The 71502-nt window shown below is 38.6% G+C and overlaps 2 protein-coding genes and 1 long non-coding RNA gene across 6 annotated transcripts in view; all 3 read left to right on the top strand.

Annotated features, from left to right (window-relative positions):
- The first annotated feature begins 15814 nt into the window (after window positions 1–15814).
- On the top strand, window positions 15815–25686 carry PSMA1 (proteasome 20S subunit alpha 1). The gene is made up of 10 exons (XM_054068681.1): window positions 15815–15955; window positions 16313–16357; window positions 19580–19681; window positions 20162–20265; window positions 21102–21190; window positions 21853–21923; window positions 22851–22980; window positions 23621–23700; window positions 24557–24661; window positions 25357–25686. Exons 1-10 carry the CDS (start codon window positions 15953–15955, stop codon window positions 25411–25413), a joined length of 786 nt encoding a protein of 261 aa, XP_053924656.1. The 5' UTR covers window positions 15815–15952; the 3' UTR covers window positions 25414–25686.
- Window positions 25687–27074: 1388 nt separating this feature from the next.
- Window positions 27075–47966, top strand: COPB1 (COPI coat complex subunit beta 1). 3 transcript variants are annotated; one of them, XM_054068067.1, is made up of 23 exons: window positions 27075–27218; window positions 27565–27630; window positions 30077–30228; window positions 30932–31161; window positions 31928–32097; window positions 32767–32881; window positions 33477–33569; window positions 34114–34251; window positions 35235–35354; window positions 35792–35899; window positions 35992–36138; window positions 36549–36694; window positions 37664–37760; window positions 38326–38486; window positions 39635–39755; window positions 40116–40343; window positions 40513–40692; window positions 41742–41886; window positions 43349–43468; window positions 43897–44042; window positions 45349–45438; window positions 46180–46335; window positions 47619–47966. In XM_054068067.1, the coding sequence occupies exons 3-23, from the start codon at window positions 30138–30140 to the stop codon at window positions 47676–47678; spliced, it is 2862 nt and encodes a 953-aa protein (XP_053924042.1). In that variant the 5' UTR covers window positions 27075–27218; window positions 27565–27630; window positions 30077–30137; the 3' UTR covers window positions 47679–47966. The 3 variants fall into 3 exon arrangements, with proteins under 3 accessions (XP_053924042.1, XP_053924041.1, XP_053924043.1); XM_054068066.1 differs by having other exon boundaries at window positions 27083–27241; XM_054068068.1 differs by lacking the exon at window positions 27565–27630 and having other exon boundaries at window positions 27083–27241.
- A 21557-nt stretch (window positions 47967–69523) lies between these two features.
- LOC128852412 (uncharacterized) overlaps window positions 69524–71502 on the top strand; it is a 14853-nt gene continuing 12874 nt past the window's right edge. The window contains exon 1 of one of the 2 annotated variants that reach the window (XR_008450241.1): window positions 69524–69571. This is a non-coding gene — a long non-coding RNA (uncharacterized LOC128852412). Of the gene's footprint in view, window positions 69662–71502 lie in introns of both variants that reach the window. The other variant, XR_008450240.1, reaches the window with a different exon arrangement.

The raw sequence follows: 71502 nt of genomic DNA, 5'->3' as shown, positions 1-71502 counted from the left end.
TGACTTAAAGCATCAGGCTGTAGATGTCTGACTAATACTGCTTTGACAGAAAATACGTGGAAATATGTACAATATCTTACCTCTTGAATTAAAAAAGAAATATTATCTGGAATATTAAGCATTCAAGATTGTCATAAACTATTGTATGAAATATCATTATTTTGGCTTCTAAAATGTTTGGAGATCAATTTGGTTTTAGCATTCAAAATAACGATGGTCTAATAAGACAGTCTATGTAAGCAAATCTCCAGAATAAAACACTGAAATGTAATTTCCCTACCCCCCACCAAATAAAGAGAAATGTAACAGAGGCCTGTAATTGTGACTTAGTAACTATTTCTTCTGGAAATTCAATATGACATTAAAAAAACAGCAATATTATGCAATTTAGATAATTAGCTAATTAATGTGGAAGTATTTTGTCATTCTATCCACAGAAGAATTTAATCTCAGTAAAAAAAGCAGACAGGAATAAATTGTAGTAGGAGACAGAAATAGTCTGTTTCTAAAATTATAAATGGATGTTTGATGTCTGTCCTCTAAAACTTGAGCATGGCAGCAGCATTTCTTAGGTTAATTTTATTTTTATTATTGTTAAGATCAAGTTGTTTATCTGAGTAACCTGAGCCTTCTATATTGTCCAGGAAGTCATGACACGCAGTGAAAGTGTTCCGATTTCAAACAGCTTGTCTCAACAATCTTTCCTATTTAAGTCTACTTATTTAGCTAAAATTTACTTTTCTTCCCCATGTAATAGGATTTTTTAGCATTCATAACCAGTACTGCATACAATTGCAGTAATTTATCAGCCTGCTCTTAGCATCTTAGCTGAAACTCCTACTCATTCCCTTTCACCGTTCACGGTTTATTGAAGGCCGTACCCGTTGTGTGCTGTGGGCTTAAGACAATGCAGAGTCTGAATTTACCATATCAGAAATTGTGTACCAACTAAAGACCTTAAATACTTTTGTAACTCTGATGGGTTTGCTGTTTTTGTCATCCCTGCCTGATATAATGATACATCACGATTATTTACAAACATTGCAGGATTGTATTTAGTTGTAAAAGCAAACAAATGTAGGTAAAGCAGACAGCAGTTTTCCAAGATCAAGTAACAGACAAGTAGCTTGATCATTTACCTCAGCTATTTTTGTCCTTACAACTAGTGTTTACTACCTTTAGACATGATCTTTCAGTAAAACAAGGAAGAACAGTTGGATATGAAAATGCATTTAAATATTCCAATATATTAATTTTTGTCAGGTGATATTCTTTATGAGTAAGAATAAAAAGAAGCTTTTAGAAAGTGCTGTTGATCTCTGTGAGGTCTACCCAGCAAGGAATAGTCCATCATAAAAAGCCTCTTTCCCCCATTTTTAACATGTCTAAATTGACTATGTAAACAAAAAAATGAGGGTATGCCATGCAAATTTTAGATTCTGAATCTGGATAATGCAAGTGTCTTAACTTCAGTTGATTAAATCTTATGTTCTTATTTATAGGTCAAATGTGTCCAGCATACCGGGGTATAAAGTAATGATGTACAATCCAGCATGTGCACCTGTTGGATCTTTCTTGCAATGGAAGAATAATAATTGACCTGCAAAAACCAAAAGCAACACATTTAGAAGTGTTCTTTTCTCTTTTTTTTTTGTGTGTGTTTGAACTAACAACAACTTGAGAGGAAAGGATCTTGAAAGACAGGGAACTGGACACAGCAATAGGTTTTTCTGGAGCTAATTAATGAAACTCAGAAGTTTACATTATGATATTTTTGCACTTAAGCTCAATTAGTAATAACTAGGTAGTGATGGCTGATGCTTAATGTAATAAATCCTAACACTGTATTAATGAAGGATGATGTTTAAGATTACATCATTAACTGATTTCTTATTTAGCACATACTTGCAATACCATTTATACCATTGCTTAATTATTCCTGTTGTGATTGTTTAAACTAAGTAAGAGTTTATGGAAGCATGGAAAAAAGTCTTGAGAGTTTTATGAGACCTGAAAATCTGCTTAGTTTGACCTTGGTGGAATTTTAATTACATTTGGAAAAGATGTTCTATCAATTGCAAGTTACATGACACTCACGTATCTTATTTTATTATAACTATTAGCGTAACATTGACCATGAACTGAGTTGCATGGATTTTTATCTACTTAGCATTCATTTTTTTTTTCAAAAGGAACAGATATCACATAATAAATTTTGCTGATACAGTATTTACTAGTGCTGATCTACAACAAGCTGCAGTGCTGTTTACTTGATTGCTTGTATTGCTGTATTCAAAATTATTCTATACTAGAATTAGAATGTTTATTAAATACAAATATTATGCCAAGATATTGTTAGTGAAAAAGGTATAGTGAGCAAACAGTAGTACAACTAGTGAATGAAGTGAACATGTGCTTGAATTACTTTTCATTTTTGTTCCCTTAATTGTTGATTTGTAAAAGTTGCTGATTTGTAATGTATTTTCTGCTGCTAATTAAAAAGACTCTGTAATTCATAATAATTGCTGCTTAGTACCAGTGTGTGCTTGATAATGGTTTGAAAGTTTGTGATTCCTAGCTGCTTTGGTTTTTAGTACTTAATTACTGTAAGGCTTATTGCAGAGTAGTACTTTCCTAGATGTAGGTCTCCTAGAGGCATGCAGCCTTTGGCATTTAAAACACCACACACTGCTTTCATTATCTGATATTTAAAAATCAGGAAAAAAAAGCTACATACCCAGGGGTTAGCCAAATACCAAAGAATCTGAGTGATAAAACTGCTTACAGCATGTGTTCAAATTGCTGTTGTTAAGTCTAAGGCCCTTTCATATTAAAAAGTGAACATCATGTGTCAGGTAGTATTGTTGAAGCTTTGATTTAAACAAGATTTTATGTTCTTCAATTTTGACCTTGATTACTTACTGTAAAGTTACTTAACTAGCCCGATTCTTTAAAATATTATGCCCTTGGCATGTTTTCTTTCTTTAATGCTGAAAGTGAGAAATCTGTCTTTTACACGTGAATTTAATTTTGCTTTTATTTATTAATATGTCCTCTTCCCATGACTGATGCATTTCTCATGCAATTTCTGAAAGGGGGGGGGAAGAAGGAAAATGGCATTCCAATTTTGAGGAAATGTTTACTTAAACTTTCAATGCTTTCCAATATTTTAGGGAAAAATAAAGGTAACCCTTCTCCAGACTTCTAGTTCAGGAATTGTTAAAATGTGCATGGGGCAGTTATGGTGCTAATTGAAATCCTGTGATGTATCCTATTTAGTTACCTCCTCAGCTAGGTCTCCTACACAAATAGCTCTGTACCAAATCTAATGGTGCAAGTAACATATTTCTGAATAGAAAAATGTTGAATTGCTGTAAAATATATTCATCTGGCATGTAATGTAAAATCACTAAGGAATTTTCAGTTTTTTAGTTGAGAGGCCCAATTCTATATCCTGCCCCACAAAACAGAGGAGAAATGCTGCTTTAGTACATTTTTTTAATACTGAAACTTTAGGCAATAATTATTTATAAACACGATCATGCTTCTGAGAGTCCTAGCTAAAAGCCTTTGTTTTTGTAGCAGATATAGGAATACATTGACTTGGATCATAAATAAAATGAGTATATAATTACTTTACTATTTGTAAGGTAACAAAATTTCAGTTGCCAGAGCAGTATGCAGGAGTATATTTGGTTTTTATTTACGTTAATCTGAAACATATAAACTTTTTATTAAAGCATGTGATGTTTTAAATGTCTTTTTTGCCCAGCTTTGTCTTTTTGCCCACTCATATAATCAGCACTAGATTCAGGAGTATTTGTTCTTTAGATTTGTGGGTTCTTCAGTAACATCAAAATAGCTTATTATCCCACCAGCACACCTAGTGAATTGCTTTTGAACACCCTGTTTCAGTCAGGATGGGAAAGATGTTTGTGAAGTCAGGTTGTGCATTCCCAGTTACTTCAAAAGCCAGTCTTAAATGACTTGCAGAAATTTAACTTACATGAACCTTAACCAATAGAACCAGGTACTTTCCATATATTGTTTAATTACTTAATCTCTGAACATATTTCACAAATGCAAATTAAATTATTTATATGTGGAATGCAAGCAATATGTTCCAAGAGTTGAAAGGCATTTCCTCTGATAAAAAATCTGTCACGTTCTTCCCCCTTCCCCACCATTTTCCCCTGTTTTTCCTACTCCCTTTTGCTTTTTTCCATATAGATAGGCAATGGGACTCCCTAAGGCGTAGCTTTCCTAAGTAGCTTCCTTGATGATCAATAGTAAGCTAAACATACTTTGTTTGAATCAGGCAAGGATTCAATATTCTCTTCATCAGCTGATCTCTGTTTACATTCACTCTGAAAGCATATCTGTACCTAGCACTATATGTCAGATAATTTTACTGATAGTACCAGGAGCTATCAACACCTGGATAATGTCAACGTGACAATAAGCACAGTCCTCTTTCACCTCAGTTGCTCTTGAATCTCTACTGAATCAAAATTCCATTGAGTACCTGTGGTGTGTGGAAAGCTGATGCCCAACTTTGAAACTTTTTCAGTTTCTTTTACAGCTAAGGGAATTTTATCTACTGATGGTATTTTTATTCAGCTTTGTTTAGGTTCCACTTTGGATTTTTGTGAGGTGCGTTGATTCTGGTGATTGTTTCTTCATCTTGGACAATCATTCCTACTGCTTCGGTAGCCCATATCCCTGGGCAAACTTTTTCTTCTTGCCCACTGAGATCATTAGCACTGGCTTCAGAAGTATTTGTTCGTTAGTTTTGTGGGTTCTTTAGGACCAAGTAACATCAAAATAACTTATTATCACACCAGCACAACTAGAAAATTGCTTTTGAACACCCTGTTTTAGTCAGGATAAAAGAGAATTGTGTTCCAGACACAGACAAAACCTTTTAATTTCTGGGGTGGGTCATCTCTGTGACCATTGTGGCAACTGTAAAAGCTTCTCAGACCCACAACATCAGACTACTTGTTTTTCAGAGAAATTGCCATATTATCGTGTTCTTAAGGAAAAGATTTTGCTGCAGTCTAGATCTTTACCTTCCCTCAGGACTTCATGAGTACTTTCCAAGGCTACTTTTCTAAGAACCTCTGAGTTATTTGTGCTCCATAAAAGACTGGACTCTTCAGCTTCACTTCAATTTCACATTTGTAACTATCTTTTATGCTTCCCAAACTATATTCATGAGATCTTTGACCATCTGGTGACCTTTATCATATTACCCCTCAAAGATTTTTGCCAGAAGTTTGACACTCCAATTATTGAGGGTCATATGTCATCTAGGACAATCCTGCAAGCCTCACTTGACGCAGCAGGGCCAGCAATCTGTGCTTTTACCTCCTCCTTATTTCTTGGGCAATTTTCTTGGCTTCTATGCTTCCAGGGAGAATAAAACAATTATAAAGAAAAAGATTCTTTATCATGCATTTCAAAGGAGCATTCTGCACCACAAAGGCGTGTGAGCTGGACCATACCAGAAGCAAGTGGAAATGGTAGGAAATAACTTATTCTTCTACTGGTTGTTTAGTTTTTCCCTTTTTTTTGAGGTGTAGAGTTTTTGTGGCCAAGTGAAAGCAACATCATTATTATTTAGAATGTTATTCTATTTACCCATTCTTCCAGGTCTTTGTAACAGATGCTTCTTTTCTTGGCTAGAAGTTGTCCTTGGGTGACTTTAGATTGGAAGGAGGTATGCTGTCCTCCTGAGCAGTATATTATATCAAGTAGCAGATGTTTCTGCTAGCAATCTGCCTGAGTTCTTGAATGAGCTGGAAAACAGTTTCATTCATTTCAAACATGCATATCACAAGCAGGAAGTCTATGACAATATTCTGGGAACTTTTCTACAAGAATGTGGTTAACAAAGACCTATTCTTCCCACAGCAGTGAATAGGAAATGCCATCCTTTCTGCCCCAGAGTGTCTTCCAAACCCTTTCGTAATCAACTGTTAAAAGAGACAGATGCATTCATCTCAACCATGCCTGTGTTTTCTAATCTTCAGAGTTGTTTTGAAAGATGAAATAGGATAATGATGATTATTCTGATAGCTAAGGATGAACATATGGCAGATCTGACATAACTTCAACTTTGCTGTTGAACTACTTTGTTTAACGTCATTATTTAAGTCCTTTTTTTTTTTCTTTAATGCCTGGAGAATTTTTATTTTCCCTTCAGAGGAGTACCCTAATTAATAGAAGAACAAAACAAGAGGCAGTTTTATTTGGCCAAGTAGACTTAATTTGCTGCGTGATATACAGAAAAGCCAATTATCCTTTCCTTGGCCTCATTGTCTGGAATTCTGCTTTGTTTCATGCATGGCACTGGATTCCTCTATCAGCTCAATCTGTTTGACAGCTGTTTCAGCACTGCACTTCCAGGCTGGTGGCTTCTTTGTTTTTGCTGATATTATAGTAATTGTATATTGAAAGGTTTGTTAATATTTTTTTTACCTTTTATGCACTATAATAATTTTCAAATAGCATCTGAATATCATAGTTCTTTTCTCTGTTTCTGAACACTTTTTGAGTGATCAGAAATGGTTCTAGAGCTTTAAAGTGTGAATGTTCATCACAGGTCCTTCATAACTTATGCTAATCTTGGAAAGACATATGAATTAAGAAAGAAAAAATATGGAAGAAGAACACTGCAAAGCTAGACATACATTTAAACTGCAATCAACTATTCAAAGAAAAGACCTGGAAATGGTGCTATGCCTATGTGCAGAAGTGCAGCTCAAGAAGTGGCATTTCCTGTGCTGAGAAACATTCTATGAAATTCAATTAAATTTGTAGAAGTGATCCTATAATGAGTTCATTCCTGCAAAGGTAGTATTTTGATTTCATGCTCTCTCTAGTCTTCTTTTTTTTTTTTTTTTCCTTTAATTTCCCTATTCCAAGTTTGAAATCTTGCATCTAGGAATACCTTTTGTCTCAAGAATTATTATTCCTCTTCATTTAATGATGTGATAAACTGTTAAAAATATTTTGGTAATCTGTGGTGAATGAGACATCTACAGTCACAAATTTATTTGATATATATATACTTCTTAAAATTGAAAATAGGTGTGCAGATGCGTTGACTGTATAGTGATATGCTAATAAATACCACAGAGATTTTTTGGTACTCACTAGCTACTTTCAAGGCAGGGTTATTTTGAGGCAGTGTGGAATTAATTTAGAGCCTTTCAGGTTCATCACTGAATCCTTCCATGGACCAGGCTTAGAAGCCAAGGGTTGTGCAAACACTCTGGATTTAGAATTATCCTTACATCAATGGAATTTGTTCATAGTTTAAGCATGTATGATGCACTGTCTGAGCTCAGTGACGTGTCAGAACGATTGCAGACAATGCACATGACACTGCCAGAAGCTCTCTCACATTTGTCAGGACAGGCTTAGATTTCTGTTTGCATTGTTGTTCATTTAGGAATACATGCAAAAAAGATAGCAGTGCCAAATTAAAAAAATGGAACTATGAAAAAAAGGAGTATGTATGACAGCAAAGCTGTTAAAATCCATTTAGCAAAACCAGGAGCACAGCAAACAGTAAAAAAAAACAAACTGGCTGATGTCAGCTAGACTTTCTAACACTAAAGCTCACTTGGAATATCTATTTTTTTCCTGCATGTTAATTCTGTATTGTAATGTTTCCTGAAAAAAAACCTGAATCCATGCTAAGAATTGGCTCAGTCACTTTTTGAAAAGTGTGGTCCACAAATACCAGAATTGTTGCCTGAATAGTAACCGACTATTACAATAATTTTAATGCTCACATAGAACTTAAAATGCCTGTAAAGAGAAGGGTCACAGAAATCCATGATGTCTTGCCAGGAATAGTAAGCCATTCCTAGGGTCTTTTTCCTCTCTTCTCCCCCTCCCCTTCCCACTTTCCCTTTTCTTCCCACTTAGTTTAATAGCTTCTGGTAAATTTATTATATTTTTGTGTCTGAATGGATTTTCATTTTTCAAGCAGAAACTTTCGGCAATAATAGATGTGGCAAAAACATTGTGAACACTTTATTGTGTGATCTGCGTGTAAGTACTCCTTATAAAATATTAATGAAATATAATTGCATAACTAAGGAGGTAGTACTTTGTCTGGCCATTAATTTAATATGACAATTATGTCTGTCATAAAGAAATGGAATCCATTAGTGGTCTCGTGGATTACAAAGGCTTTATTTCTATACACTCTATCTGTTATGTCCATCTGTGCTGACAATTATGCTTAACTCTTTCATAGGTAGAAATTTTGAAAAATTTCATCACTGATATAACTGATACAGTATTCATTCATGAAGTTGCACATCATTCATAGATGTCTGCATCAAAATGTTATATATCCATTGCTGAATATTTGGTGACACTTTGGTTTTGATACTCAGGTATATTCAGGTATACCTCAGGTATATTCAGTCAAAAATAATTCCAACAATATGAATCAACATTAGCAATTAATACGTGCAAGAGCACACTGAAATCAAACTTTTGTCCTCAGGATGTCTAAATAATAATTGCCATTATTTTTCATTGAAATAAGAAGCTTAATAGATTTTCATAGACCTCCAATAATACATTTCATAATATTCCCATAAGTTATGATAGTAGTTCTTCAGTTATCTTTTGAATCAGACAGTATTACTTTCAGTGTTTAAATCGTAACTTCTAGGCTAGCAAGCAATTTACAGCTTGAAATATATTTCTTTTTTGTTCAATTAAAATGTATTATACAGAAACCTTTCATCATTAGGAACGAAGACTTAAATGTCAGGCTCAAGAAATAACTAGTAATAATATCAATGTGAATTTCTCTCTAAATATATTTTTGTTTTATTCAAACAAGAACTTATAAATAGAAACTAGTTCCATGACCAGGATATGCTACAGCAGCTCTGCTGTGTTGCACCTTGTGCCCTTTGTTCCAGGATTGCACAGAAAGAACCAGACTCTTTTCCATGGTTCTTTTTCCACAGGGATTATTTTAGCCTGCTCTCAGCACTGCCTGTTTTTTCCCAGCCAGCTTTGATGATCAAACAAGGTTAGTTGCCCTGAAGGTCTGTGCTGATAATGACAGAGTCACTATGGATCACTGACACTATGAATTTAAAAAAAAAAAAAAAAAGAATAAACTTTAAAAAAATGTGTAGTTAACATTTTTCAGGAAAAAAAAATTCCAGTGTTTTAAATTGGTAAGTAGCTTAAAAGAATGTTTAAAAAATGCCTTTGGCAACATGAATGCAAGGCTGTCACGGAGAAAAAAAATGTGTGCACCTCTGCTGAGAATGTGCAAAAGAAGGAATTTGGCATCATTTATAGAGACAAGTTATTTTTTCCTATTTCCAGTACAAAATACAAAATGATAGATGTTTTTTCTTTGTGAGAACTTCTGAGATCATCTTTAAATGATTCTAAAGAGAATTCACTTTATAAAATATGTGTTAATTAAATGAATTTATTACCTGCATTAAATCCAAGTATGGGCTGTTCACATTGTCAAGAGAGTAAGATAGTTCTCAGTAAATCTTAGTCAAAATGTTCTTAAATGTATCATGACAACATCTAATCTAATCTAATCTAATTTTAAGTAATCTTATTTTTATGAAACCAACCTGTGTACATGAAGCTGGAATGATTGTATATATATCAATCTGAAATAAGGGTGTTTGGGCCATTATTTAAACCCAGTTTTATTTTAGAGATTAACATCCAGGCTTGTGGCATTAAAACCAAATATACAAATCACTGATGTGAGAAGTCTAAGAGACAGTTAATGTGAAGTGATTCTCACCCATGGTGACTTGAGACTAAATTAGGTGTAAATACTGTCCAACTAAATACAACTGAAGGGTCTTCTGAAACAAATAAAATTGTCATTTCTGCCTTCCAGTATCTGTAGACTACAGTGGACAAGAAGACATTTGTTTGGTGTTTGAATTTTTATAGAAGGAAGAACACTACTGCTTTAAGGTTTATGTTCTGTAATTAATTTTTAAGAGACATGTACTCTGTTCAAGAATAAAATATGCATCTGCTCTCATTTTGGCCTAGATGATTGATCATCTAATGGACAATACAAAAAAAGGAGCTAAGTCTTTGTAGAAATTAAATTATTTCTGTCTCAGGATTTTGCTGTCTTTAGTTTCTTACTGTGTCCCACATTTCATTTAAACAGGGATAGCCTTGTTTTAAAAATTTTGAGTTACTTGCCTAATGGAGCTCACATTTTCATCATGTTTCTGCCTATGCCACCTGCTCAATGAGCTGACTTTGGTTTGACTTTACACTTTGTCTTTAGCCAAAATAGTACCATCAAATCTCCTGAGGCAAATGCTGACCGTTTCTTTCCCCCAGTAGTAATAATCTAACTCCCAACAATTGCTAAGTATTATGCAATAGATGTTTTTACTTGAGCCAAATCGGGATTAATTGATAACACCTTTATTCTTACACAGAAACGGCTACTTAGTTATAGAACCATAGATGGTTTGGGTTGGAAAGGACCTTTGAAGGCCATCTAACCCAACCTCCCTGCAAGAAGCAGGGACATCTTTAACCAGATCAGGATGTTCAGAGCCCCATCCAACCTGATCTTAATGTTTCCAGGGATGTGGCTTCTACCATCTCTCTGAGCAACCTGTTCCAGTGTTTCACTACCCTCATTGTAAAAGATTTCTTCTTTATATCTAGTCTATATCTACCCTCTTTTAGTTTAAAACCGTTACCCATTGTCCTATCACCACAGGCCCTGCTAAAATGTTTGTCAAGTAACCACTTGTCTGTTTGACATAACTGGCTCTGTGATCTCCCTGGGTCCTATCCTTCCCCTTTTCCAAAGGTTGGAGACACTGCCCTTACTCAGTCTGTCTCTTCCTCTGGAACATCAGAGTTTTCTTTCTTCTTTTGCAAACTGCTGTGGTTAGGTAGCACAAAATATGCAGTCCCTGGGAGTGTTACCACTGATCTCAGTGGAGCTAATCTTTTACCAAAAGACTCCGAACAACTACAGAGTATAGCACAGTATAATACAGTACAGCACAGCACAGCAACGCAGCAGTTAATGTAGGTTGACGGTGAGTGGTATTCCAAAAGGACTTGGTGGAATGTTGTTTCCTCTAGTGAATCAGCAGAAGAGAAGGCATAATGGCCTTGCCTTTTAATTCCTGTATATTTATCTCTGCGGAGCAATGCCTGCTATTGCTCAGATGTCATTTGCTGTTTATAACTATTCTGGAAATATAACATACAACAAATTAGTATAATTCATTTCTCTTGAGACTGTATATGTATGTTTTAGGTTAGCTGCATTTTCACTGCTGCACTTAGTTCAAATATTGTATCAGCAATACTGTAAGGTGGCTTGAAAAGCTGTTTCATCTGTGAATTTGAGTTGCTCCCTCAATCTATGACTAAAAGGCCACGATGTATTCAGGTGCAAAGGTTTCCACAGCACAGTTATGCCATGCCTCAGGAAGTACTTACCGCATTGTCTTTGCTTGAACCTGTTGCTTTTATTGACATCGAGTACCAGTGTTGGAGGACAGAGAGAAGCATTGCACCTATTCAGCATCTCCTTGTCAAGCTGTGACTTGACAAGTATTTGTCACCTTTCTCTGTTCATCTGCTGTTTAGACTGAAGACTTCTGCTCTTTATTGTTCATTCATTGTATAAAGTTATTCCATAATTTGGATAATTCTTTCCACTTTTCCTAGTGCCTTAAGTACTGCCACATTGTTTTAAGGTGGGAAACAAGAATGACAGCCAGCATTCCAAGTCTGAAAGGTGCAAGGAGCAGTATGGATTTATACAGTGGCATAGTAAAGTTTTACATTCTTTTCTCTTTCCTAACAATTTAATTTGGCCGTTCCTGAGGACTGAACGTGTTTTTATAGAGCAACTGACTGTGTATTCATTTCTCTGAAGTGACCCTGATTGTCAGGCTGTCAACTGTGAAACTAAAAGTGAGAAAATATGACTTTCTCCTAACACAGATGTTTTACAAATAGATTATTTAAATGTGAGGATAGTTTTAGTTTTACTTTTCAGTCCTGTAGTCTTTTATGTTGTGATTTCTTGATGTAATATGTTGATTGCTGTTTGTCATTCATTTTTTTTCCTCTACAATTAAATTTGTATTTCTTTAATCTTTTTCTATTAATTCAAACCTGATATAGAATTATGCAGGCATATCTTAAGGCTGATGTTAAGATTGTACCAAAGAGACTGTTTGATGCACCTCCTTATAGCTTTTAGTGTTATAAAATTAATACCTGAGATATGGAAAACTGGGATAGTTCTGTCGATATTTAATAATGGGTCAGATACAGCAGTGACATAACCAAGGTGAAGTTGTGTCCCATGTTGCCTCCTTGAGGTATCTCACAACATGGATTGGAGAAAACAGCAGGTTAACAATCTTAGTCACTTTTTTTTCTGCTCTGTCTGTCAACTGTGTCTGTGTTACTGTAGCATTTTGTCATGCAGATTTTTATTTTTTATGAATCTGACTAAAACTGTCAGATCATTCTGTGCAGGCCACAGTACCACCATTAAATATAGCAACAGTGACATTTTTCCAAGTGCAGAGGTCAACATAATGCTTATGCATCACTTAAGTTTTACTGAAACTCTCGTTGAAGGCCTTTGTTCAGATTTTCTAACAACTCTGGATAACTGACAAACTGCTAACTTCAGTCCGTAATTTCAGTAACTGTTTGCCATATTTGGGCAAAATGTATGTTAAAAGCTTCCTTTCTGATTTGATACATTTGATACCTGAAAAAAGAGCTATTTGATTTTGCATTGTTCATTCCTTTCTTTCATTTTGTATTTAAAATATACTACTAGTTCAAATATATTGGGGGGGAATAGTTTGGGCGCTCTTTAACACGAACACACTGAAATGTAATCAGAAATACATGACAACCCCACTGGTTTTAGCCCTGCCTATAGAGGGCTCATACTGAGCCTGAAGGGCAAGCAGGAGCATTCAGAAAGAAGTGAATGACTTCCTTCCATGGGGAGCATTTCCCCTTTCTAGAGATTATTCCTGCCTCTGACATCCTCTTGTGCTGCTGCCTTGGGAATACCAGGCAGCACTGGAGAGCAGCTGGAACTCCATTCCATGCCACCTTTCCTGCTGTCACATTACCCAAATCAGTTTGCTTTAGAATTAATTTTTAATAGCTGGACATCTGGTTAGTTTGTCTTTGAATATATTTTTCTATCCATTTAGTAAAAGAAAAGCGATTAATCAGGAAAACACCTCAGTTTTTATTTAATAAATCTAAAAATAGCTCACATAGCTTCCGGAAGTTCTTCATTTATATAGCTTTTACCAATTTTCGATGTGAAGCTTTTAAAATCCTGCCTTTTATCACTCAGGCTGTGGTTTCTAACATTACTGGCTGTATGTGTACAGAACAATAGAAAGTCTTGGCATAGTTTAGTGTTCTACCAAAACACACTCTTGCCAAAAGACAGGAAATGACTGTCTATTGTTCTGTAACTGCAGGTGGAGTAAACAGATCTTTAGGGAGTCCTTTATTGCTGTAGGAAGTTATTACAAAATGCCATAATAGCAGAGAATATTTACTGAAAAGTTCAGTGGAACTTGAAAGCTGGTCTGCTCACTTAATAAAATGTTTATATATCCTATTTCAGTGCACACCAATGTTGAAGAAAGGAAGTTATATCAGACCAAATGATTTTTTATTAATCACAAAGCCTAAAAATTATAAAAAAAGTTAGATGATTTAAATCAGTCTGTTGAGGTTTTTTCCCCTAGACAACACTGTAGCCCTCTCCAGGCAAAAAGAGGAAAATCTCCAGTGACAAGAGAAAAATATCCAGTGGCAAGAGAAATGTGTCATCATTACGGCAGTGATCCAAAGGTGATAGAACACTAGTTTGGCTCTGACTGTGACTTCAGCAGCTGGATTCTTGTTTGAAAAAAATAAAACACATGAATAGGTTCACTTTTGTCTTAATGCTCGAGTCATGCAATCCTATAGAGAAGTTCTCAAAGTAATCTTTAATTCAATTTTCTGTTGCAGCTATATATTGTAAAAATATTTTACATTTTCCAGAAAAAGAGCTCCAGTGCCAATTAATTCTTGTTAAGCATCTGTATTTTTATCTTTGAAAGCAAAAAGGCACATTTAGAAATTTAATCACATCTTAGCTGCAATTAAGAAAGACATAGTAATATTTTTCTAATATAATTCACAATAGTGCTTCTTGTTTAGCTTTACACAATTTCAGAGAATTCCTGTACCCTTTTTTCCCCCCCCAGACAGAAATACTGGAGGGTTTTCAGCCTGCTCCCTCTGATTAAATTGAGAGCAGCCCTGCAGAGAATGACTGGGGGGTGCTGATTGATGAGAAGCTCGACACGAGACGGCAATTTGTGCTCGCAGCCCAGAAGGCCAACCATATCCTGGGCTGCATCAAAAGAAGCATGGCCTGCAGGTCGAGGGAGGTGATTCTGCCCTCGTTCCTCCCTCGTGAGACCTCATCTGGAGTATTGTGTCCAGTTCTGGAATCCTCAACATAAGAAGGAGATGGAACTGTTGGAAAGGGTCTAGAGGAGGGCAACAAGGATGCTCAGAGGGCTGGAGCACCTTCCCTATCAGGACAGGCTGAGAGAGTTGGGCTTGTTCAGCCTGGAGAAGAGAAGGCTCCAAGGAGATCTTGCAGCAAATTTCCAGTACCTGAAGGGGCTACAAGAAAGCTGGAGAGGGGCTAGTCATAAAGGCTTGTGGGGATAGGATGAGGGGGAACGTGTATAAGCTGGAGAGGGGCAGATTTAGACTAGACATAACAAAGAATTCCTTCACGATGAGGGTGGTGAGACACTGGCACAGGTTGCCCAGGGAAGTGGTGGCTGCCTCATCCCTGGGGGTGTTCAAGGCCAGGTTGGATGTGGCCTCGGGCAGCCTTACCTAGTGGGAGGTGTCCCTGCCCGTGGCAGGGGGGTTGGAACTGGGTGATCTGTAATGTCCCTTCGAACCCGAGGCGTTCTATGATTCTATGGTTCTCTGAATCGTGCGCTGGTGCTCGGGAGCTGCTGGGCGAATCCTGTAGTGCACCGCGCTCCGAGAGAAGTGATCGCGGCACAGCTGCCGACGGCCCCGCTGACCGCGCGGGATGTCCTGGGAGAGGGCTGGGAGCTGCCAGTCCCTGCCCGCCGCTGCCGTGGCTGGAACAGAGTTGTTCCCAGAGCGGCGGCGGAGTCTCCCTGCAGGTCCCAAGGGCACTGGCTTCCGCAGAGTCGGGTGAAAAACCAAAAGGGGCAGTTTGTCCGGGGGAATACAACAGCCACTCTTAATCATAGAATCACAGAATGGTTTGGCTTGGAAGCGACCTTAAATATCATCTACTTCCAACCCCTGGTTGCCCTTCTGGGCTGCGAGCGCACACTGCCGGCTCATGTCGAGCTTCTCATCAATCAGCGCCCCCGAGTCCTTCTCCGCAGGGCGGCTCTCAATCACATCCCCTGTCCTGTTCTGAAACCCGGGACTGCCCCGACCCATGTGTAGGACCTTGCACTTGGCTTTGCTGAACCTCATGAGGTTCTGACAGGTCCTCTTCTCCAGCCTGTTGCAGGTCCCTCTGGATGGCATCCCGCCCTTCCACTGTGACAACGCTAGCGGCAGCCGCGCTGCGGCTTTGTAACCGCGCTCGGCGATGCACCCCACCGCCCACAGCCCGTTCGCTCTCCCCTGGGGAGGAGCGGCTCAGCGCCCGCCCCTCCTTCGCCCGCCCCGCGGCTCCACGTGTTCGCCCAGGGCGGGTCCCGCACTGCCGATCGGTGACTCGGTGTGCGGCTGCCGCTGCCTGGCGCCGCCAGCCTAGAGCGATCGCTGCCGGAGTGGCCCCGTCTCGCTGCCCCGGAGCCCGCGCCGCCGTGGGGGAAGGAGGATGGTGAGAGGCGGCCAGGCCGCCGTGGGGCCGGGCAGCCCCGCAGCCCCCACGCGGGCCGCGCAGCGAGCGGGGTGGGGGGACGGGGAGGCGGCAGGGACGGAGCGGGGCCGTGAGTAAGCAGTTCCCGGGCCGCGCGGGGCCGGGCCGCGCCGCGGGGCCTGCGGCGCCCCGAGTGCTCTCTCCGGCCCCTCCGAGCCGCCCGCGCTGGTGGGAGGAGGGGTTTGACCGCAAACCGGCCCCTGCCTCGGGCCTGGGAACGACCGCGGGGCGTGAGAGGGTTGTGGGGAAAGCGAACGAAGCTCTTTCTGCCTGTCTGCTTGCTCATTGTGCTAATAGAATGTGCTCTGTTTGTTCCAGTTTCGCAATCAGTACGACAACGATGTCACAGTTTGGAGTCCACAGGTAAAATCTCTTTAAGCTTATTAAGAGGCTCCTTGCTTGCTTTTTTGCTTTCCCTTCATTTCTGCAGCGGTGGTATTGAAACACGGTAAATCGTATCCAGCTGCCTAAAGTTTCCTACAGTTGCTCCCTTCTGTGGGTTTCTAGAAAGCCGTTAGCACTGCTCTGAGCTACTGGTGTATGACCTCAGTGTGCTTAGCTGGGCCCTGTCACCTCACTGTCCTTCAGGCTTTTGTTTTCTGAATGTACATGTGAGGTACAAAACAGGTGCGGTTATGTCATTCAGAGGGACCTGGACAGGCTGGAGAAGCAGGCCTGTGCAAGCCTCATGGGCTTCAACGAGGCCAAGTGCAAGGTCCTGTACCTGGGCTGGGGCAATCCCCAGTTTCTACAGAGGGTGGTTTCTATATGTGATTGAGAGCTGCACTGCGGAGAAGGAGTTGAGGGTGCTGATTGATGAGAAGCTTGACATGAGCCAGCAGTGTGTGCTTGCAGCCACTGTATCCTGGGTTGCATGGAAAGAAGCGTGGCTAGCAGGTCAAGGGAGGTGGTTCTGCACCCCTGTCTCTCTCTCGTGAGACCTCATCTGGAGTATTGTGTCCAGTTCTGGAATCCTCAACGTACGAAGGAGATGGAGCTATTGGAACGAGTCCAGAGGAGGGCAACAAGGATGATCAGAGGGCTGGAGCACCTCCCATATGAGGACAGGCTGAGAGAGTTGGGCTTGTTCAGCCTAGAGAAGAAAAGGCTCCAAGGAGATCTTGCAGCAACTTTCCAGTTACAGCAAGTTTCCAGCTACAGGAAAGCTGGAGAGGGGCTGTTTACAAAGGCCTGTAGTGACAGGACTAGGGGCAATGGGTATAAACTGGAGAGGGACAGATTTAGACTACACATAAGGAGGAATTTCTTCACAATGAGGGTAGTGAGGCACTGGAACAGGTTGCCTGGGGAAGTTGTGGCTGCCCCATCCATCCCTGGAGGTGCTCAAGGCCAGGTTACATGGGGACTTGGGCAGCCTGATCTGGTGGGAGGTGTTCCTGCCCACGGTGGGGGGTTTGAACTGGGTGATCTGTAAGGTCCCTTCCAACCCAACCCATTCTATGATTCTGTCATTGATTTACTGACCTATAATAAAAAGCTGTTGATTAAGGTGTGAAAAGACATGAAATTGAACTTCCATCTCCACAATGTGAAGATTGCAAGGCCTGTTTTATTTACTGGCCAATATTGGGAAGGATACTTTACATTTGTGAAGAACTTTCTTATATTTTGGGTTTTTTAGAGCATTACTGTATTCAAATTGTTCAGAACAAAATAAAATTATTAAAAGTTAGTGTTTGGTGCTTAAGTGAGAATATGCTGACTTCTTCAAGCATAACAGCACCCATTTCTCTTCTTGTACACACAGTTTTTGCTGCCTTGTAAACCCCTGTTTGAAGGACTGTACCCATAAGGTAGTCCAAAGCATGGGATCTGAGAAACTGATCTTTGTGGTATGAATTCACAGATCTTAGTTTTCTAAATTAAAATAGTCACAAACATCCTTGTTGAATAAATTCCACATATAGTGCTTATAATATTGAGAGTGAGAACATGAAGTGGTTAAATGCCGTATCATTTTGTGATGTGGTTTACACTGTGCTTCAATTCTGAAGTGTATGCAGCTGTGTGTCCCTAGTTTCCTGTGTTGTGGAATATTAGGGAGCCTTCACACTATCTCTATACTTAAATTTATATAGAGATTTGCACTCAAATTTGAAATTTCATTACCATTGAGTTAGTTTCACGTTGTGTATTTTTTTAGAACACACAATGTGTGTTCTCAAAAACTTAGACAGGTTGTGTTGACCTCAAAATAAACATTCTAGAGTTTTAAAAGCAAGTCTTGGTTCAGATGTTTAATATTGCCTCTTCTCTTGGTGTGGGCATTTTAAGATAGCATATTTAGGGAAAATCAGAGTCTTAAATTGATTAGTTTCTAAACCTTAAGATTTGTTTTAAATGCAAATTGTAGTGGTGTAAAGTTAATATGTCATTAGTTTGTGGATTTGTATTACTAATGAAAATCATCATATAGTTTAAAAGAAACATTTTCAACGTATGTTGTAACAGATTATATTTTGTATTTTCCTTCCTATAGGAAGACAACAACCTTGAATATTTGAACGTTCTTTAGTCAATACAATGATAGCTGTAGATGGCTTTGAACTGTTTTCATCCTTCCCAATAACTGTATCTCTCTGGCAGTTTCTGTGTCATGAGGTTTAATTTGATTTTTTTTTTAATCTCTTATTTTAAAAATTACTTTTAAAACTATAACGTTCTCTAGAATTTTGGTATTATGAAGTCATCAACAACACCGATTGCTATTTTATTCATAAGTTGCCTTGAAAATGCAAATAACACTAATGTCTCTTTTTATGAAAGACATTTAAATTTGCTGCTGTGCTGCAATTACTCCTGCCTACGTTCCTGTAGGTGAGGCAGTGATGTGATACCATAATAATTCTTGGCATTGTTAATACAGGAACAAAGAATATTCATATTTTATTGGGTGATGTTTTTAAATACTGTAAAGAAATATGCGATTAAAGGGTAGAAGGACTTTAACACTTTTACAGCCTTGCAAGTCATTGAGGAAAGTTAATAAAAAAAGTTGGACAAGTCAGTGATTCCATACTGCTCTTGAGCAGGAATTTGTGATATAGTAGTGTGATTCTTGCAATGTCTTTGAGACCTCTACTCCTCTTTCAGACTGCACTGCAGTTGACCAACAACTTTTTCAGAAGTTACTAGGCAATGGATGGTGAGACACAACAATTGCATAAGACTCATTTCTTCAGGAAACTCGATTAAAAGTGAAGTGTCTAACTTCAGCTGGAAGTTTTATCTTTGAATCACATTAGGTCAGATACTGATTCCACTGAAGACAATAACAAAATTCTTGTGATTCTTATAAAGTCAGGATTATTCACCTTTTCTTTTTGGTTCCCTGTTTCTTTGTATGCAGTAGTGAGTGTCTCAGAGATGACCAGATTTATATGGGTTAATGGTGAGGTGTTCATGAAAGATAGCTAAGGAGGTCTGTTGCTTGCAGGTTTAAGCTGTGTTGACAGTCAGTGTACTGACTGGTGTGGGGAAATCAAAGGTCTGGAAATCAAATCCTATTGAAAATTGATATAGAGGATTAACTGTAAAGTGATTACTTTTGATTTTATTCTGTAGGGACGAATTCATCAAATAGAATATGCCATGGAAGCTGTGAAACAAGGCTCAGCGACTGTGGGACTGAAGTCGAAAACGCATGCTGTTCTGGTTGCTCTAAAGGTGACTTCAAAACTCTGTACTTGGGGCAGTAATGTTAGTTGAAAAGTTTTGATTTGATGAATTATTTTTGTGCAGTCTGAACTTTTATGTGTAATGTAAATGCAATCCCAGTTTCTTTATTTGAGTACCAGTGTAGAACTGTAAACATTTTCAGTACCTATGCAAAACAGATTTTCACAAAATCAGGAAGGAGTTGAAAGCATTTTTTTTAAAAGATGTTCGTCTTTTTTTTTCTTAATTAGTTATTAATTAGTAAGGCTATTTATCTATTTTCCAGAAGCTTGAGTACCTCTTCTTTCATTCCGACAGTCTTCTCCTGAGGTGGAATTACTTTTTTCTCATCTTTCCTTGCAAGTTTATGTTTTTCTTTATTATTATTTCATGATCATATTCAGTTCTTGCTATAAATGTTAGCAGATTTCTCCACAGTGCTTGGCAAACTGTTCAGTCTGCCACATAGCTTTCTCTTTTTATGCACAGAGAGCACAGTCTGAGCTGGCAGCTCATCAGAAAAAAATCTTGTACGTTGACAACCATATTGGTATTTCAATTGCTGGACTTACTGCTGATGCAAGACTCTTGTGGTGAGTATCTTAGTTGTTGACATACACGGTTCTGCAACAATGAGTGAAAGTTCATTTGTAAACTATTGCAAATGAAATTTTATGGTTGGCTAAGGATTAGTCTTGAGTTACTGCTCTGTTGTACGTGCCAAAAACCTCAGCATGAAATTCTGGCAGATTTTTTAACTAGTTGGCAGAAATATCATTTGTTTGGCCCAAAATTTTGCTCTTTGGTTTTGTTACTAGTAAGACAGTCCTGTCTGATTTCCTCAGCATGATGAGGTTTCCAAGAAGTCTGAGAAAGTGCTTCATTTACTTCCCTCTAGCAGCTGCTTCTGTGTACACACATTTAAGAAAGCTATTAAAAACATATACTGCTGTATGTGTCAGCTTCAGAGGGACTTGTGTTTTGCCTGCTGGCCACAGTTTTCATCAGATGAGGTGAATGTACATGGAATGAGCAGCAATCGTCAGTTTGATAGGAAAGGAGAAAAAAGGCATGGGAAGAAGTTCTAAAATAAATTTTAATTTATGTGATGTTACAAAGAAGTGTTACCATGTAACTGTGGCATTTTTCCAGATGTTTTGTCTGTTGCCTGTGTGAATTTCTACCTTCTTTGCATTTGTATGGCTGAAGCACCATAATACTTTTTCAAACCTGCGGTCAGCTTTCTAAATAACAATTATAGGTCATGTTTAAATGAAACTAGGTAATGCCTTTAACTCTTTTTCTCAGCAAGCAGAGCTGAAACAAAAATGTTACCTTAACTGAGGCAAGCACTGAGACAAAAATTCATTGTGGCATTCATCTATGCATTTGTTTGACTTTTTTTTTTCTTTGTCTTTTTTCCTCCTAGCAATTTCATGCGTCAGGAATGTCTGGATTCTAGATTTGTGTTTGATAGACCTCTTCCAGTTTCTCGCCTAGTGTCACTAATTGGAAGCAGTATCCTTTTTTCTTTACACTTGTAAAGCTTTTATAGCTTTTCACTGATTCCTGAAATTATATTCATGTCACAGCTTAAAAGTCACACTACGCTGAAAAAGTTAATTTGAAGTTAATTATTCACATTGCTTGTGTATTCTTTCAGAAAATATCACATTGAGCTGGTAAAGAAGCAATGAAGGGCTATAGAACGTTTAATGCAGCACTCTTTTACTGTTGTACAGCCCCATGTCTTTGGAGGTAGGTGAGGAGAGATGGCTGCGCTGGTCAAACCTGCAGCTGCTCACTCAGATTTTTTTTTTTCTGTGGCAACTTCTGTCTCTGTGGAACACAGGCCTTGTGTTCTGCTACCAGGTGCCTAGACAAAGTTCAAAGGGATAAGAAATCAAATGAGACTGTGCAGCATTAGATGAACTGTTTGTATGACTTGGTTGAATGCACCACTCTGTTATTTCAGAAAAGCTAATTGGTAAACTTTCTTCTGGAGAAAAGGAAGTTGCTATTCCAAGTAAGTCATGAGATCTATTTTTTGTGAACTTAGTCCTCAGTCCTGCAAAATGGTTTGCAAAGACACTATAATGATGTTGGTGCGCCTCTGGGTTAGGAATACTTTTGGGGTCATTAATGTGTTGTTTTGAGATTGTTTCCTTAGCTTACTTAAGAAACCCAGATACCAACACAGCGTTATGGCAGAAGACCATATGGCGTAGGACTGCTCATTGCAGGTTATGATGTAAGTAAGTTGTGCTAGTTACTGCTGATCTAAAAGAAAATGTACTTAATGCGTTTTTTTACAGCAAATAGATGTTCAGAGGTGAAGGTAGAAGGGAGAGGTGGGCTCATCAAAATGTTACGAATAAGGAAATAATTTTCTGTATATTACCGTAAAACATAATTAAAAAAAATGCTGATTAATAGTTAATCCTGCTTGTGCTTAGAAGGTGTGTATTTTCAGAACTGCAAACCTAATTATTTGAAGGTTAAAATGAGATACTGCAAAAATCAGTTGTTTGTGTTTTAAGGGATCAAAAAATTGATTCCATGGGGGCAGTCATTGTTTTATTATTGATAATAGAGCTTTACAAACAATTATTTTAAATACCTTTTATGAAAAACATGTAGAAATAACTATTGGTGCCTCTTGTTTAAAAACAACAGTTTGCCTAATACACAGGTAAAATCTCTGCCCTGAAGATTTTTGGCATGAGGAAGGTTGAAGGAGATTGTCTTCTTGTCTGAAGTCTTGCATAGTACAGTTAAGCCCACATCAGGTTTTTCCTTTTATGCAGCTAAGACAGAATGGATGTAAAATATCTACTGCAAACCAGGAAGCAGGAAACGCGGTACAGTTTATGGAACAGAAATAAAAGCATTTTTGGTGCTACCTATCCTGCCTACATAAAACCTGTGTTTTAATGAACAAAGAAAGCTTTTTGGGGGGTTTTTGGGGTTTTTTTTGCCCTTTTTTTTTTTTTACAGCTTTTAAAGAATTGTATGAGAACAGTGATACAATAAGCAATATATTTATGTGCATACATATAAGCTGTGCAATCTATTACGAAGCAGAAGTCTATTAGAACATACCATGTGTTCCAGCAGCAGACTTGGTCTGAATTTCTGTTTGTTTTATGTTCTGTGGGGATTTTACCTATCTTTGTAGGATATGGGTCCTCACATCTTCCAGACTTGCCCGTCCGCAAACTATTTTGACTGCAAAGCAATGTCCATTGGTGCTCGTTCACAATCAGCGCGAACTTATTTGGAGAGGCACATGACTGAATTTACTGACTGTAAGTAATGAAACCTTGTCTATCTAATAGTATCCATTAACTGTGCAGTTGTATTTTCTGCTACTGCTACGTTTTTTTGCATTCAGTAAGATAAATTTTGGAGGCCAAGTTTGACATAAGGGTAAATCCTCATGTGACAAATTTGTAGATGAATCTTATGAATCTTCACGTCTTACATGTGCATGCTTATTTCATCTAATGAAATAAGTTGTGCTCAGAATAGCAGAGACAGTAAAAGCTTTCTTCCCTGTTTAACCTAGGGAAAGTACAATTATTCCTGTATCAGGGCAGGGATACTGTGCCAGGGCAAATAATTAGGTGGTGCATTTAAAACGGTGAATTTATTTTTAAATGAAATGATGAGGCTACTGAATAGCCGCTTGTGGAAAAGAAAACTTGGTTATCACTGCATTGGAGGCAAGGCAGGTGCCCAAACTACATGCATTCAACCTCAAACATATGGAAGGGCTGGTTTCTCGAGGTGTACTTTTATAACCGACTGTCCTGTACCAGAGAGGAGAAGAGCTGTGAAAGTCAATAGCTGTGCTGATTCTCTAGTTGCCAGCTAGGAATGGGAAGAAGGGGAAATTAAGTGTCTAGAGATAATACCATATAATTTGTAAATGTCTTTCGTTTTAAGGTAATCTAAATGAGCTAGTTAAACATGGACTGCGTGCCCTGAGAGAGACTCTTCCTGCTGAACAGGATCTGACCACCAAGGTAAATACTAGGTTTTCTTAAGAAGAAATTTCACTGCAGCAGCTCTTAGAAATTACTGTGACAAAATTCATGTAAAATATGGCTGTCATTGAAATTTAGAAGCTGAATAGTGGTAGATAATATCATCTTCATTTCATGTCACCAGTTTATCTTCAATGTCTTAATTATCTCAGATTTAATTCTCTTAACAGAAATTATATTTTCTTTAAATAAGACATTGTTTCTCTGGTTGGTTTATTCTATTTTAAACTTTGATCAGTGTTGAAGATGCATTACGTGCAACTAGAATCACAGGTTTGCATTCTAAGACTAGTCAGTAATTCACCTGGGAGGTGGGGGAAGGTAATGCACAGTTGATTGAGTATCCAGCATAAAAAATTGCAGAAGCTTCTGACAGTGAATTGAGGAAATCTTGAATGAGAAAATAGTAAGCAGACCCATTAGTTTGTGTTCTGCTTGTAGCTGATCTGTGTACTTCCATGCTTAAATTTCTTTATTTTTAGCTGTCTTTGTTTTTTTATAACTGTTAAAATATTGAAAATGCAAAATAAGATTAAAATAAGTGGGTTTTGGAAATCTTCTTGTTATTAAAAAGAATACAAAAATTGGAAGAAATTTAAACCCTGGAAAAGTGGTTTTACTTCCAAGATTTTGAAACATGATAGCTTTTGTAGGGTATAAATCTTCCTCATTTTCCATTTCTAGTACCATCTACTTAAGAGGATGTCTTAAAATTTCCTTATAATGAGTCTGTTGCAGGAGGGAACTGTCATCTGCTTCGCAAGCAAGAGCTGTGAAGCTACAGAGTTAAATGGAGAAAACTGATTATCACTTCTTTCAAAACTTTGCTTGACAGAATGTTTCCATTGGAATTGTTGGCAAAGACATGGAGTTCACCATCTATGATGATGATGATGTAGCACCATTCCTAGAAGGTCTTGAGGAGAGGCCACAGAGAAAGGTGTGTGGTTTAGATATAAATCAATAGGCTTTGTTGAAAAAGTCTTTTGTGATACATGATCTATCACATTTATGTTGGCAATGTTTAGTTCCAATATGATCAGGGAGCTGGAGCAACTCCCATATGAGGACAGGCTGTGAGAGTTGGGCTTGTTAAGCCTAGAGAAGAGAAGGCTCCAGCGACACCTTATAGAAGCCTTCTAGTACTTAAAGGGGGCACTTAATTAGGGAGTGCAGTGATGAGAGGTAATGGTTTTAACCTGAACAGGGGAGATTTGGATTAAATATTTGGAAGAAATTTTTTCTGTGAGGGTGTTATTTTTAAGTTTGAAGTTACTCTATGAAAACAGTGCACTTTTAGCTGCAGACTAAGATGCTTATTAAATGAATTTATACTGAACTGGTGACAGGCCTTTCCAATGTTGTCATCTTTCATCTGTGATCAAGTACTGGTTTTCATCTTTTGGGGACAGAAGTGGCTACATATGCTTCTCATGCCTATCCCAAGATGCATCCTTAGTCTCCTGTTTACCAGTTCTGTCCTGCTTCATGCTTAATTTGGATAACACTGCTTTGTAAGCTGTTTGCTGATGTGAGCTGTATTTACCACTCGTGATGCTCAATCCAGGATAAAGCTGATCTGTTAAGTGATGTTTTCTGTCCTCCTATAATATATATTTTTTTCCTCTCTTTAAGCCTGCTCCACCTGCTGATGAACCTGCAGAAAAGGCAGAGGAGCCGATGGAGCACTAGTTGGTGGATGAGTTCCTCAATGTTAACGTATGTCTAATTATCCAGGAACATTTATCTGTTTGCTGGTAACTTTATCCTCACCTATATGCATTTTCTGCCAATACATTCTGAGGATTACTCCTAAGAAAGAAAGAAACCAACCCACCTCTCCTTAAAAGGTAGACAGAAGGTCATGATTGGGTGTTTCCTTTGACAAGAAAGGTGTAATCATTTTCTAAATAGTACATGATACTGTTTTTTTAATGAAAAGCATACTGTCTTTAACTTGTAAGGACAAGTGGAAATAAATTGCTTTCTTGGAATCTGCTGTGGGTTTGTTTTTTTTAATCTGAACAAACAATTGTTCAAACACTTCTGTCACATCAAGGTGCCGTTGCGTGTTTGACCATTTATCAGAGTGAGCGTTTATTTTCTGTTTCTAAATGAGGTGCTCTTAGAAACTGTCAAACTGAGGGGACTTCAAAATACTTACTAAACTACAAATTAGTTGTGGAACAAACAGGATGCAGCATGTTTCCCCATGTTGTCTAGTCATTGGCTCAAACTCAACCTGAAAAGACATTTATGGTTATGAGTGTTTACTAGAAACACTGCTAGCTGAATAAGCACGAAGCTGCCGTCCAGCTTGTCCTTTGGCAGTGTGAGTGCTCTACTTTAGAAAAGCCCCGCTCATCTGGAACTGAAGAGCTTTTAGCTCACTAATGGCCTAAATTTAAGTAACGAGAGAAGAACGTGAAATTCTCATTACAGGTCCCCTGTGCAATGCAATCCGCATTGTCGCTGAACAAGCAGGCGCTTCAGGGTTTTGTCCCATCAGCTTCCTCAGCACAGCCTGACTGGGAGATACCGAAGTGCCCTTTGGAGTTTGAGCTGAATGTCACAAGATTGAGGACTGACAGTGACTTCTTAGGGGTGTCTGGCAGAGAAACTCGGTGTGTCAGCGCTTCCTGCGTGCAAAATGGGTGTCATTCTGTGTTTTAAGCAACATGAGCTCAGTTATATTTTTTCATTTTCCATGTTGGATCATTGTGTTTTAATTATTCTCACTAATGAATATATGAGCAGGATCTCATGTGCATATGCGAGTCCACCCCAAAAAGTTATTTCTTATCCTTTTGATGTACCTTAAAAAAGAAAAAAAAACCTAAAAATTTTCATCTTGTATTTATTAAGAAAGCATGATGCTGGTTTGAACAGGCTTTAAATCTGTTTAAATAGTTCAGTCGTGAAGGTATTAACAAAATAAGAACGTCAGGGCTGTGCATTCAGTTTAAAGCACTAAACAAATCTGCTTTTAATTCTTGTTCTGGTCTATTATTTTTTCCTTTATCTTTTTTTGTTACTATTTTTCCTCTGTTATTTTTCTGTTCCCCCGTCCCCTTATTTCTTTCTTCATATTATTTTTTTCCTCTTTCTCCCCTCTAATTTTGTGTCTCCCCCCTTCTATTTTGTTTCCCCTCCTACTCCTCCTTTCCCCACTCCCTTTCCCTGTTTCCCAACGCTTAACCCCTCCTCCCTCCCGCCTTCTCTTCTCAAGCGGCGGCAATGACGTCACCTCTGTCTGGCCTGTGACGTTTCCCGCCCTCGTGGCGCTCCGCGCACCCCCTTTCCCGCCTGCCCGCGCGGCAGAGGCGGCCCCGCCCCTTTGGCGGTACCGCGCGGGCGCGAGGCGTGTCCCGCTCGGGCCACCGTACCATCGATGTGGCCCGGGGAGGGTGCGGCTCCACGTCAGCCATCGTCGCGGCGCCGCGGGCAGAGCTCTGCAGCGGGCCCGGCTCGCTCGCACCGGGCCGTCACGGCAGCGGGTGCGGAGCCTCGTGCCTGAGGGGTGAGGGGGAGCGCAGGGCAGCGCGGGTCATGGCGGTGCCGCCGCTCCGGTGGGGCCCGAGGCCTTACGGCTCTGGCGGAGCCCAGCGCGGCCGAGGGGACCGGGGCTTGGGAATCACCGGGGAAACGAAAAGGGAAATCTCCTTGAAGCGGCCGTAAATTTACTCGGGAGTTTTTAATAAGCTCTTTTTACGTTCTCCGTTGCGCATCAGTAAAATGATGGTTTGGTTCGTAAGGTTTCCCAGGGATGTTGCTGGAGACCAGGCGAGGCTTTTTGTCTTCCTCTGTTGTACCAGCTCTGTAACTTACCGTTCCCTTATGCAGGTGCTGAGAATTTTTACTGCTGAAGCAGTAGCCTAGCGCAGCGCCTGCTTCTCGCTGGGATTCTTGGTAAGATCCAACTCTGGTTTCGAGGTTTGGTGCTTTGTAGTGAAGGAGGCTTGGCAGTGGTTCTTCTTGCCAAGCCTCTTGGCTCTGCTTTTTGGGAGAGTTGTTTTTTTGTTGCTGCTTTTCACAGCCTGAAGTACACTGTACGTTTTCATAGAATGGTTTGTGTTGGAAGGGTCCTCAAAGACCACCCAGTTCCAACCCCCTGCCATGGGCAGGAATACCTCCAATAGATCAGGCTGCCCAAGGCCCCATCCAGTCTGGCCTTGAACACCTCCAGGCATGGGGCATCCACAGCTTCCCTGGGCAACCTGTGCCAGTGTCTCACCACCTTCATGGTGAAGAAATTCCTCCTTATGCCTAGACTTAATCTGCTCCTTTCAGTTTATTCATAGCCATTTTTATGCTTCAGAGGCCTCTTTGGCTGTGATTTTTTGAGAAATTCTGTAGTTGAGGTCTTTGTATGAGCAAAGATACCTGGTTGTCTTTTTGCACAGATCTACTTTACAGTTGGAGGCGCAGATGCTAGGTGCAGGGTTTGAGACAGGATTTCTGGGTAAAAGTATGTAAAACCTTACGTAAAGCTGCTGCTGAGGCAAGAAAACAGTCGTATTTCTGAAAATGAATAGGAGTCATTTATGTAGATATTTGTAAACAATGAGTTGATCTAGTTCTGAAAAATAGAGAATTCGTAACAGAAAAAGTTATTTTCTTTTTAAACTGTATGGGAATTGTTTTGTTTGTGATTTTTTTTTTTTTGTAGTACCTGTGGTACTGTTGTCTTATTTTCTTGTGTTGGAAGAGGCTGCAGCCGGAGTTAACACAACTACCTGCTTACTGTTCAGCCTGAGGTTCTCCAAGTATCTGCTGAGAAAAGGGCCTTTGGACCCAGTAGCAGCTTGTGTTGCATCTCAGTCTTTCATTCAAACACTGCACCTCCATGTCCCACCTTCCCTCTTCTTTCTGCAGAACTATTTTTGGGGTGGGCTTTAACCCAGGCTGGGAATAGGTGTTTGTTGGTCTGTTGGATTTTGTTTGATTTCCTTACCGCTTCAAAAATAATGTAGGAGTGGGGAGTTTACAGCGTTTGCATCTCAAAAGTTGTTTGCACAGACAAAAGAGGTGATGCGGGGTAGGAGCTGGTGTCCTCTGACAAGAACTTCTTAAATTGGTGCGTTATTAAAAGCTTTAGAGCTTGGAGGACCTAACGGTCTTAAAAAGGACTTTACACTAGAAAAATGATCTGCAGTGAAAGCATGGCATAGAGTTGAAGAGTTTAATGTTTTCATCTTTTATGTAAATCGTGAGCTTTAGGGATCATTTTGTTTGGTTCTGTTGGCTCTATTATTAGTTAGTAATAATAATTACGTAAAATGAGTGTGTGCTTTTACACAGTACTTGACTAATGTGTAGTATTATAATGTAAAGTAAAAAGCCGTCTTCCTTGTTGTAGTGATTTGTTACTTGGTCAAAGTCTTCAAGAAAATGAATAGCAATAAAAGCACAGAGAAAGTAATTTTTCTGTAATCTTTTTGACACATTTTCTGTAGAACATACAAAATCGCTCATGTAGTAAAAAGTAGCACTTTATTCTCAGTCTGGTGTCATAGTGTCAGCTGAGCAAGCTCAAACTTGAGCATTTTTCATTACTTAAGAAATGAAATAAAAACTTTGATTTGATCCTAGATGTCTGTTATATAAGGAAGAAACAAACATAAGAATGAAGATTGAGCTTAATTGTTATTTTTATTGCCTGAACTGTCAGCTCCACAGCAACTTTGATAGATGTAACTTTCTTATTCTTTTTACCATAAAAGTACTTACTTTTCTCCCTAGTGTCTAGCACAGCAGTTTGATAGTAGAGTTGAGCTGGTCTGAGGATCCTGGGCAGGTGAAAGGACAGTCCTGCTTCCCTCTTCACTGTGTTCTTTTCTCCCGTCCTTGGTTTCTGCTCTGCTGGATCTCATGCTCATCTTCAAAGGTTCCTTTGTAGGCTGATAAAACATGTTAAGCAAGTGGAAAGCTCCCTTTTTTTTTGCTGTGATATTTTCCAGCTGATTTTGCTGCTTGGGTCAGTTCACTTGGAGGGGCACAATACTACTGGGAAGGTAGCAGGAATATATGGCTAGGATCAGGGAGGGAGGAGATGGGGGGAAAAGCTGCTGCATCTGTTCACCTGCCCATACACTTCTGTTATCTCTGACTCTGCCTAAGGATTGGGAAGATTTCTTTAATTTACTTTTTTTTGTCTTTGGGAAGTTTCTTGTTCTTTGTTTGGTACTAATAGGAATGTTATAGCCTATCAGAAAGTTGAGAAGGTTTTTGGACGTGGCTTCTCAGGAAGCATAGCAGCCCCTTCAAATCATTAAGTCAGTTGCAAAAACATTTTTTATTTGTTAATAAAATTTGTTAACTTTGAAATAGCTTTGTTTGCTTTTTTTTTTTTTAGGTTGTCTGCTATTTTTGTCAAAATAATTCTTCCATTGATAGAACTTTTATAATAAAGAACCATGACGGCTGCAGAGAATGTGTGTTACACATTAATCAATGTTCCGATGGATTCAGAACCACCTTCTGAAATCAGCTTAAAAAATGACCTAGGCAAGTAACAGATGATGATTTGAAGGATACTCCGTTTTACGTGAATTATTCTTGCATTCTCTTATTGTGTTAGAATATTGTTTACATTTTATAAACTTAAAGAAGTCAATTTAATATTTATTTTGTTCTATTTATTTTTGAAATGTGTAGTTGCCCTGCTTGCTATGTTTTAAGAAACTTCATGTGTGGGGTTTTTTTTTCCCTCTTCAGTCTGTGCCAAAGTTTGAAATCAATTTCTGTCTTTCTCTTTGAAGTAGTACTGCTCTGGGCTCAGACGTGTTTAAGTAATGCAGTGATAAGCAACAAGTTGTCTTATTGCTTGCTTGATGCACTGCTGCGTCTTGCTGGCAGAAATGGTGGTGTTACTATTTAGTATTCGTATGACAACAGACTGCATTGTTGTATCCTGGTATAAAAGGCTGGTAAATTTAAGCATTGAAACAGCCGTGAGATTTGTTGAACTCCATTCATTCCAGTATGTTGGTCCTAGAATTAAGTCTAAACTCCATGCTTGTTCTTTAAATATCTCTTTCTTCCTCTTTATCCTTTTAGTGGAAATAAGGGTGTGAATTTTATTGATATGCTTTATTGCACTCCTTCCAAGGGGCGTTGTATCTTCCAACACTGAAAATCAGTATTCCTGTTAAACTACCTGATTTCCTAATTACTGTGATTTTTTTCCCCCGATTCTTCTACTCTTTAGAAAAAGGGGATGTCAAGTTGAAGACAGAGGCCTTGAAAAAAGTAATCATTATGATTCTGAATGGTGAAAAACTACCTGGGCTTCTGATGACCATTATACGTTTTGTACTGCCTCTCCAAGATCATACCATCAAAAAGCTGCTGCTTGTCTTTTGGGAGATAGTGCCAAAGACCACTCCAGATGGCAGGCTTTTGCAAGAAATGATCCTTGTATGCGATGCGTATAGAAAGGTAGCCCATTATTTGCTACGTTGCTTATGTTCCTATATTGGGTCCTTACAGAAAGTTTACAGTTTTGTGTTATTTCATATATATAAAAATGGCTTATGCTAAGCGTTTCCTTCCTAACTGTTTTGTCTTGGTGCTTCAGAGCTGGATAATTGTAGATAATCAGCAGACCTACTACCTAGGGATTTTTCTGTGTTCTTTTACTGTTACGACTTAACAAGAATATAGTGCTTTTCATTTCTAAGTCAGTGAACCTTGAATATGAGGGGTGACCTAATTGCCATCTTTGTAGCGTCTTAGGACAAGCCATGATATGTAGGAGGACACTATTTTTGGAATAACTTCATCATGGTGTGTTTGGAATGCTGCTTCACAAAGATAATAAGGTCTTTCAGCTTCTTTGGGATTGGAAGCAGATGAACTAATATACACTAGAGGTTTGTATCCAGTGTGCAGGAATGACTGCAGGGTGAGCTTTCACAGCCCTAGTAATCGGAGAAAACACATACAATACAGCAAAAAAATCAGTCACGCATTCTAAGTTTTGCTACAAAGAAATAGATGTTTTTAAGTATTGTTTAACAGCAATGTTCTTAAAACATGGGTATTTCATGAGGTAATTGCTGAGAGGACAGTGAGGTGGTGGTGTGGATGTTGGGAACTTGTACCTTGAGAAGTCTTGTTGTGGGAGAAGACTAGCAAGTGCGTTCATCTTGGCTTAACAGACTGAAAAGTCTGGCAATTCAAATATGTTTCTTGTTGATTTTAGGATCTGCAGCACCCAAATGAATTTATCCGAGGCTCTACTCTCCGTTTTCTTTGTAAGCTGAAAGAAGCAGAACTGTTGGAACCTTTGATGCCAGCCATTCGTGCATGTCTAGAACATCGTCACAGTTATGTGCGCAGAAATGCAGTTCTTGCAATTTACACTATTTATAGGTAAATGCTGTTTGAAGTTGTGGATGCAGAGGGCCAAGGGTAGCTTTAGTGATCTGTGTAGTTTTTGAGATGTCATAAACATTAATCAGTCCCTGATGTGGTTTTTGGGGTTTTGTTTGTTTGCTTTTTCTGCTCTCCCTAGTGGATTTCTTTGGAAAAGCAAATTGTACTGCTACTTTCTCAAATATGACTGGAGTCCTTATGGTGCAGGCTAATTTGTATGAGCAAATACCTTTCTTGATGATTTAAATATTATTAATAGTAATCATTGTCCACGACCATAAATATGGAAGAATCTTTGCAGGAATATGCATATATAAGTTTTTTTGAAGTGCAACATTCTTCATACACTGCAATTCTATACAAGACATTATTGTAGTTGTTACCTGAACGGTGAGCCTGAATGTTGCTGTTAAATGGAAATCAATGGTGGGGTAATGTCTTAGCTGTCATGGTAACACACAATTTTTAAAGCCTCTTGACTCTTCATGGTTTCGAGTAGCTACAGAGAAGCCACACATCGTTGGTTTATGCTTTTTGAATTGTTTGTAAATATAATAAAGTGCATATCTTGAGGATATCTTGAGGTTATGCACTTACACCTTAGGTTCTGTTCCTTATCTGAAATTCTTATCTGAAGTTCTTTTAATTATGATTTTTTTTTAAAAGAAATTTTGAACATCTTATACCTGATGCTCCTGAATTGATCCATGATTTCTTGGTGAATGAGAAAGATGCAAGCTGCAAAAGAAATGCATTTATGATGCTAATTCATGCAGATCAGGTAAGGATACTTGTCCTCAAACTCATTCACTTGAAGTACTTGAAAATGTGCTAGATAGCTGCCAGTTCTTGTTGGTAGCATAGACTATTTATGTTTGTTAGAAACATGTATAGTAGTATGGAATATTTGGTAACTGGAAAAGTTGAATTAGGTCTTCAGTGCTGTCTCCATTTTAAAGGAAAATTATTGTACTTGATGAAGGCATATATTGATGCTGAAAACTGTAACTAGTTTTGCTAAGTGAACTTAACCAGGTTCAGAAGTGCTCTGTTGCCTACTGTTTTGTAGCTTTTGTAGTCACACGAGAAAGAAATGGCAATTTCTATTTAACGTTTTGGATTATTTGCTCTATGGGCAATTGCCTTTTGTGCCTGATTACCATTAATTTTGTTTCTTTTTCCATCTGTAGACAGAATGGATTAATTTTACTTTTCAGGTTTACAATGTTTTCGTAACTCGTTTTAAATTTCAAATTGGAGTGTTGGATATATGCTGGTTTGTGTTTTTGATTTTTTTAAAATGTGTTTTGATCTAAAATATAGCTGACTGAGTGAACTAAGAATATTTTAGAAAAATTTTTCTTTTATTTATATAGGATCGAGCTTTGGATTATTTGAGTACCTGTATTGACCAGGTCCAGACGTTTGGTGACATACTGCAGTTGGTTATTGTTGAACTAATTTATAAGGTAAAAGGGAAATGTTGTGGCACATATAAAACAAATGTACGCGTTTGTAGATTATATTAGACTGCTTTTAAAAAGGGATAATAGAATATTGCTGGAAAAGACATTATAGTTAGCTTTTAGTCCATGTCAGGAACATGTCGTTGTTAAGTAGAGATGAATAAGATTTGTCTCTTGAAATAATAAATTGCTCAAGTGTGCACGGTATAGAGCAATATGTATTACCTGATTTGCTGTGATGTGGACTGTGTGTTATCAGACTATTCTTTATAGATAGAGCAGGGCATCTGTTACAGAAGCTAGTAGAGGCTATGCCCTTTCTTTTGATCTGAGATGTTAAGGCCCTGTAGCATTGCATAGGATTGTCAATTATAGCTTTTTAATAGTTCTGTAATTAGATTTTTACAACTGTGAATGACACTTCTTGTTCTCAGAAAAGATTATTAACTTTTGCCAAATTTTCTTCTTGTTGTAAGATAATGGAGTAGTTAAGCTATATGATTGCTATTTCTTCTTTATGTGCGATCTATGCGTTGTTCTTATTTAGGTCTGTCATGCGAATCCATCAGAGAGAGCTCGTTTCATTCGCTGCATCTACAACTTACTGCAGTCATCAAGCCCTGCAGTCAAGTATGAAGCTGCAGGTACTCTGGTTACACTCTCCAGTGCACCAACAGCAATCAAGGTATAAAAGCCATGTTTTCAGATGTTTCAGTAGCTTTTAGGGCACTGGAATGAATACCGTATGCTGTAGTTGGTACTTTGAAAGAGCAAAGGCTTTAGTAATATGAGGTGTTTAACACTTCACATGTAAAACACCATCTCCTAAAATTGGTCTCAAAAACCGACTTGAGACTCTGTTTTGCAGACCTGCAGCTAGTGGACTTCATGTCACCTTGGTGGGAGACGAGCTTGAATACTCTGCCAACAATAGTTGTTTTCTACCTGCAATCTTCTTGGCATATTTAGCAAAGCAAAGCAAAGCTGAAGATTTGAAGAGATTGAGTGACTTTCCTTATTCATAAACTTAAATCTTTTCAGGCTTGGGTGGAAGCATAAAGCAGTGAAGATTTTCATTGATTACGGTTTGACTGTGGGTCCCTAGATTTATGTTTGTGCGGTTTGATTATTTGAGAGACACACAGAAATTTTGAGTTTTATGAAAATTTAAAAAATAGAATATGCAAGTTTAGATTTAGAATAAAAATAATATAGATAGTAATTTCGAAACATCAGCAGGAATATTAATTCAAACACTTTTCTTCACCATCATCATTTTTGTTGAGCAGGAGTATTGCACATAGGAGCTGTCATTAAAACCATACCTAGATAGGCTAATGCTGACAACTATTTTAAGTCAGTTTTGATGCTCTGTTGTGTACTTAAGAGCTAACTGAAAGCATGCCAAGAAATGTATCTGTGACTTTCTTTGAATTTGAAATAAACTCTGTATGGTCAGCGTTCCTATGTAATTTTTGTAACGTGGTGGTGGAATCAATGTTTAGAGTGGACCATCAAATTTTAAAGGCTGTTCCTGAGTCCGTTTCTGTGCCACCTCTTTGAACAGTGGTTAATAGTGATGTAGAAGGTGTCTTTTCCTGAATTTCTCAAGTTGCCAGTTTCTCTTCTTTGTTACTTACAAGGTGGTTTTGATCCTTTTACTTTTAGGCAGCTGCCCAATGCTACATAGATTTGATTATTAAAGAAAGTGATAATAATGTGAAGCTTATAGTTTTGGATCGGTTGATTGAATTAAAGGAGCATCCCTCCCATGAAAGAGTGTTACAGGTATGTGAGCTGTCTCTTTTCCTGTAAGCTTATTGAAGGCATTTCTTCCCTAAGTGAAAGTTTTGGTAGTTGTGATGTAGGGAGAAATTTACTTCTGAAGTTCAAATCTTCTGTTTTAGTAAGAACATATTGGATGGACTTTTATGTTTATGACTTGCTACTTTTATTGTCTTCATAAGAATAAAAAATGGCAAATGCTGATTGCATTGTGAGACTTAATGATGTAGCTTGCATGATAGACTTCTATGTAAATATGGACTATATTAAATGAACACTGTGAAGTACCCAGGGCTTAGGATATCTTGCTTATTTGTCTGTAGCTGATATAATATGTATCCAAAAAGTCTCTGAAAATCATCGAGGACTGAAAATTAGAATTGTATGCGGAAGGAGTCATTTAAAGCAACAAAATAGTTAACGATTCATTATTGTTTCAGGATCTAGTTATGGATATCCTCAGAGTGTTGAGTACCCCAGATCTAGAAGTGCGCAAAAAGACCCTTCAGCTAGCTCTGGATCTTGTTTCTTCAAGAAATGTGGAGGAGGTGAAATATATGTTACTTTTGTTTCATTACACTGATTTTTATCCTTGGGAAAAATGTGGACTTTCTTCAATTTTGTTTGATCTTTTCTGCAGCTTGTGATTGTTCTGAAGAAGGAAGTGATTAAAACTAATAATGTGACAGAGCATGAAGATACAGACAAGTACAGGCAGCTGCTTGTTCGAACGTTGCATTCCTGTAGTGTTCGGTTTCCGGATATGGCTGCAAATGTTATTCCAGTGGTATGCAAATATTTAATTATATTGTCAATAAATATATTCCAGCTATACCCAAAACCTGGAGAATGGCTGAAGCTGAGTTGTTTCTAATTGTGATCTCACCCTAAGCAATACTATTTATAATACCTAAAGAAATATAGGACTTCTGATGCTGTGGTTATTTGTCTTCTGAGACTTTATTTTTAAATATTTTTTGAAGAACATGAGCTGAAGAGTACCTTTACTTAAAGGTGCAATAATTTGTATCATTAGAAAAAAAAATTGCTATTATGATATTTGGTAATTGATTGGAATATAGTTAAGGTTGCTTGACTTCAGCTTTGTTTAACAGGAGATCTATATGCAGTTTTATTTGAAGGAAAATACCGTTGTACAAACTGTGATTTGTGCTCACGTTCACTCTTTTGTGCTAGCTGATGGAGTTCCTTAGTGACAATAATGAAGCAGCAGCTGCTGATGTCTTGGAGTTTGTACGGGAAGCGATCCAACGATTTGATAACCTCAGACCTCTCATTGTTGAGAAGATGCTTGAAGTTTTTCATGCTATTAAATCTGTCAAGTGAGTCCAAATTGTGGTACCAAACAGACATTGGTACCTTACAAAATCCTTACAAAACCTCACACAAGAATAACTGAAGTTGAGATAATTTGGGGGTGGATGACTTCTAGGTACAGCTTCCTTCTTGCCTGCTTGTACAAAAGATACATTGACTGCTTGTTGAATGAAGAAAATAAATTCAAATTTCATTTTTATGGTCATATTGGTAATTGTATTTGCTCTTGCTAGAGGGTAGCATTGTTGATGAAGGCCAACTCTAAAGCGATATGCTTGTTAAAACAGAGTTGCAAAGAGATTACTGCAGCAGAAATTTACACTTGTAGGCAGCTAGAAATATGGTACATCAATTAGGAAACACAGTCTGATGTAGACTGGGCTTTGCAATCTGCAAAGCTGCTTTAGTACCTCTTGAGGCTCTAGAAACTTGGTTTTCTGATGGATCTGCAAAGGTTGAGTCATATGAGAACTTTGTTTCAAGACACCAATCTGCCATTCTTCCAACACAAAGGAAACTGAATTCTGTCTCTATGATCATCCTATTAAGTAGGAAGAAAATCTTTTAAGCTTTGGTGTTTTTTTTCCCTAATGTGCATTCATGTTCTTGTTGTTTCATTTTCTCCTGTATGAAGGAAAAGTTAGTTTGCCTCAATTAAATGGGGAAATTACAGCTGACTTTATTCGTGTACAGAGAGTTATTTCATTATGATAATAATGAAATTTAATTTAGTGACTATCAAGTTTCGCACAGATGAGAATAAATCTGAGGCAGAGAATACATCTTATTTGATATACTTGTTCAGTAGTTTTCAAAGGCTGAAAGGATGATTGTTCTTGATCAAACTTGCTTTCTGTCAGTTGTGTCCTTGAATTTGTCAAGGCTGGCCTTTACCACCTGACCATACATCACTTCCCTTGATGTAGTTTGAGTAGATCATGAAAGCATGACTTAAGTTACTGTTCTTGTCTCAGGATTTATCGAGGAGCTTTATGGATCCTTGGAGAATATTGCAGCACAAAGGAAGATATACAAAGTGTAATGACAGAAGTTCGCAGATCCCTTGGAGAGGTGTGTTTGCTTTGTTGGACTAGCTCTTCATGATTTTACTCACTGTTATGCAGTGTGTTTTCTAAGAAAAAGATATTTTAAAAAAATTGAGTAAGATGCAACAGGGTTTTGAGCACTTGTGGTATGTAATGGCATGTGCACAAAAATGTAAAGTAAAAACCAAGGGTTTGGATTTGTTATTAATTTTTTTAAATACCATATACTAAGCATAAGTGATACCTGTTAAGAGAGGCAATGAGAAATTAATTATTTTGGAAAATTATGATCAACTTTAAGATATGATTTAATTATATCCACTAACAAAGGAAGAGTGCTTTAAGTCTGGATTGTTCTGAGAGGGGCCTAAGACAATTTATCCAACATGAGCTTTATGCATGGGTAGAAGGCTTCTGTATATATTTTGATATCTGCTTATCTCCTCAAATTGTTTCAAAACTGTTGCACTGTAAGTGACCTTTTATTTATAAAAACTTTAATATTGCACATAATTTTTATTAAAACCTTCTTCAGAAAAAGATTATTTTTTTAATATTAATTATAACAGTTGTTTTCTGTTTGTTTCCAGATCCCAATAGTAGAATCTGAAATCAAGAAAGAAACTGGTGAGCTAAAACCTGAGGAAGAGGTGCCTGTAGGTCCAGCTCAAAAACTGGTGACAGAGATGGGCACTTATGCAACACAGAGTGCTCTCAGTAGTTCCCGACCTGCCAAAAAGGAAGAAGACAGGTATTTAAGATTTCATACTAGACAAGGAGTGATATGGTTAATTTTCTTTTTAAATGGTACTTTCTCTTATGCAGAGTTTAAGGGTTGTGGTAATTTCTTGTTTTGAGGTTTTATTCCAAGTAGATGGGATCCGATAGGAAGTTGCTTAGGATTTGTAATCAAAGCTTACTGCAACATCATTAATTATGATGTCCTTAATTCTAGTTGATTTTATATGAAGTCCCCTGACAATTTTAATTGGATACAGGGATGTTGTATTTTAATTAAAACATATTTTTTTATTAATATCACTTGGAGCTATTTCATACCTGCTGTGTTTCATTTCATTGGTAGCTAAAACAATTGTTTGATTTCCTTAATTACTGCAGATCATAGAATCATAGAATAGTTTGGGTTGGAAGGGACCTTAGAGATCATCTAGTTCCAACGCTCCTGCCATGGACAGGGACACCTCCCACTAGATCAGGCTGCCCAAGGCCCCATCCAACCTGGCCTTGGACACTCCAGGGAAGGGGCATCCACAGCTTCCCTAGGCAGCCTGTTCCAGTGTCTCACCACTCTCATGGTGAAGAAATTCCTCCTGATGTCTAGTCTTAATCTGCCCCTCCCCAGTTTATACCCATTCCCCCTTGTTCTATCCCCACAAGCCTTTATGAATAGCCTCTCTCCAGCTTTCTTGTAGCACCTTTAGGTACTGGGAGGTCACTATAAGATCTCCTTGGAGCCTTCTCTTCTCCAGGCTCAACTCTCTCAGCCTGTCCTCATATGGGAGGTGCTCCAACCCTCTGATCATCTTTGCAGCCCTCCTCTGGACCTGTTCCAACAGCTCCATATCCTTCTTATGTTGAGGATTCTAGAACTGGACAAGTATTCCAGATGGACTACTCCCTCTTGACTAGTCATTATGGTCTCAAGAGCTACAATGAAATTGTTATAGATTACACTTTTCACTTCACTCCCTGTGTGGAAATAGCTGTGAGACCTGTATCTCTGTATCTGGGAAACTACTTCTAGTGGGGAAAAAAAAAGGACTTCTGAGACCTTCCAGGCTTGTTTTGTTTCTACAGTGTGAAGGTTAAGGTGTGAAGATAAGTAGGCTAAAGAGCATCATCCAAAACTAGTTTTCTGCTTATCGTCTGTCTTTGCAGACCTCCATTAAGAGGATTCCTGCTTGATGGTGATTTCTTTGTCGCAGCTTCCCTCGCTACAACTTTAACTAAGATTGCCTTACGATATGTGTCACTAGTTCAGGAAAAGAAGAAACAAAATGTAAGTCATCTGTTGTGTTTTCACTGCAGTTGCAAAGAATAGCTGGATGTTGCTTCTTTTCTTTTAAATAGATGCAAAATGATTTTAGTCCAAAGTGAAGTGCTAGTTATGTCATTGGATAATAATGATTATTTGGGTCACAAACAGGACCTACTGCTTTCCAGCCAATCTAGATAGTCTCTAAATTATACTACTTGGTTTACAGATAACAAGTACTAAAAAAACAAGTAATCTGTTCAGAGATTTTTTTTTTATTTGATTAATGTTCACCTTTTGATAAATAAGTCACAAATGAAAATTTCTGTAAAGCTATGTAAAATGCAGTAAACTCTTCTATTCCCTTTCATTTGTCCTCCTTAGTCCTTTATTGCTGAAGCTATGCTGCTAATGGCCACTATTCTCCATTTGGGAAAGTCCTCTCTTCCTAAGAAGCCGATTACAGATGATGATGTGGACCGTATTTCCTTGTGCCTGAAAGTTTTGTCTGAATGTTCTCCTCTCATGAATGATATTTTCAACAAAGAATGCAGGCAGTCCCTCTCTCATATGCTGTCAGCCAAGCTGGAAGAGGAGAAACTTTCCCAGAAGGTGAGCTATTTTAAGTGTGTTACCATGAACAACTGGAATTTTTTGCAGATGTTCACATTCAGGCAGGTCCCAGAGGTGTCATTGTTTAACTATATCAGCCATTATTTGACTGTGTCTCTGTGCTAAGGAGTGGAACTCACAGTGAAATCTTGAGTTTCTCTCTTTGTAGAAAGAATCTGAGAAGAGGAATGTGACAGTTCAGCCAGATGATCCCATCTCCTTCATGCAGCTTACTGCTAAAAATGAAATGAGCTCAAAAGAAGACCAGTTTCAGCTTAGCCTTCTTGCAGCAATGGGAAACACACAGAGGAAAGAGGCTGCTGATCCTCTTGCATCCAAACTTAACAAGGTAGTGTGACGATAAGTGTTTTAATTATATAAACTTTGTGCTGTTTATGCACAGCATCAGCTTTGGGAATCACAGACTGGAACTGATGAATGATGCTGTGTTGGTTGATTGGAGAGATCTGGGTATTTCCTGGTTAGGATCGGGAGAAAGACAAAAGCCCTTGTCCTTGAAATTGTTACCTTCTTCATGTGAGAGGGAAAGAATTAGGAGGAGACTTGGAGACTGCAGAGCTGGTGGGATGTGGAGAAGAAAGTAAAATTCTTTGCTGGTCTGAAGACCTCAGTAAGGTTCACGGGGAAGAGAGCAGGGATGTCACAAGTGATTAAGAACCTCATTCTATCTTTGGCTGCCGTATCCTGTTGCCAAGAGCAATGCATCCATGTTTCACTCTTTATACCTTTTTTTATTTGCTGCTCCAAATAGGGTAAAAAAACCCGCTTGATTCATTCATTAATTAGAGTTAGAAAGCTAGACTTCAAAAGTCTGGATGAATTCTTTTTACTGTGTAAAGGTACCTTTTCATTTTAAGTGAACATTTCTTTGTCCTGATAATTCTCAGAATAAATGGCACTGGCATGAATTCAGTTCAGAATATATTTCATCTGCAAAGGTTTTATAATTGTAGTGTGCACACTAGAGGACACGTGAAGGAAAGATGCAGTTAAATTTATTTGAGTAATACGGACAGTCACTGTGTGTTTAGCTGTAAATCAGTTAAATCTGTTTATTTTGGAAGATTTATGCATGAACTTTAGATTTCCTAAACACTACAACTTATTTAAATACTATTTTCTAAATAAAACTTGTGATGATTCTTTGCAGGATTTTTTTCCGATTTTCTTTTTATTTTTTTTGCCCCTTTTTTCTCACTGGTAAGTTAGTTCTGTGAAATTAAAAGCTCTTTGCGCACGTGCTTGATTTAGAGGTTCGTATTTGAGAGTAATGCATTTAACTGTACTCTGTTCTTAGTTTTGTCACTGTGTGACATGAGTCCATGTTTTAAACCTGTTTATGAGAAGAAAAATATATTAAACTCTTTTCTTTCACAGGTTACTCAACTGACAGGTTTCTCGGACCCTGTCTACGCAGAAGCCTACGTCCATGTCAATCAGTATGACATTGTGCTGGATGTGCTTGTGGTCAACCAGACCAGTGACACTCTGCAGAACTGCACGCTAGAACTTGCCACGCTGGGTAAGCAGTACTGGTGGAAACATGGCAACTGTGTGGCAGCAGTGAGGTGCTGGGCATTGGCACGCAGTTGTAAGGAGTTTCTGAAACACTTCTAAATACTTATAAATTTATGGTAGCTAGTTGACGCTTTGAAGGGATGCTTCTGAATGCCTTTAAAAATAGTTTTCTTCCAAAAGGTGGAAGATGTGTATCTGTTGGCACCGACACTACCGTCTGGTAACATAAACTGTAGTCAGGATTTGAGCTTCCATGTATTCTTCACTAGAAAGAATTCCATTTCCCCTTCTTCCTTTCTTCTGAAACATGGACAGGGTGTTTTTATATACTTATTCTCCATTATCCTGTTACAATATATCAAGAGGACAGAATCCAAACTGCTATGGAGTAAGTGTCAGGCAACAGAAAGCCGTCTGTCCTACGTAGTTGTAGCACTCAGCCTGAACTACTGATATACAGCATTTACTTAGCTGAAACTATTCCCTGTACCAACAGCTGTACCAGAGGCTTACTTGAATATTGAGGCTTCTTTTAGGGGAGACAGCAGATAATCCTAGAACAGTAACCAGTTTCCTATTAGTTATCTTCTGTTTTGGCAGTCAGGAGTTGAAATATATCTACAACATACTAGAAGACCTGTTAATACTTTCAGTTGATTTCATATTTACAACTGGAGGGGCATAGCCTTCTAATATGTTGTAAATCATTTGATCAGACTAATGGTGGAGATAAATGAAACTAATGTATTAATTAACAGGTTATACTTTTCTATTTATCAGCTCAGTGAAGTGGAATTCTGTATGTCCTAATTGGTATCTTCAGACATACTGCAAAAACTGACTTGATGCGTCACACTTGCATGTGGAGCTGATGCTGTTCATGCTGTGTTCTCAAACTGCACAGTTTGGTAGAACTAAAGAGTCTTTTACGATTGCTTGCTAAAGGAATAAGAAAAATACATCTATTTCCTGGGAGAAATTATATTAAAAATCAAGGTGATGTTTTCACCTGTTCATAAATAGCTCTGTGCATGTAGTACTGGACGTTGAACTTTGGTTTCAAGATACTTGTCTGTCGGATTAGACACTATGATGTTGTTTGGTGATTAAAACGCAAGATAGAATTAACCATTTCCTGATTGTTAAAGATTTAATACAAGGCTCAGTCCAAACCCCATTTAAGTCAGTATTTGTATGGGGTTTCATTGGGGTTTGAGTGAATATGCTTATATTGTAACTGAAATTTTTAATGCAATGAACGTTATTTTGTCTTGCAGATAGCAGACTGTAAAAAACGCAACCAAACAAAAAAAAGTACAAATCAACTAATACCTTTATGGTAGTATTTAATGCCACTCTGTAGACGTTAGAATTGAATGACAAGAAAATAAAAATTGGTCTAAAAGCTAAACTTATTGTGTACTGTTAACATTCCTTGATTCGCATCTCCCAATTTCTTTACGCAGGTGACTTGAAACTTGTGGAGAAGCCATCTCCTCTGACACTTGCTCCACATGATTTTGCAAACATTAAAGCTAATGTCAAAGTTGCTTCAACGGAAAATGGAATAATTTTTGGTAATATTGGTAAGTAAACAATTCAGTGTGCAAAATTAGTAATGTTTAGCATTTCTTAACCTGCTTAATGAGCTAAAAAATAATTAAAACACCTCATCCTGGAAGAGGAAATGAAATGGTCTACAATGTATGTAATTTTTTTAAAAATTCTATTGCTTTTACTCAAAGCCATAGTAGAATATAGCACCTTTACAATGATTGTAAGCGTGACCCTTGAACCCCAGTCTCTGAATTTGAAATGAGCTAGGCAGCCTTGCCTGAGAGACCAATACACTTAGAGTTCTGTGGCAGCTGGGTAAAGCACTTGAAGAGGACAGAGGTCAGCAGTGAGATTGAGCAAGTGCAACTGTTATTAAGTCGGAGGTGGTATCTGAGCTCTCTTATTTAGTCCAGGTTCACATTCTAAACATTAAGATGGTTTGTGTTTTATATTGCAGTGTATGATGTCTCTGGAGCAGCCAGTGACAGAAACTGTGTGGTTCTCAGTGATATTCACATTGACATCATGGACTACATCCAGCCTGCTTCTTGTACGGATGCAGAGTTCAGACAGATGTGGGCAGAATTTGAATGGGAAAACAAAGTTAGTTTGGTTTTTTTTTTATATTATCTGGGCTTTTTATTCATGAGGTATAATTCTGTTTCTTGTTTCTGCATCATCTGGTTACATTAACATTATCTCTTGTAATATAAACTTTATTCAACATCCACAATGGATACTGGTCTCTAGTAACTCATTCTCTTATTTTACCTGTTTCACAAGCTTAGTGATGCAATAATTAGTTTTCTTACAAGAGGTGTATGTGCATTGAGCCTTACCTCCTGTACAGAAGGTGTTTAAATTGCTTGGTGATTGCTGTGTATTTCAGCTCAAAGGTGAAATGGCAACAGGTGTAAGTTTTTGCTGAGACTGCAGAATTGGTTAGCCTCTCCAGTTCGGACTTGTGTTATTTTTTTGTTTATTTGTTTGTTTGTTTGTTTTTAAATCATAATGCTTTAGGTTCTAAGGTACTTTATAAAGATCACTTAGTTCAACCCCCCTGACATGGACAAGGACGTCTTTCACTTTATTACCTTGCAATACAGTGATAGCATACAGAGTATTTATGAATGCTGTACAGTAAATCCAACAAAATGGTATATACTCTTAACATTAGAGGATGCCCAAACTGTTTGGTTACAGATGTGTTAGAAAAGGGTTTAAGGAAGATAATCTCATGCAAGGGAGCAACTTAATTTAAGAATGGAGTAGAAACATTAAAGCTGAATGGGAGGCATTTTACACAAACTGTAGCCTTGTTTGCTACATTTGTTTACGTGTATTCACTTGAGAGTTCCCTCCAAGGGAACTTGTAAACAATAAATTTTAATCCACAATGTGTGAAGCCTTAGCAATTTGTAAACTACTCCTAAAATATGCGTTGAAAGGCAATTTAAATAAGATCCATAATACTTAATATGAGGAAGCCATGCAGCCTAGGGAGCTTTGTGAGAAGGGAAATATGAAAGCAGTGTTTATTGTTGGTTAAATGCAAGTTTTGGACTAGATGCTGTTTTGTTTTTTCTCATACTGGCAATGTGTAAACTATATTCAGACAAGAAGTATGCTATTTGCTGTGGAGAGTCTCCATGTTCAGCAGAGTATCATATTCACTTAATACATTTTAGAAGCCATGGTTCTAGCATGGAATTCTCACTCTATAGTGGATGGCAGGAGGTAAAGGCTTTTTATTTTGTCACTGCATAATGTGATTTGGAACTATTTTACTGTGTGCAGTGTTCCTCTATAAAAAACATAGTGGTAATCTATAGAGCCCTGAAGAAGAGATGGTTTCAGTTTAATTAGCCTCTTAAACATTTCTAATTGCTATTTTTTTCCCTTCTTGAAGGTTACAGTGAATACCAATATAATTGATTTAAATGAATACTTACAGCACATACTGAAGTCAACCAATATGAAGTGCCTGACTCCAGAGAAGGTGAGCTATTTGCTTGAAGACTTTTAGACACTTAGTTCCTGTGCTTTGTTTACTTTGTTTAGCGCTTGTTATGAATATTGAGACGCTTGTTCATAACATGAAATATTACATATACTTCAAAATTTGTGAGTGCTTGGAAATGAGTAAAAGCAAGTTATATTATCAAAATTCTTTGTCACTTAATCACATTAGCTATTGCTTGCCCAGCTAGAAAATCAGAATATCTGTTTTAGTTTGTACTATCTAAGCTGTAATATAGATTTGATGGAACTGTCTGTTTTCATGTAGGGCTTTTTTTAGTAGCTACAGGTTCCTTTGTTCTTTGTCAAAATTTACCTTTCTTTTGCCAATTTAATCTTTTTGTTGTAAAGCAAATTATACAATAGCTATTTGCTTTCAAGATGCAATATATATAGCAGCTATTAGCTAATATATATGTAGTAACCAATATAGGCATTAGCTATTGTTACTCTTTAGCTTCTTTGTTGTTCATTGAATCAGATCATAAAATGCCATCCTACCTTATTTTGATGAATATTTTAGATTGCATATCTTTCAGTAAAAATTCTACAAGAGGGCCATTCCTGTTTCCCATTGCATGATTCTCACATTTTAAAAATGTAGGCGAAGAAAGACATTTAAACATTAAGTAGGGAGATCTTCCTAGCTGTACATAGGATGAATTAAAATGTATTTGAAGGATTTTAGCCTTTCTGAAGAGTTCAAATGTGCTTTTTGTAGGCACTTTCTGGTTATTGTGGCTTTATGGCAGCCAATCTTTATGCACGTTCCATATTTGGAGAAGATGCACTTGCGAATGTCAGCATTGAAAAGCCAATTCATCTTGGACCAGAAGCGCCTGTCACTGGTCACATACGAATCCGTGCGAAGAGTCAGGTAACATGAGATCTATTTACAGCGCTGTTTCTCCTTGTAATTTTTAAGAAAAAGTACTTAGCACTCTAAAAAAACTTGCAAATTTTTGGATGTTATTTAATTTCTACTGTAGTATAAATGGAAAAATTTTTAGGAAGGATGAATATAGAAACTTAAGCCTTAGTTTTAAAAAACTATCTTATGCACATTTTCTGATGAAAGTATGGCTTCTAGTTAGGTGTACCCTAAAACCACATTGTACATCTTCTCTCTCAGTGCACTATCATAAAATAGGATCTCTTATTTTATCCATAGCACTGCATATAGGATAGTATACTTGATTTGCTTTTAAATAAAGAACAAATGCTTCCTAAGATTTCATGATCTGTTTCCTACTGAATTATACATTTCAATTTCATGTAAAGAGGAAATGTTATGCATGTAATTGCTGTTCACCTGCTTGTTTTAAAAACAAACAAACAAAACCCAAAGTCTGTCAGTAGAATCATTTTTTAAAGGTGCACATGTGAGCCTGCTTCCGATTTTAGAGCTTCCTTCTCCTGACTGAAAAAAGTCCAAAATTTGGAACTGTTTACGAGAACAGCAAGTGTACCAACAAAAGCATTTTTAACCGTGTACAGTAAAGGACTGCCAGAGAGTTTTCAGATTCATCACATAAAACCATTTAGTTTATGTGATATCATTGTGAAGATTTTGGTGATTTAATGTTTGATATGTTTACACTGGCATTTTTACAAAAGACTGCATTCGATTATGTATGCTGGCTTAGTTTCATCTTGAGACCATTGTGGTGTTGATTAGGTGAATTTATTTGTGCAGTTGCTCTTGAGATTTCTTTAGTTTCTATGCAATATTAACATGGTAAATTATTTTCTTATCACTTTACTGTGTTGAGTGCTAGTATCAGCACTGAGCCTTTCAACAGCTGAGTTTCAGTAACTGGACTGACAGTTGTAATTTCTTCGGTGGCAGCATGCTTGCTACTGGTGGGAGGTCAAAAGGCTTACATTTCTTTATTTTTCTGCCTTTGATATTAATAGCAGAATTCCGCATTTCTAGCTCAAATTTAAGTTTCATTATTTCAATAACTTATACAGATCTAGCCTTTACCTAGTTTTAAGAAGGTGTGCACTATAATGTATATCATAAATGAAGAATTAGAAGTACTTCTAATTTCCACAACACTAATTTCATAGATTTTTGTATATGGAACTTCCATTTTAATATAGATAAAAGTTATTTTTATGTATCTGTCATAAATGTCTTCTTTCTTTTCCTTACAGGGTATGGCCCTGAGCCTTGGAGATAAGATCAATTTGTCTCAGAAGAAAACGAGTTTATAAATTTTACCTAATGTCTTTTCAGGTCTTTTACAATTTAACCTTAGGTATGTGGCTTTTGGGATGCAGAATGTCTTATATTCTTCAGTGTTCTGTAATTGTAGAAGCCAAGCTTTTGAGCTGAAAGCATTCCAGCAGATAATTTATAGGTTCTCCATGATTGATACTCAGCAAAATTTTAAATCTTCCTTTTTTTCTTAGTCCTTGAAGTTGTGTTTTCTTTGTCTCTGATGTATACTGATGCTCACAGTACAATAAACAAATTATGCCAGTACTATTTTGTCTGTAAGTTATGAACTCTGTATTATTTGATCAGTACTGAATATTTTGCAGAGGTGTTTTGATACTCGAAGAAAGTGGGAGTGTATAATACCTCAAATATTTACAATAATGACTAGGCCTGAATTGTGTGAATGTGTTACGATGACCCTTAAGATACTCTAGTATAGCTAGGACAATAGGCATATATATGATTGACACGTAAATGAAAGACTGTATGTTTTATATGGTTGGTTTAGTAATGTAATCACTTGGCACAGGTGAGCGTGTAATGTCAGAAAAGAGATTGTCAAAATTCAGCTCCTTCCCGCGCATGGTGGAACCATATACTATGTTTCTGAAATGTGTTCCCAAGTAACATAACATTGCTGGTGGCATTCTCATTTTCCAGTTAGTACAGAAAAGACAGCCCAGTGCAATATTAAAGCTCTAGCAGTGCAGGCAGTATTTTCAGTGAAGGCAGCCATGTGTCAGCTTAGGAAGGAAGGATTCAGACTGATTATGATCTTCCAGTGAATTGAACCAAGTTAAGGAACTGTGGAAAAGGAAGAATTGAGAGTGAAGGTCAGGTCAGTACATGGAAGTAAGTTAACAGCATTGGCTACTAAACATTATGCAAATTAGCAGTAGGTCGAAACATATAATCATTGAATTGAAAATAATTTTAGATGAATCTGTTAGACATTAATTCTGGATTTGTTAAACTGTTGCAAGCAAATCTACAGAAGAGTCCCCAGAGGCAGTATTCTTCCAGTTGGCAGAAATTGAATGGCTGTGTCCTGCTCCAGTAGGACAGAGTTACTATCTCGAGTAGCTGCTTCACAAAAAATTTAAGGCCTTAGTGATGAAAATGGCTATTTTTCATTCTGAATAAGCACAGGAAGGAGCACACGTAAATTTGGAAATTATGAGTCTAGGCTACTGTATTTTATCTAAAGGATAGCCCTAGAAGTACAACACAAAAACTGAACAGTGAAGTGACCATTCACATAACTGTTTTATTACCTGTTCCTCCTAGAATTATTTGCCAACTAGATTTGGACTGTTCTCATAAGCATTAGGTTCACTTTTCATTCTTATCTGTTCCTAAATCTTAGATGCATTAAGAAAATAAGTTTGCCCACAGTATAAAATCGAGCGGATCTGTCAACAGCTAAAGCATTGCATTGATGCAGCTATACAGTTCTGAATTTTTAGGACATAAATCATGAAATCAATAGAAGTCTGCTGGTGGTAGTTACGGCCTTTAGCTATTAAAGCCATGCTGCATCTAACAGTACTGAAGTCTGTGTTCCTGTTCTCCAGTGTGCACACCTCTATTGCAGACAAGCACGTACAGCTGCTAAGGCCATGTATTTTGTTAAGTAGTCTGGATTTGTAATATGGGACTTCCAAAGCCACTCACCTCACACTTGCTACATACAATATGTAAAAGAAAAACAGTCTTAGATTGTCAAGGCTGTTGCCTTGAATTTGTTGGAGCAGAGGAAAGAAACCTTGAAAGTAGCTTCTGAAGACTCTGATTACCTTGTGCACTTCTGTGATCATGGTAATGAAATATACAGGTGACAGTAATTTATGTTTCATATAAATAGTAGATATTGTTGGCAATATTATTATGTGATTTTTAAAACCTTTACCTGCTATAGCAAGGGGTATCCAGATTTTTTATTCCAGCAGATATTAGGGACAGTAAATCAGTAAGATAACACAGCATGGTGTTGCTGAGTGACCTGTTTGTTTTGCATGTTTTGAAATACCTTTTTGGCTCTGCCATTAGTTTGCTTTTTAGTGAAAGCTCCAACTTATACATCACAATACCAGCAGGAACTGAAACTCTGGATATGCAGGTCTGGATTGGTAATGAAGTTATTCTCTACGTGATCTCACAGCAGTTGCATTGCCTTTTGTGAAGTTATGCTAGATTCACAGGGATTTAGGAGAGAGAATCGGATTGTGATCTTAATTGCTTAGTACTTCATAATGTGGAGCAGGGGATGATGAGATAAAAGCATAGGAGTACGTTGTATGTGTTCACCTATGAAATTCCATGGATATCTGCATGCTGCTTGGGGGTGCATGGGGAAGATTTTGTTCTCCAGACACTTCTAAGACAAACTAAGAGAGCACAAAAGCCTAGGACCAGTGATTGGTTTAATCTCTTCATAAACACATTGTGATTAGTAGGATACTAACAGATTGAGTCATAACTGTGTGTATACTAACTGATGTGAACGAGATAGATTTGCTGACCACAGCCAAGGAAAGGATGGTTTTGGGGATGGAGGATGACTTCCAGTATCTGTTATGCAAGCCCTGTTACAGTCACAATCTGCTGTCCTCATTGCAGAATCAAAAAACATCCTGGCATGTGTAGATACACATATTTCACATGACGTTCAGTTAGCTGGAAGGGGCATATGATTTGACTTCATTTAAGTTATCTTTTGCTGTTAGGAACTTCATGCAAGGACATGAAAGCACCTCTTCAGCAGATGCTGCCATGACTTCAGGATTAATTTTCCACCCATCATAGTGTTCAGTAGCTTTCCTGCAGAACCGGTCTTGCATGGAAGTTTTCGTTGGTGGCGTGTATTTTTTCATTAGCCTGAATGCAAAAAAAAAAATATGCATGTTTCATGTCTACACTTCAGAGATGAAATTATATATGTAACTTATTGTGTTTTGACTAAGCTTTTTTGTCAGGAGCTCAGGTAATGGGCTGATTTTGGTTCAGAACACCTTTTTCTGAAATGGGTTTTGCACCCTGAAGAGAGACTGACGGGTTCTCTGTGTCTGCCTGTGTTCACAGACAGGATTGTCAAGTTGTGTCATTTGAGAGTGGTGGTCCATGCGCCTTTAGCCACGCCTGGGCAGGCCTGTGCAGTCAGTTCCCTTGTCACTGCTTAAAAAACTGTACTTGTGACAACTACCACTCGGCTGTTTACAGGGAAAGGATATAGGAGAAAATGTATGACCATTGTCGTTTTCATGAGGATTAGCAATTGTGAGCAAGAAGGAGACAGAACCACAGATGTAACATGGATCACTTAAAGAATTGCTATTCTAAGAAGAGAAACTCCTGATCAATTGCTGATCAACATTAATGGGGTGCAAAACATTAGGGAGATCCTAGAGAACTGTTCTGTATGCACAAAGGATTATTTTACACAGAGTATCCTACTTTAGGATCACACTTACAGCTTTTTTGTTGCAGCAAAACTCAGCAAAAGCTCGTATATAGCAGTGCCTGTGCTGTCTCATGCAAAGCTTTGTACAAGGAGTTTACTAACCTGTTTTCTGAGCAGCAATAGGTATGTATTGCATACACTATGCTTGCATAAGGTAGTGTTGACAGGAATAAATTCCTAGAAGGTATGAATGGAGCCAGAAAACTTCCTGCTTTTCCATTAAATGTTTTCAGAAATCATTGCGTGGTGTAATGCTGGTATAGCATGAAAGTGGTTTCTCCTATGCTCCTGCTCCTAACGTAGAACTATTTGAATTCAGGGCCAGATTTCTTTGTTCAGGCCCCGATGAGGATTTATATTTCTGTCCTATTTAGATGATACCTGAGAAGCAGGAATGTTTGATGACAGGCATGATATAGGCAACTCTCAGTTATCTAGAAGAGGGAAGCGATCATTCCCAGAAAATATAAAGGTAGATAATACAAAAAAAACCCCAAACCAATCAGGCCATAGGGAAACCTAGTTTTTATATTGAGCTTTAAAAAGATTTTAAAAGTTAATTTAAGTTAATTTAAAGTTTCTGTAGAGACTGGTTTTTACAGCTCTCATAAATGTGAAGCCTCAGTCGAGGGGCATTTTCTTGATATAATGTGCTTTTTCACACAAAGCTGCAGCTGGAATGTTGAGGAAAGAGCCAGTTAATCCACATCTTAGGAAATCCACATAGTAATACCTGCCGGTTAGCTGCACCCTGTCACAAATTAAGGTATTTTGTGTTGCTACAGCAGGGGGTGCTGTCTTACAACAATTTCAATAAGAAATTCCAATAGAGCTTTTTTAATAAAGTGTTATGAGGAAGAGGCACTGCAAGTTTCATCATAAAAGTGATACAGGGTAAATTTGGCCCACTCACAGTTGCGTTTTGTGTGTTTTCATGTTGCCTAGCTATGTATAACCAGTGCACAGTGATGCTGACAGCTCAGATTACTAATACAGTACATCTGTTTCAACACTGCGTTGTCTCTAGAGATTTTACTTTCCTAAAGCATAATGAGAGAGATTTGGCTGTATACTGCTGACCTATGGAGGATCTCCTGTTTGAAAGACATGCTAATGAGTTTGGTAAGAGAAGGATGTAGATGAAATACAGGAGGTTCTGTGGCTTTGTCTGTACATTTGTAATACTAATTTAGGCCATGTTTTGTTTGAGCAAAGACATAAATGCTGGTGTTATTTCACTAAACATTTCTCTTCTTTTTTTTTGTGTGTATTCTGTAGCTTGTAATTTTAACCTTTTCCAAATTCTGTGTATCATTTTCTGATTGCGTTGCGTAGTATTTAATCAGAATGATCCATAGTTGCCAAGAATAGAATGGAGTTGCTAGTAAAAATGTGATTTACTTTCTGTTGAAAGATCAACATAATTCTTGTAGTTATAGATTTAGACATTTTATAATTGAATTACATTAAATCAGATGTTGTCAAAACCAGTTATTTTATGCAGGTATAAAATCTGCAGGCTTACAAGTCCCTATTTTGTTCTTCCTTTCACTGGAATTGTTTTTAGGAGAAGCAGAACAAACTAAGCCTATTGTAATCCTGGCCCTAGCACAGCAGCAGAGTAGTGCGTCTCACTGTTCCTACATCTTATTCACGCCATTTTTCAAGTTTGATATTTCATGTACTCCTTGTAATATCTGACCGAAGGTCTAGCCTTTTACAGCAGGTGGTCACACTAGCGTCATTTAATTAAAAATGTGGTCTCTTCTTTTTCCGAAGTCTTACAGTGCTGTAGAGAGTTGTAAGAATTCTATCATGTTTCTAATTTTAATTACTTGCAAAGTTTGGAAATGCCATCTAACTTCTGTATTTAGAAAGGTTAGGAAACCATTTTCTTTTACAGAAATGATAACTTGAATTTAAAATGCAGCAATGAGTTTTTAATCTGATCTTTTAGAATAACTTTGCTGTCACTCGTATAGATACAAGAATAAATATATATACCAGAATAAAGAATTATTTCCATTCAGTTGTCCTTAAGCTATATGTGATATGAGAATACGTAAATATTTTATTAATGTGTAGAAACTTCACTCTAGATGAGATTCCCCATGACCCTTACTTTTCGCTTCCTTGATTTCAAATATTTATGTTACTGACAACTATAGATCTCGTGTACTGCCCAAAACTAACATGACGTGTTGCATGGGCATCCCTGCTTTCAGTTGTTTTTCTAATGGAATTGCGTCATTCTTTCCAATATCCATTGATATAAACTGGGCCAGTTTCATCTTTGACCTACGCTTACTGAAGCACATGAAGGGGTTGTTCATATGCAGAAGCATATACTGTTTAGCAGTGAATTCTTTTTTAAGGCTCACAATGGTGAATGAATGGTGCAGACATGCATAAGCCGCTTCAAATTTTAGAGGGTAGCACTGTCACTTCGAAGGTTCCCAGATTGTCTTTTTTCACCTGTAAAACAGAAGAATGTTGGACCTGTGGACACAAAGAAAATCCACTGGGTCAATCTCTTTTAATAATGTAGTGCATGGGTTTGGGTGTGAATGCGCTTTGCATTTACAGCTGTAGTTTTGTGGCATGTACTTGAACTTAAAGCAGTTTGCCTTCTGGTGGGACTTAGGCAGAAGTTGTGAACCAGAGCACTATCTTAGTGCCTCACCTGCAATGTGGCTGAACGGATTTCCAGCAATTAGGTGTCTATGCTTGTGTGATGCGTGCCTGGGATTGGGACCTAGTGCCAGCTTCATTCCTAGTTAAAACTGAGCCTGGACATATAGTATCAGAGTGGCAATAGGTCAAGCCAAATCAAAGCTGGTCTTTAAACTGGTGTTCAAGCTTCATTTCAATGATTAATTTATCTATGTCATTCCTACCTCACTCAGTGACTGCTGGCAGAGAAGTACCTGCCTGCTCTAGCCATTGTCCCATGCTCTGAGATCTCTTGAGTTGTTCCTGTGCCTGTCAATGGGAGGCCACTCTACATAATGAGACATAAGAAAGACAAAATGTGCTGTTCTTTGTACCAGATGGGAGTTATGCTCCAGGCTTCGCTCTCTTAGGGCTTAAGCAACATCTCTGCATGTTTACAATATCCTAATATCTGAAAGCTGCAACTTGAAATGATCCACTGAATTTATTATGTGTTATTTATGGATCTGATACCAGCCTGGAAGGCAGGCATCCCAATTTATTTGATTAGTACAGCTGATGTTGTCACCATGTAGGAAGAGATGGAGTACACTGGCTCCTTATATCTATACTTACATGTATTATTTTCCTAAAGAGAAAGAGTGAATTCTTATTCTGTAGTAGCTATGGTTCTTGAAATGTTGTCATCCTTAAGGATCCTGTAGTTCACCCTTCATCCCTACTGGAGCTAGGTGGAGAAGAGGCCATGTGACACTGTAACTAGTGTCCCATGAACAAAGCCGGTATCACTGGCTGATTCAGACTGTCTGCAAGGTCCTGCACATGTGCCCAGGGACTGCACCCGCTCCTAACCCCTCTGTTCCTATAAATCCAATCTTTCCCACTTTATTAGATTGTATTCAGACAGGTATTTACCTGCATAGATGGCACCTACTTGCCAGTAAAAACCCCACTGTAAGACCATTCTACTTTTCTGTTTCATCCAGCATAGACTTGGTTGGGATTGTCTCAGAAGAGTGATTTCACCCTAAATATGGTAGCTGGCTCCCTGTGCCACATTGTGCTGTGCCGTGATACAAGTGGCTAGATCTCTCCTAACTTTCTGACATAGAGACCAACAAGGTGATTGACAAAACTGAAATTTTGTTTCTTACAGTTTACCTATATAATAGAAATGTCTCCCTTACGGAAGACAGCTTCAGCTTTTACTCAGAGCAGTAGGAATTACCTTAGATTCTCGTATGAGAATTTTTTTAATGCCATATCAACCTTTCTCTTCTAGAAGTGCAAGAAACTAAGCTATTAAAACCTTAAGATGTCTGACCTGGCAATTCTTTAGTGCTTGTATTTTTAAAGCGTGTACTGCTATGTCAATGCATCTTTAACAGATGTAACTATTCCAGGGTTTGTATGCCTGCTCCATAAGTAAGAACAAGTGTTTTTTTCCTACGCCTGTTCTCACTTACACTTCAGGCGCACAAGTTCAGCAGTGATACTATATCCAGCCTTAATAAATGTGAATGTTGCCGTAGAAACACTGTCACTTTGAAGAGGTATGGAGTGCCAAAGGAACCTGTTCTCACAGCATGCAGATGCTAAAAGCAGATGAAGATGTTTATCAGTTAATCAGTTAAGCTTATTTTTTATGGAAAATACAGATCATGTGAGGCTATGGAATGAGTTTGTTAATTAAGTGAAAACCCAGGAATTGTGTCTGTTCCAGCAAATTCCTCATGTGTTAGCATAAAACATGAAGATACAAGCCCTAACAAATGTATACTTATATTTCTGGAAGTATGAAGCACTCCCTAACTTCCAAAGTTAGACATATATTAAAGCACATAAATAATGAAGCTGCAAATCTTGTTTAACCTTTGCTTTTTTGTTACTAATATATGTCTGCATTACCAGTTTTCTTGGAAATTACTGTGTAATTAGTTTGTGTTTGTAATTGGGGCAACCATGTTTTCAAAAGCTTGTAACTGATTTTTATAGCAGTATTTAATGGATGATACATGGCAGTAGGTCTTGAGAATGAAACAGATTTCCACAGTTTTTCTCATAAGTCTGGAAATCACCTCAGGGCCTCAGTTTCACAGCCGTGAAGTTTAGATAACGTTGCCACCTTTGTGCAGTGTTCTGAGATCTCCTGGTGATTCTGTACAAAAGCTCAGTGGCCCTTAAGCTTCTGAAAACCTTGTCAACAGTTCCTGCTTTCTTCCTGGTCAATAAATGGGCAGTTAACTGAGCTGAGAGGCTTCTGGGTGAAGCTCAGGGTAGCACAAGACAGAACTGGAGACTGGATGGCCTTGTAGATGTTGCAGATGAGTGCTGGTAAGCAGTTAGCTGTCAGAAGAACAGAGACTTTGGTAGCTCTGTTCTATAATTTACACTTTGCCATAGTTTAATATGAGGACAGTAATCTCTCAGCAATGCAAGACTAGTTTTTGACATACACAAAAGCTAATAAGCGGTTGAGTACCTGAAGTGTTGTTTAGCAATAGCAGGACCACTCTGCAACAGCCTAGTGTATTTCAGATGACCTTTCCAATGAGCCAAGGAAAGGGAACTGATAAATAGTTGAAAGCTGGGGTTGGCAGGCTTGTCCTGGTGCTTCTGTGTAGCCTTTAGTTCTCAGACTTGTGCAACACCTTGTTTGTTTTAGTGAAAGCATGTTTTCTAGCTCTGTATTCCAATATATCTTGCCTTTAATAGATATAGGCACAGTTGTTTTTGGAGGGCGAATGTGATATTCCTGCTGCCACCTACTAGGTAGTAGTTTTGGAAGCTCTTTTTCTAATAAAACTCTTTATGATAGATCAGGCACACAGCTCTGGTCATAGAGAGCCAAATGCACTTCTAGAGGTCTGTATCAAGTGTCTTATCTCCTGTTCTCCACTACTGAAGTACCCAAATCTTAACAAAGCAAGGCAATATGTACTTTGCCAGCCTAGAATATGTTATCTCTGATCACTGCAGTTATTTGAATTTCAGGTGTGGCTTTTCAACTTCATGTTTTGCAGTGCACAATAGATTTTAAAGTAACCTGAAACTGCATTTAATTTCATTGGGAACTTGGAAATGTAATGACATCTAAAGAAACGATGCTGTGTACTAAGCACCTGGTAGTGCTCATTCACAAAGGACTCCTGCTCTAAAACAGTACTACACTGAGAGTGTGAATGACAGTGATAACAGAGTTACATTGTGGAATTGGTCTATATCGTGATGAAAGTTTTCCTGGGTGATGTAAGTGACATAGGCTTTTTGTTTCATGTTTTTTTGATGACAGTCTTAAATGTGTTATAGGTCTAACATTATAGATTATCGTATAAAATTCCGTCATCTGAATATTATGTTGAAATGGTGCCATTCACATAGATGAGCTCCAGGTAACCATTTCAAAATCCAGCTGAATTGCACAGATTGCTGAATGGCAATCCAATACATTTTTGTTTGACAGCTGTATATATGAGGTCCCACACAGAAAAAGCAAGACTATGCCTGCAACTCTTTATTTAACAAATTAAGGAAACCAACTATGATCACTTTCAAAATAGTTCCCTTCTGAGCAGACGGGAACACAGCAGACTGCTGCATATGATGCTGCCAATGTTCAAAGCAATTCCATAGATCATTTTCTGAAAGGCTGTTGAGGATCTCTGTTTGTTGTTTGTGTTTTCACATCTTCTACTGACGAGAAATGGGCTCCTTTGAGCACCAGCTTGATCGTTGGGAAGAAGTAGAGATTGCAGGCCTGGTGAACAGGGCGAGTGCTCAAGCACAGTGATGTTTTTAGCTAAAAACTGCTTCACAGAGGGTGCACTGTGGGTTGGCACACGGATGTTTTCCAACTGACAGTAAGAAAGCATCTGTAGTTGAACATGTGTCCACTCATACTGAGTGAAGTGATCGAGTTGAGCCTTGTCTCACTGTGACAGGTTAGAACATGTTCTATAACCATCTCTTTGTCTCTCCCCTCGCACTGTTGGTTCCTGAGCTATAGAGTTAGTCTCAGGCTCTTTTTGTGTTTTTTGTGTCCTCGTATGTTACATTCCTTTGGCTGCAGTTAATTCTGGTGCTTATGACTGGGCAAAAAATACCTGTCTATGAAATTCCACAGAACTTCAGCTTTCATAAATTGAGCAGTTACTTAGAGAAATGATTTTATATTAGTTCGTTCATGCAGAATTTGAGGTATGGGATGAAAACAGAATCTGAGCTTGAAAATAACTGACTGGTGATCATCTCTGCCCTGCAGTTTGGAACCAAGGAAACACAACCTCATGCACAGCTTTATTGCAGTGTTAGCAAAGCAGTAACTGAGTGTTAATTCATGTTTCTTCAGTGCTAGGTTTGGGACTAGCATATCAGATCATCAATTAATAAGGCAAACAAGGAAGGTTGTCATTTGCTAGAGATTTGTCCTGAAGAAGCAAGGAAGCTTGCTGGTGTCCCAGTCAGAGCCAGCTTAGACCTTCTTAGAAGTATAAGCAAGATGGAAACAGGTTTTGAAGCCTGGAGCATGAAGGGCTTGGGGCTGGCTAGGGCTGGGCTGTTTCTTGCCACAAGAGGACAAGGAGGAATGGATCTGAGCACAGTGGGAGGGTTGTAAATGGTTTTCCCTCTAGTGCGTTCATTATACAAGGCCAGGTACTACTCATGGTTGTAAAAGCAGTTGTTGCTGGCTGCACTGGTGCCAGGGCCCGAACTGTTACTGATAGAACCAACCTTTGGTACCATTTGCAAATTTGCTAAAGAGGGTTAATGCAGGGTTGAATTTTAAACAACTAAGTTTGATTTGTTTTAGGAGTGTTTCAGGAGGGTATAGTGGTTGATTTGGTCTGGAAAATCTCTTTGTAAGTAAAAGCATTGCAGGTCTTATCCAAAGAGGACTAGGGACCTCTGTCAAGGACTGTTGTATTTTGAAACCTAGGTACTGTGTGTTTACTTCTACAAATGTTCACAGCTGTAAATAATGTAGCAACATACAACTGAGAGAAGGGTGGTCCATTCTTCTCTTACATCAGTGAAGCCTACAGGAAGGTGCACTTCCTCATGCACAAACAGGCCACATCATCTCAAGAGAGTCTGAAGCTTTTTAAAATGATCCGTTATTCTAAATTTCTTTAAAACTTCCTGAAAATTAAAAAATAATCAATTTTCTTGGTCTCTCGTCAAGCCAGTAATCTTATGGAAGTACTTATGGGGCCCAAAGTGAAGGACTCTGACAGGAGACAAATGCAGTCATTTATACCGGCAGACTCATTCTCTGCCTGACCTCACCCCAATGGCATTTTGAAAGTATGGATGCGTTATTTTGTTCATGTGAATCACTCAAAATTACCACTTGTCTGAAAGAGTTTATCAAAAACTAATGGGATTTTGCAAAATAAATGGCTTCGCAATTCTTCATCTAGCAGATTGCCGAGAGATGAAATGAGTCTCTGAGATACTTATTATCTTCTGTTGGTAGCTCTGAATATAAGGAAAGCATGTGCTTTAAACTTTTCCAAAGGAAGTTTTACCCTCTCTAGTTGTCAGTAAGGACTTTACGATGCACAATGAAAATGCTGATCATCCAGTTGTTTCCTGCTTTTAACACTGCTTGTTAATGACAGATTATTTTTCATAAAGGCTTCAAATTTTCTAAGAAAAATTTTAAAAAATAAGGATTTTTAGAAAATTCTTTGGAATACTGTTTTCTGAATAACAGAACGCTGGTGGGTGCCCAGTCCCTGACAGTAAGGAGAAGAGTTTCTCATGTAGTTGCTCAGCGATGAACTTGGAAGAAAATGGCATCTATGATGCTCATCCTTCTCTTAAATTTTCTCAGGCAATTAGAGTACACCAAGTTTTGATACCAGATGTAATTATTCACTAGAAGCAAGTGTATATTTAATCTTGTAAGGTAGGAGTGTTAAGTAGGCAGGATAGAGTTCACACGTATGGAATAGTGCATTCTTTAATGCCTGCTCCAGTGTCTAAAGCTTATTTTCTGTTTTTTTGTATCTGCATGTCAAAGCATGAACACAAATCAAAATCTTTGTTCGTATAGATCAGTCACAGGTACAAATATGCGACTGCCATTTAATAAGTGCAAGCGATGGCAGCAAAGGGGAACTTGCCTTTCCCAAAAGGTAGCCCTCAAATGGTGCGTTAGCCAGAACACCGTGTTAAGTAGATGAGATCTTCCCACTGTAAAATTGTGTTTTAAATCTTAAGTAGATTTTCAGATAAGCTTTATGGAGACAGAGATGGTATGTATGTCTGCTAGACATGTTTGGGCCATGATATGCTGTGCCATGACTGGGTTATCTGAGTGGTATCATAATATAAGCTTCAAATTATTTTGCCTTCTCTTTATCCCATCTTTTGTATATTTTCATTCTCCAAGGAGTGAGAAACAAACAAGAAATGATTGTGTGAAAGAAGGAAAATTCCCACTAACTTTCTGTAATTCTGCAATTAACCATAGTCACCTGTTTTAGAGGTTTGCTTATACTTTCTTTTTAATAAACACTTACTAGGCCCAGAATATTACCAGATGAAAAAAGGCAAACACAGTATCACTGAAAGATTGTTTTGATTTCGATGGTCAATGAGTATAAACTGGAGAGGGGTCGATTTAGACTGGACATTAGAAAGAATTTCTTCACCATGAGAGCGGTGAGGCACTGGCACAGGTTGCCCAGGGAAGTTGTGGCCGCCCCATCCCTGAAGGTGGTCAAGGCCAGGTTGGATGGGGCCTTGGGCAGCCTGATCTGGTGGGAGGTGTCCCTGCCCATGGCAGGAGAGTTGGAACCAGATGATCTTTAAGGTCGCTTCCAACCCGAACTATTCTATGATTCTAACAGTGATTCAGCAGCGCAAGAGAAATGCAGATGGAAGAAGCAGCAGCTCTAAAATCAGATGAGATTAACCTCTTAACATCATATTTTAAAGTAAAAATATTTTTAAAATAGTTTTTGTCCAGCAGTCTGCTGTCACAAATGGATATATAAGCCACTCCTATGCGTGCATTTCCACTGACTTTGGTTTTGAAAGCCTTCTACTCAGCTCTTGGAGGGGGCCACCCAGGCCCATTTCTCCTCACATTCAGCCCCAATCCTGCATTTAGCTTTTCTCCCACATCTGCAGATTGGGAAAGTTTGGGGATTTTTCAGAAGGTGATTGTCTCTAATGAAGTGTTTTATGGCTAAGACCATTGCTAGAATAAAGCTGTTGGCTACTTCTGCCTACAGCTTCAACGTCAAAATACTATATACATTCATTAACTCTAGCTTCCTCCTTTCTTAATGATCTTATTCGTTAATGAATACTGGGGGTTTCTTTATTGCATCTTCTTCATCCCGGATCATTATAGGGTCACTAAATGTAATTCTTCCCTGTGGGTATATACTAGCTGTTCCTGCTCATTTCACAACACTGTAATTATGGAGAAACCAGAGGTTGCAAATTATAAAAACAATTTAGTTTAATTTAGATTCAGTGTCAGCTGTAGGGGAAAATTAATTCATGCACCCACATTGGCTTTATTTTTTGCTTTGTTTTTTTAACAGAGAGGGACCTTGTTTTACCTATCCAATGCCTCATACAACGTAGGAGTCCTCTGGCAGTGTTTCTTTTTCAGAGTCAGTTGGATTTGAGAGGTTAATACATTTTAAATTAAATTATTCTTATTTCACCAGGCAAATGCACCTGAGGTCCTTAGCAGCAGCAGCTCTGGAGTCCGTGGGTGTGATGGTCAGTTCCCTTGAGAACTGTGTTGTGTGTGATGGTGCTGTTTGTGCATATGAAGGAAACAGAGAGTGCTGCTGCTTGAAGCCTCCAGCTCTGCTTGGATTGTTCCTCCCCTGTGCTTTGAGCTGGGTGGGGTCGTGCTGTAGGGCTGGCCGCTGCCAAAATGGCTTGTTTCTCTCTTTTGCTGTGCGTACTGTCAGTAAAAACAGCAGCTTCACAAAGGAGACAACAATTCCTCTATTTTTTGTAACAGCTACTTATTTGCTGATCATGCTGGAGTGAAACTGGTTTCCCATCAGTGACAGCTAAACCCAGACTGCCCTGTTTTCCCTTTCTGATTTTGCAGAGCCAGGGGCAGCACACCTTAACTTTACACATACTCTGTCCATTACGGCACATGTCCTTGTGCTGCTTGCACACTCCTGGATGTCCCTGGGAATATATAGTTGCGCTCTTGAGAGGGATGATTGCCAGCAGATGCAGACACTTCTGGTTATGAGAGAGCAGAAGAAGGGGAAAAACATGTCTTCCACTGGTCAGTGGCAGAAATGATCCACCCTAGGCTTAGCATTACACTAATCTTGCTAGTGTAGTTGGCCTTTAAACCCAAAGATGACAGGTATTTTCTAGTACTTTTGACAGCAGACGAACCAGGTACTGAGTACAGACTTTCACCCAGTACTGCTGTTGGACCTCAGTTGTTTCTGCCTACAGCACATCTATTATTCCAGTCCTTAGACTCCAATCATCAGGAAGTGGCTACTGTGTGAGTGCTGCAGTAAGAACAAATCCCTGAAGTATCTGAGGGCCCTAAGCCTGTTTCATCTCTACTCATGCATCAGATATGAACTCACGTCTCTAGTGACTTAACTTTCTGCACCACCAGTCTCCAGCTTTCTCTGTAATGCTCTTATTTCTGCATGGGTCACAGGGGAGCCTCTCAGACTTTTAATCTGTAGCTTATTGTTTAAAGATTTATTTGTTTTGCAAGTCTCCTGCCAGCACTGATCACAGGTTATCTTCCATGGAAGCAAGCTGGACAAATGGAAGAGTGTCCACTACTCCAGCTTGGGTGCCTTAACTGTGATGAGACTGCTTTGAAGGATTCAGGTCATTTGCAAATGTCACCTTAAAACTGGAAATGTTTCATTTTTCTTATTTATAGTGGAAATGCGTGAGAGAAAATGAGGTGTAACCACCAAGTCCCTTGATGTTGCAGAAAAGCCTTTCCTTTTTTTTTCTGTAGGAGTGCCTTGTTTCCATGGCTACCCTGTGTTAAGATTCCTGCTGTTGGGATCAACTTGAATTCTGCAAGTACCAGAGGTTGCCCTGCAGTGGGATGGTTTGGTCTCTGGCAGGGGGTTGGGGCAGGATATTTACACAAACCAGCAGCACCTGTTTTCTGGGCTCTGCTGATCCCTCCTCCTCCCTGACTTTAAAGAAGGCAATCTTATGTTTCTTTCTTTGACTTTTTCACCCTCCAGCAGACTTCCTCCACTTCAGGGACACACTGCCACAACAGGCATATTAATTAAGCCCAGAAAGGAAATGCTGATCTTTCTCCTTGCTGCCAAATCAAGATGATAGAGCCGAGGGAAAACCGGAGTTCTTGCCCCAACCCCTTTGCTTGCTCAGTGATCAGCCTGTATTCTGCTAAAAAAATACCCAAAGAAATAAAAAAAATGAAACCCCAAACCCACCCAAATCAAAACAACCCCTGTCTTTTGGATATTAGTGTTAAGTGTTTCTGTCTCAGATTTCTCCTGTGATTTTTTTTTCCCTTTTCCAGATTCTCCCTCTCCCATGCAGGCAGCAACAAGTTGATACAGGGAAGTGTGACTTTTTGGTCATTATTGTAGCTGTACTTGGATGCCACAATCTCAGGAGTGCTGGGTTGTAGATGAGGTAGTAGTTGTTTTACTTATTCACAGATATGTTTGTAATAATAGGGAAAAGTTTCCGAAAGCCTAATGGAGGTAATAACTGGTAACTTCTAAAAGTTTCTGTGAGTTTTTAAGTGTGTCATGTATGGATCATTTGATTCCCTCTCTTTCTCATTTTTGTTGAAATTGTATGTTCTTGTCAATGATGTGTGTCCAGAAGCAGTAGACTTCAAACCTATTCATGGGTATTTCTAATTTCTCATTATCTTTCTCCCTTTGGAATTGATTGAATATATCTGGGGCTTTCTCTCTTGTTGCAAAAAGGAGCAACGCTGCTTGCAGCCTTTTCTCCTACTTATCTATTTCTGTAGCCACGAGGTACAAGAGAAATCTCAGCTTCTATTTTTTTCAATTTTCCGCTAAATTTCCTTTGAAGGTTATCTTTCCTGGAGGCTTCAACTGATCCATTTTCTTTCATTTCCTTCTCTCTTTTTGTGGTGCTATATAATGTGTTTGCATAAAGAAGAAGAAAGGAGAGAAGAAAGTATACCTTCCTGTTGACATAAAAAGTCTTTCGTTCTTACTCCGTTTCTGGGCTTTCTGCTTGCATATCCTAAATACAGCCTTGGATCAGTTCTGTGCTATAAAAGGGAATGCTGCTGTGAAGAATGCTATTTGAAATAGCTTTCTGTATGGACTTTGAATTAGGCCCTTTTGTAGCAGATCTGTTGTCCATGTATATATTGATGTAATCATAGGCCTTTCCTTTACTGCTTCAAATTCAGTTTTAATTTTTCCTTATTTTTCTAATTCAGCTGGAGCCAATGCAGCTAAAGCACATTTATCCTACTTCAGAGGGCATGAGGTTTGGAGAGTTGCTTTTGCTCCATAAAGATGCCCTGGAGACTTCTTTGCTCTAAGGTGGGGGGTCTCAACACTCCTGTGAAGGATCTCTGCCAAGACAAAGTGGTCCAGTGAAGAGCAGAGCTATTCTGGTCGTAAGATCTGCACACATGTTGCTGCATCGTGTGTGCCCTTACCTCTGCTGCCTGGTTTGGAAATTGAGTGTGGCTCTGTGCTTGTACTGTTCCACACCCAAGATATCTGAATGACTGCCTTTCCCTGAATCCCTGCAAGGCAGTAAAAATTGGTTGAATTTGCCCTGTTCTCTCTCCTTATGGGAATCATCTAGAAGAGTTTAGAATCATTGCTTGTTTAGAGAATTAATTGACAGTGTCTTTTCCTGGACATGGTGTGCCCTCAACTTTTACTTATTCTTTCAAGGCTTCATGCAGAGCTTTTTGCCAAGCAAATTAATCTTTTGACAATTTGACTCTACTTTCTAAGCAACTTTTATGAACATTTTTAATGTTTTCTGACTGCTTCTGAATGTGTCTGTGAGCTGTCTGGGAGTTTAGTTAGTATTTTAAAAGTACTTATTTACATGCTTCACATTCATAGCATTCAATTTTGGGTAAGTTGCAGTCCCTACTTCAATACTCACGGAGGAAGATTATTGCATTTCTCCAATTCAGAACCATTCCCATCCAAAAAAAATCAACCTTAGATCTACTTCAAGTTGTTTGTGTTAAAGGAAGACTGGATGTGGTGCATTTCAGGTCAGCCTTGCTCCTGTTACACCCTATCTTCCTCTTCTGAAGGGGCTGTAGGATGGCTGGCACCGAAAAGTCTCCTTGCACACTGGTCGCTCTATGCTAGAACTTCTGTCTTTTTTAAAACAGCTTTTTACTCTAATTGCCAGCAAATTTCCTTAGCAGGATGAAGGATTTGGCCTGTTGGTTTCTCATTTGAGCTTAGCCATAAAATCCTTGGGAAAAGCAAATTTTCTGTTCGAGGAGAGATAATGTCATTTTCCTATGTATTTGAGATCTGTATCTCCATCACCTGCTTATAGCCACACTGCTTTTCCTTCTGCTTTTATAAGCTTTCTAGTTCCTTTTCTGTATTTCTCTGGGCAAACAGCAGCTTTTTGGCTGATTTAGATAGGCTGATTGGCAGGTCAGCATTGATGTCCCTGTCAGCTGGCAACTTCTTCACTGTATCCATTTTTAATTCTCTATGTGGCTACTTGCTTGGGTTTCTATCCTTGATTTAGCTGATTTGCATGAATTAAAAATAATCTCAAGTAGTATGTCAAATTTGACTAAAAGTTGTATTAACAGGAGAGGTATCAATTTGCTTCTTATATGAAAAACTTCAGTGTACTCCTACTTAGCCCCAAGTCATGTGGTATTTTATTGAAATATTTGCCCACTGGCCTTAAATGATACCAATAATTGAGCTTTCATTTTCATTTTTTTTCTGTGGAATTTTATTTATGCATAGGGGAGCAATCTGATAGGTTATATAGCATGTAGACATTTGGTTATATGCGTTTAGCAGGAGGTCATTGTGCCAAAGATTAATAAAGTTATTTGACTGTGTTGCATTTCCTCTTTATTCATTGTATGAGCAGTGTTGACGTGTGCAGTACACTGATACAGATTGTACTGTTTCATCCAAGTACACACAGTCCTATTCTCCCTATTTTTTGCCTTTAAAGTGAAGCACTTGTAGTTGTGAATGATGTGATTTATTTTATTAATGGTATCTTTGCTGCAGGCTGTAGCATTGAGTCTCTTTGTCCAGACGAAGCCTTTTTTATGACAATGATAATATATGACTTAGTGTTTATTTCAGTAACAAGGAGACAACTGTATTTTGCTTGTCCTTATTTTTTCAGTCCTGAATTCTTTGGTCATTCCCAAAATAGACAAAATGGGCTGAAGCATATGCAAAGATTCTAATTTCAAACTTAACATTATCTATTGGCACATTATTTTTCACTGGAGAAAACAGCTCAAGAAAACCAACATATTCCTTAAGCATATCCTTAGGTTTTATTGAAGTCAGTCTGAGATTTCAGACAAATTTAGCAGCCTTAGCATCTTAAATTTGTGAAGTTAATTAGAACTGCAGAGCGCCGTGGTCTGGACTGCATTAGATCAGCTCGTAAAGAAAGCCCAGGGACCCACAAGGGTTTGCTAGCAGGGATAATCTGTGTTGTCTCCAGCTTCAACTGTGGCAAGGAGTTAGGATGCAATTGCATAGCCTGGACTTTATCCAGGGTATCAAGAAGCCCTTTTCAGAGAGAAAGTGGCTTGGTGCCTTTATTAACCACGCATCACCAAGGCTGTCCTTTACAGCCCTGCTAAGAAGTGGCAGCGCAGCCAGAGTAACTTATCCCATGGTTCTGGCTCTGCACTGGGTCAGGCCCAGCTTATGTGAGCTTCACTTCCTGCCTGCACTGGTGCCACTTGGAGACTTTCCACTGCAAATATTGATCCAGCTAACACTGCTTAGCGTATGAGATCCAAGGAGATGAAAGTATTTGGCCTTATGGCTGCAGGCTGTCACAAATGATTGCAACGTGAATCAGATCCTCCGCCTACCTGTGAGCTGCTGAGTTTAGGATTCTTTTCCATCCCCTGCCCACGCAGTCTTTAGCCCAAAACCTGCTACCTCTGCTCGGAAATATTCCATTGGAGGGACCAGGCTGGCACACCACCTTGCGGTTTGCGCTTCTGTCTTAAACACATCATCTTTTTCTATTCATTATATGCTTATGATAAGGCATTGTGTAGAATGGAAATATTTGGAGATCTTTTGGCTCCAGCTGTGTAGGTGCTTGTTCAGCTCAGTGTCATGACTCAGAAGTCTGCATTCTTTGCGCTGAATCAGATGATAGAGATGTGAAAGGTCTGTTAGGTCACCTAGCACGCCCTTTGGTGACTCTTGCTTTCAGGATGGAAGTCTAGTTTTTGTTCTGCTAGGAGAAAAAAGGAAGCAGATCTCTCTGCAGGTCTGGTTTGCTGCATGAATCTGTGACTCTTCATTCCTTTGTGTTTGTGAAGAGCTTTTGGAGTTTATACATTCAGAAAATCAGTATTGTTTCCTTTTGACAGATCACATGTGAGTTGATGCAGCAAAGGCAGAATAAAAGTCACAGTGCAGCAGATAGTCCATGGAGAAAAGCTTTCCTTAGGAAATGGGGTTTGGGGATTTGTGCCACCTGCTTTTTGCCATTATTCAGGGACAAACAGCACATGTGTCTCTTTCCTGGCTTATTCGTCCTGAAATTTCTTGTTCTGCTACACTAAAAAACATTGTTAATATCTAAAGAAAACCAAGATCTTGTTGATTGCCTCTCTTAAGAGAAACTGAAAGAGAGAGATACTGCTGGGAACAGATCTGGTTTATGTGAGAGGCCAGTTGTCCTTCCTTGAATGCATGAGAACCACTGGAGCAGAAACTGTCAGTCTGTGCTTTTACAGCCAACACCCTTCTCTGCTCACTGAGGTGTTTTTCATGATTACCCTGCCACACTTGTTCTGGTTGAGGTTCCTTCTCTCTTTGCTCTGTGTCCCTCTTCTACGTACGTGTGCGTGAGTGCCCAGGGACTCACCATCCTACCCCAGGCAGGAAGTTGGACAAATGCCTCCTGTCACACTCGCATTTCTATCTAGGCTTGCATTTCTGCTTGGTTTCATGTGCTGTGTTTTGGAGATTATTATTTCAAGTATTAGCTCTCAAAGAGGAATTTACTGATTTCTTGAAGCCATTTTATATGAAAGTCAGTGTTTATATCGCATGGTTTTAGTGAGGTATATCCCCAGCTACAATCAAGCTAGCTGATTACTTTTATTTCAGTAGGACCTGGATGGAAGTTTATCTCGGTGTACTCTGTGTGTACACGGTGAGAGACCCCGTGCAGAGGAATTCAACATTTAGGAGACATTACAACAAAGGCTAAACAAAACAAACACTGAATGTAGAAGCTTGAAATTGAGCTGAGAGCCTTACTTAGAAATCCATCTTTCTCAAGTGCAGCCTAAGAGTGCACTAATACTGTGATGTACTCCACCCCAGTACTTCCCAGGTGCTGTCATATAGTTTTAAAAACTTTAAAAATGGTAAAAAAACTGATTGCTTTCAGTCCATAATGCAGGATTCTCATTTCAGTTCATTTCATACTGAGGAGACTAATTAAATGAAAGGTGAAGTTATCAAACTGAACACAGGAACCTTTCTTTTCAGTGGAAAAGAGAGTTGCTGCCAACTTGTTTGGATAACAGCAGTTAGCCAAGTTTGGGTCCCAGAGCATGCTTTCAACCCTCAGTGACTCCAAGTTTGCTGGCTGGTTTGCAGTAGGCAGAATGGCAGCACAGGTTTGCAAGAGCTCTGTGTCTGACCTTCTTATCAGCAGTAACATGGTGGCAGCCTGGACTTTCTCATCCTCAGTGAGAAACACATCAAAGAAACAGGTGTAAATTGGATGCTGCTGCTTAGTGCTAATTTGTATTTAATTTGTTGGACAAACTGAAAACGGTAAGGACCCTTCTTTGTTTTCCTGAACAGGTCTTACAAATCTTCTGAAGTGTCCTACTTAGGGGAAAAAAAAAAATCCTTTCTGAATCTTGCTGCTCAGGAGATGCAACTGTGATTCCAAACAACCTCTGCCCTCTCCCACACCCAAACCCAGCTGAATGATGCCCTGATGCACAGGACTGTTTGTAGTGCACCTAGCACAAGCTGGTCTGAGCTGCAGAGGCTCTGCAGCGCCCTGGCGGGACATGGATTTAAAGGCAGGATGATGGGCAACGGGGGCCTGAATGCCAGCATGAAGGATAATGAAATAATGACTTCTGTCCTGTTGTAGCTCTGCATCCCATTTCCCTTATTGGGAGGACAGTTTAACCCCACCCTATTATTCTGCTTAAGTGATATGTAAAAAAAGAGGGAGGGGTTGGTCTTGGTTTTAGCCAACAGCAGAGAGTTTTTTATGTTTGAGGGAGTAAAAATTCATGGCCAGTTGCTCAGGATGGGAGATCTTGCCAAAGTCATTCTGGTCACGCCTCAAGACTACTTAGGAATTCTGTTATTGAAGTCCATGCTAAAACCTGCAAGCCTATGTCTGAGGAATGTTGTGTCATGATTTTTTTAAATCTATGAATCTGTAGTAATGTTTTAGCTTTTGGTTTAAAAGAAGCATTTTTTTCAAAACTGCAATCTTTCCCCGGGTGCTGATGACCAGCAGCCACCAGAAGAGGGGACACTTTCCAGAGAGGTGAATGCCCAGTGGTGACACTTCTAAAGGTTGCACTTGCTCTGCTGTAGGATCTCTTCAAATGAGAAATTATTATGTTTCCTATCTCAGGTGTTCTGTTTTATTTACATTTTCCTTACTAGTGCCTGTAAAGCAGTCCTAGGGGGATGTGAGAAGTCATAAAGTGTTCCTTAGTCCTCGGAGGCTAAACAGGTCCCAGCTAGGATGTATCCTACATGGGTTACTTAAGCATGTCTTTCACAGAAGATGCAGGGTGCTTAGCAGCTAACACCCCCTCACCCCCATGTTTTTAGTCCCTCCACTTTATTATATCCAAAATAAGTAAAATAATATGAACCTAAAAAAAAAAAAAAATTATTTTTCCTGGAAAACATTTGGCTTGGAGTTCTTAGCCTGTTTATTGATGTCTGTCTTGGAAAGGCAGGTGAATCTCATATTTCCAAGAAGACTATAAAATAGAGCAATGCAGTCTCATTTACGGATATTATGCAGCTAATTTAACTGTAAATTCAATCTTATATCTATGTAAACCATCAAGTAAAGTCATTGTGCTGGAAGACTGAGTTCCCAACAAACATCTGGGCAGGAGCACAAATCTCCAGTCTTCTCTTCCTGTCAAATCCCCCAAATGGCATCCTTTTGAAGCTTTGGAATTAGAAAATCTTTGTAGATTCAGGACCTACTGTTGTCTGAAGGCACCTTTATGTCTTTCTTTTTAATTTCTCTGTGGCTTGTGATTTCTATGTATTTAATGATTACTGAAACTTCCTGCAGTTAAAAGCAGTGTCTCCTTAGTTATTCATTAAATATATATATGTGCATATATATATATGAGAATCATTTGATAATCTGCCTGGTACTTTTCCAATAAATGGCTGATAATATAGTATTCTAGCTATATCAAGCAATTAATTAAGCCTTTCAGCACTGAACAGCACTGAACTGATACTGGATGCAGAATATCCCTCAAGTCTGTACTAAAATAAAAATGATCTTTACTGGAAATGGTGAGCCTGTGACTGTACACTCTACATAGGGCAGCAGGGATCTACCTGAGGTAGAATTTGGTGGGACACACAATTTATTGTCACTTACTTACAAAATGTTCCAGGAATTTCTTCTGATTCTTTGAGCTTTCCCTCATGTCACCTGACTTTGACTCAGAGCCCAGACTGCAAAATGTAGTTTGGTTTATGAGATAAGGTTTTAAATTTCAGCCCTAGCAGAATTAAGTATTGACTTGCCATTTATACAGATTCTGACTTGTGGGATGAGTTGACTGATTAAAATGAGGACAAGCAATCTAACAGAGTATGAAAAAATGATGAATAGGAAAGAAGTAACATTCAATAGTAATTAGGGAAGATTATATAATGTCTGTGGTCTATCGGACCTTCCACTGAATGAACCACACAGATTAGTTAGAAGACCCTTTAACAGAAAAGCAGAAGATTCCAGCGGACTTCTTAATTGTGGTTGACTTGAGAGTTTATTTAGTGCAGGTCTTACTATGTCGGCAGTATCACTACATCAGTATCAGCAGCGCACAATACAAGTTTCCACCTTTTTTCTCCTGTGAAGAGATAAGGGCAAGGCTCACTTAGAATCATAGAATCAGAGAATCACTAGGTTGGAAGGAACCCACTGGGTCATTGAGTCCAACCATTTCTAACACTCCCTAAACCATGCCCCTCAGCACTTCATCCACCCGTCCCCTAAACACCTCCAAGGAAGGGGACTCAACCACCTCCCAGGGCAGCTTGTTCCAATGCCCAGTGACCCTTCCCGTGAAAATTTTTTTCCTGATGTTAAGCCTGAATCTCCCCTGGTGGAGCTTGAGGCCATTCCCCCTTGTCCTGTCCCCTGTCACTTGAGAGAAAATGCCAGCTCCCTCCTCTCCACAACCTCCTTTCAGGTAGTTGTAGAGAGCA

This window comes from Cuculus canorus, chromosome 5 (genome assembly GCF_017976375.1).
Source record: "Cuculus canorus isolate bCucCan1 chromosome 5, bCucCan1.pri, whole genome shotgun sequence".
In the NCBI taxonomy this organism is placed as follows: Eukaryota; Metazoa; Chordata; class Aves; order Cuculiformes; family Cuculidae; genus Cuculus; species Cuculus canorus.
Note: the sequence above shows the minus strand (reverse complement) of the source record. Positions and strands in the feature narration are given on the sequence as shown.

Coding starts and splice junctions, on each gene's coding strand:
- COPB1 (XM_054068067.1), top strand. CDS start 30,138: ATGACGGCTGCAGAGAATGTGTGTTACACATTAATCAATGTTCCGATG. Junction 35,355..35,791: donor CCCATGAAAGAGTGTTACAG/GTATGTGAGCTG, acceptor TTATTGTTTCAG/GATCTAGTTATGGATATCCT. Junction 45,439..46,179: donor AGTGCCTGACTCCAGAGAAG/GTGAGCTATTTG, acceptor TGCTTTTTGTAG/GCACTTTCTGGTTATTGTGG.
- PSMA1 (XM_054068681.1), top strand. Junction 20,266..21,101: donor GCTGATGCAAGACTCTTGTG/GTGAGTATCTTA, acceptor TTTTCCTCCTAG/CAATTTCATGCGTCAGGAAT. Junction 21,924..22,850: donor TGCTCATTGCAGGTTATGAT/GTAAGTAAGTTG, acceptor CTATCTTTGTAG/GATATGGGTCCTCACATCTT.